The sequence below is a fragment of the Protopterus annectens genome, chromosome 3.part1 (genome assembly GCF_019279795.1).
Source record: "Protopterus annectens isolate FY-2018-M chromosome 3.part1, PAN1.0, whole genome shotgun sequence".
Taxonomy (NCBI): Eukaryota; Metazoa; Chordata; order Ceratodontiformes; family Protopteridae; genus Protopterus; species Protopterus annectens.
The window spans coordinates 243,702,233-243,774,321 of NC_056732.1; positions in this window are offsets into that span (position 1 = coordinate 243,702,233).

The window sequence follows — 72,089 nt, forward strand, 5'->3', positions numbered from 1 at the left end:
AAATGTATCTCCAAACACCATCATATTGGGTGACTTCAACTACCCGAATATAGACTGGGAACATTACTCAAGCCCTAACTTTCTAGCCCAACGGTTCCTGGAGTTCATAAATTCAAATGCCATGGAACAGCTAGTCACTGTTCCCACGAGAGGAGAAAATATACTAGATCTCATTGTCACAAACATGGGGACAAAATGCTCCACACCGGAAGTATATCCCTCATTGGTGAGATCTGATCATAAACTAATCTCACTGGAAATCCACATCCCCCCACCCCAAACAAAAAGACCATAGTGAAGAACTTCTCTAAAGCAAACTTCACACTACTCAAGACTGGTGTGGTATCCTTCAAGGCCCCTGAGTCAGAGGAAACCACAACCCAAGCTGGAAGCCCTTACAAATGCCTTCTATGAACACCTCCAGGACTGCATGGATCAGGCAATCCCAAATAAAACCAAGACTCTTTCCACAAAGGGCAACGTCCAGTCTGGTGGACCCCAGCCATTAACAAACTTTACAATAAGAGGAGAAAGCTATTACATGATAGAACAAAATCCATAAAGGAAGTCACCCCTGATCATTATTAGTAAAAATTACGAGCACTCATAAAATCAACTAAGGCCAATTTTGAGAGAAAAATTGCCATGGATTCAAAGGACAATCATAAGGCCTTTTTCAGCTATGTTAGGAACTTGGGTGGAAACTCACAGATATGCTCAGAATTAGTCCAAAATGATACAAAAATCACTGAACCCACAGACATTGCCAACATACTGGCAGACAGGTTCAGTGCAAACTTCACCCCTCTCCCTAAAGGAGAGATAACTATCCCAGCCGAGTGTAGCCTCCCGGACATCTCAAATGCGCAGGTGAAAGCTGCTCTCTCTAAAGCTAAAAACACAGCATCAATGGGACGGATGGTGTCCCCGGCTGTGTGCTACACGAGCTAAATGAGGAATTAAACCCGCACATAAGGCAGCTGTTTAATCTCAGCCTTACCACAGGATACGTGCCCAAGGAGTGGCGTCACGGCAACTGTGGTCCCACTCCACAAAGGTGGCGCCTCTGGACCCTGGTAATTACGCCCCATAAGCTTAACAAGTCTAGTCTGCAAAGCTATGGAGAGGATCATAATGGAGCTCATAAACAAAGATATAGGGGACTTGCAGACATTGGACCCGACCCAGTTTGGCTTTGTCAAGGGAAGATCATGCCTTTTGAACTTGGTCGACTTCTTGAAATAGTCACCAAGGCCATTGATGAGGAAAGGCAGTCCATACAGCCTACCTTGACCTTGCAAAGGCTTTCGACACAATACCCCACTCGGGTATTGTAGAAAAACTTACCAGCTTAAATGTAAACCCATATGTCACAAGATGGGTTGCAAACTGGCTTAAGGACAGAACCCACAGGGTTAGAGTTGCTGGCGCTGTGTCAGACTCCAAGCCGGTCACAAGTGGTGTCCCACAGGGTCGGTCTTTGGCCCCTATTGTTTGGCATCTACTTCTCAGAAGTACAGGCCAACATGGGAGGACTTTGGCTGACAAAGTTTGCAGATGACTGCAAACTGGGCGCCATAGTGGAAAGTGCATCGGACACTGATATCCTTCAGAAGGGACTCACGGAAACAGATAGCTGGTGCCAGAGCCATGGCCAGAAGTTAAACGCCAAAAAATGTATAGTCATACCCTTCGGGAAAAACAAGGTAACCCCAAGCTACCATATAGGTGGCAATCCACTAAGCACAGAAGAGGTTATCAGGGACCTGGGGACCCAGGTTGACAGTGGCCTTTCTTTTGACACTCACATTGCTAAAGTGGTTAGAAAGACCTTCTACATTGCCCACCTGATCATGAAGGGATTCACATCCAGATCTAGTGAGGTCATTGTTCCCTGTACTCTTCACTTATCAGACCAATGATCGAGTACAATGCCCCATTTGGGATGTATCTCACCCGACATCTGCAGCAATTGGAGAGACCCCAAAAGTTCCTCACCAAAAGGATAAAGGACTCCAAAATCTGTCATATGCTGCCAGATTGAAGAAACTCCAGCTCTATTCAGTCGCATACCGTCTGCTCAGAGGTGACATGTGCCTGACATACAAGGCCATGTCCAACCCGGAATTAATGGACATGCTCCACCTCAAAAATCCAAATCCACCAAAACCACTAGAGCAAGTGACTTAAACCTTAGCACGGATATAAATAGGACGTGCTGGAGGGATAGATTTATCACTCAGAGACTCCCTATGCTGTGGAATAAAATCCCGGTCCATGTGAGGCAGAGCACCTCGCTGACTCTGTTCAAGAGAAATCTAGACCTGTGGATGGGAGATCGTAGGTTTACCCCGGGAATCATCTCTGGGTCACTGCTGGACAGAGGCACAACAAACTAATGGGCACAGTATTTTTTCATATAAGGGGTGGCGTAAGCCACAATAATTTGGGCTAGGCTTATAAATGCCTTAGGGCAGATAGCCTAGTATAAACCTATGAACCTATGAACTATGAATAAACATACTACCTGTTAGTAGTTAGACAAATCCTTGTATTTGCATGTTTTTGTCTCCTTGCGGCAAGTAAATAAATATACCTTAACTGAAACTTACGTGTATTGGTCTTTGAAGTTTTTTTCCTTTGACAGATTGGTCCTTCGGACCAGAAACCCTCAATTCGCCTCGGATCAGACAGGCCAGGTGGCTTGAAACCATACGGGGAAGAAACCACATCGGTTCTTCTTATTTGAAAAGCCCTCCGACTGAATTGTTGTATAAAAGAGGCCAGCCACTTTCTGATCTGTGACTGAAGGACGGGTTTACTCGAACCAGGTGATCAATCACGAAGGCTCAGGTAAGGTGAATCTACTTTTTTCTGTTTTAGATCAGGGACTAGATTTGTATTTATTTTGTTAAGACTTTGTTTATACAAGTCAGGGACAAAAAGATTACTGTCTTGTCATAAATCAGGGAAACAGAGCAGGTAGGCAGTCATTCTGAAGAGACTATAACAAAATCCTTGGTACCACGTTAAAAATAAGGAGTTACATAATGATTAAAAGGGTAGAACAAAATGGGTAATAATTGTACAAAAAGATTCCCAAAATCTGCCTTTAACCGAAGACGCGAAATACATGCAGTCACAGCATGCTGATAATATTAAATACTACTCAAAATGGGTTAATAAGTATGAATTTGATGGTAAATTAGAAAAATCCTCACTTGTCAAACAGCTTAAAACCGACTCTAAAGGTCGAGTAAAAAAGCAATGTCAATTGGGAATTCCTCAGGCACACAGGTGGATTGAGGAAGTAAACCGAAGGGAACAAAAGAGTAATAATTCAAAATTGTTTTTAGATAAGGAGGACAATAACTTAGTAATAGCGTCAGCCCCTCTGCCTTCCTTACCAGAATAGGAGGCAAGTGAACAAGTTAGTCCACCCCTGTGATATCCTGCTGTCACTGTAAGTAGAGACACTACAAAAGCGAAACCGTTTATTAGAGATCCCGTCGAGACCAGGTCTTGAACATAGGCAGGAAACTCAAAAGGGGACATTGAATTATATCAAATGGGTAGAAATTCATGATTTATGAGTGAAGAAGAAATATGCCCACTTATAGAAGTGCCTAATCCTCAGGCAGGGAAAGAAGGTCAGGACCCAACTGTTCTAGTGTATAGACCCTGGACTTCGGAAGACATCCGGAAAGCCACTGAGGGAATTCCCCATCCAAAAGTTAACTTTAGAAAGTTCTTAGAAGATTTGCAAGGAATGAGGCTAAGTTATAATTTAAATGGAGAAGAGGTAGAAAAAGTAGTCAGACAAATTGTGGGACCAGATTGGCACATGATTAGTGGCAACTGGAATCCCCTTGACGCTGCGCTCAGGCCCCTCCCACATAGTAGCACAGAATTAGACGACAGAGTGGAAGGTCTTACAGACTGAATCTTTGAGAAATGGAAGCCTAGGGCAGACTGGACTTACATTAATCAATGCATCCAGCAGAAAGATGAAACTATTGACAGATATTATGCCAGACTATTGGAATGTTTTAATAACCATTGTGGAATGCAGGTTCCTGAAGATCAGACACACGATTCCCCATATGAGCAGCAGTTAAAGAATGCATTCTTGAAAGGCAGTATTGCACCTATAAGCAGCTTTATTACAAAGCACATGGTAGATCATCGTACAAGCAGGTTACAGTCATTACTTGAATATGCTAGGCATGCCGAAAGGCATTTTAATAGCAAAAAGAAAAAGAAAGCCCAAGTATTTTCTGTAGAAGATGGATCAGAAGTATATGTAGTACAGTCCAGGAAAAAGGGCAAGAGAAATGCCCAGGGAAACAAACAATCTGATCAGCGATCAGAGGACTTTGAAGGGAGAAAGAAAAGGGGTGAATGTTTTAAATGAGGTAAGAAGGGACACTTGGCAAGGGATTGCAAGAAAAACAAGAAGGCAACCACGGAGGATAAGGAGGGTGAGGACTGACTATATGGTAGTCAGGAATCACTAGAAGGGGATAGCGGAGAAAGGACAAATGAGTATGTGATAGAGGGAGTAGAGAATGTGACAGAAGTAATAGAGGAAGTGCAAGAAGTCACGGATAGTGAAGAAAATGAAATATTGGATTTGGCTTTATTGAGCTTAGAACTTAGCAGATACAAAACCAGAAGTTACACTCCTGGTAGAAGGGAGGGAAGTCAGAGTCTTGTGTGACTCAGGGGCATCGCGGTCCCTGTTACATCCCTCCAAACTGCCAGAGAATTCAGAGTCACCTAATTACATATTAGTGAAAGCAGCTAATGGACAGCTGTATCGGGAGCCCCTCTCCCATAATATTGTGATAACTGATCCTGTTTCAGGATTGACCCAGAAAAGCAAAATTGTTGTTTCTGCAAAATGTCCAGTAAACCTCTTGGGCAGAGACCTTATGCAGCTATTTGGTATAGCAGTAGTTCCGACTATGCAGGGTATGGAAGCACAGCGACAAATTGATACCTTTACAGTGCAAACGGAGGGTAAGATGTTTTATTGGTACAGCCAGGACTTGGTTACGACTGGTCCAGGGTCAGTGACCGAAGAACTGATGAATGTAGCCATCAGCAAGTTCCCCTTCCTTGACATTGATAAACAGCATTTGTTGCACTGTACTCTGTATTATTGTAACACACCAGACCTGATAAGGAATATGAGCAAGAATTGTTTAGAAATCGTGCAAACAGATTGATATTACGTAATCTGTACTGGGACACAGAAGGGAACAGTGTAGCCAGCTGTTCATTGCCCCAGGAGTTCTTTGCATTCTATAAATCTAATTGATTACCACATGTTAGCTTAACTAAGGACAAGACTGTAAAATGGGTAGACTTAGGAGAGAAAGTCACGAGATGGGAAAAACAGACAGAGTCAGAACCGTCAGAACAGGGATTACAAATGCAGAAGCTGAATTGGATAACTCAGACCCACCCAGCTGTACACTTGCAGTCTAGCAAGGACAGCTGATTAGCACTCCTATTGAAGGAGGAAGAGAATGCCTTACAGAATATACCAGAAACTCTCTGGTCAACAGGAAAATCAGATGTAGGACTTATTCGTACAGTGGGACCAGTTACTATTATGCCAAAGTCAGCATTTAGACCACAAAAAAGATAGTATCCCTTAAGAAAAGATGCAGAGGTAGGAATCAAACCTATTATAGCAGCTTTACTTAAGGAAGGGGTGCTGGTGGAATCTCCTGATTCACCATGTAACACACCTTTATTTCCTGTTAAGAAAGCGAATGGAGAGTGGCGTATGGTCCAACATTTACAAGTTGTAAATGACGCAGTAATTACCAAGGGCACATACGGTGCCAGACCCGCACACCCTGTTGAATGATTTAAAACCTCAACAGAAATATTTTTCTGTGGTAGATATCAGCAATGCGTTTTTCTCTATACCGATACACCCTGACAGCCAGTATTGGTTTGCATTCACATTTCAGGGGAAAAGGTATACATATACGCAACTACCACAGGGATATTGTGAAAGTCCAACAATATTCTCACAAGAAATGGCAAGCAACTTGGCGGGATTTACCCCACCAAGAGATAGCCAGATTTTGCTTTATGTTGATGATATCCTGCTGGCGTCCCCCACCCAGCAAGATTGTAAAGAAGACACCATAGCGCTATTACAATTTTTTAGCCACTGAAGGACATAAAATAAACAAAAATAAACTGCAGCTTTGGAAAAAACAAGTTAAATACCTAGGATATGTAATATCCAAGGGAGGTAGTACATTAGATGAGGACAGAAAAGTAGCAATTTTGCAAGCACCAAAACCCACTACCAAGAAGGAAATGATGTCCTTCCTGGGTACAACTAATTTTTGTCGGAGTTGGATTCCAAACTATGCCTTGGAATCTGCACCGTTGACTAACCTGATTTATAAAAAGCCTATGGCAGCACAGGATTTATTACAATGGACACCAGAAGCAGAATCTGCTTTCTGCAAACTGAAACAATTAATAGTGTCCTCATTAGTTTTGGGATTACCAAACTATCATAAACGTTTTTTTCCAAACTGTAGATTGTAAGCAAGGTTATATGACATCAGTGTTAACACAGCAGCATGGGGACAAGCAACGCCCTATTGCTTATTATTCATCACAACTGGACCCAGTGGCACGGTCTTTACCCCACTATGTACAAGCAGTAGTTGCAGCTGCAATGGCAGTACAGGCTTCGGCCTCAGTAGTTTTGTTCCACCCTCTTACATTGAGAGTGCCTCATGCAGTTGCGATTATTTTACTGCAAGAGAAGGTAGCATATCTTTCCCCTGCTAGGCATCTTTCCTGTATGACTATATTGTTGAGCCAACCTCATACGACATTTGAACGATGTACGACTTTGAACCCTTCTACCTTGCTCCCAACCCCTGCCAATGGCACACCACACAGCTGCCTGCAGCTGATTGAGCAAAAGACACTGCCTAGAAGAGACCTTACGGATGTTCCCTTGGATGATGCCGAGGTGACATACTACGTGGATGGCTCATGCAAAAGGGGTCCTGCAGAACAGAACCTAGTAGAATATGCAGTAGTTTCTGATATTGAGATTATAGAAGCAAAATCTTTACCACACAATTTATCTGCACAGGCAGCAGAATTGATTGCCTTGACACGGGCATGTACCTTAGCAAAGGGTAAATGTGTGAACATTTTTACTGACAACCAGTATGCTTTTTCTACTGTACATGCTTTTGCGCAACAGTGGAAAAATCGAGGAATGATAACTTCTACTGGTGAACCAATCAATCATGCACAGTTTATTTTAGATCTTTTCGAATCTATTCAGTTACCTCAGAAAGTAGCTATTTGTAAATGCACAGCTCATACCAAGCAACAGGACAGGATTTCAAAAGGTAGTGCGAGAGATGATACAGCTGCAAAGCAGGCAGCTTCAGAAGTATTTCTTTTGAATGAGGAATTACAACCCTCTGAGATTTTAAACTTAGAAATGTTAAAGACAATGCAGACACTTACTACGCAAGTTGAAAAACAAAGATGGGTAAAACGAGGAGCAATTCTCAAAAAGGGGCTGTACATCTCTAAAGAAGGGAAACCAATATTGCCATCTAATTTGTTTAGATATGCAGCTTTGTTGAGCCATGTCTCAACAGGGGGGATGGTACAGCTGGTGAACCAAGTGTTCACGACATATGGATTCTTAAATTATACTAAAAAATTTTGTTCGATGTGTTTGTAATAAACATCATGCACAAGGGGCGTTAAAGCCCAAGCAAGGGAGTTTCCCTACACCGTATCTGTTTCACACTATCTGTATGGATTTCATAGAGTTGAATAAATGTGAAAATAAGAAGTATTGTCTTGTCATTGCAGATATGTTTTCCAGATGGGTGGAATCCTTTCCGACTAAAAATCCAGACTCAGCAACTGTGGCCAAAGTCCTTGTTAAAGAAATCATCCCTAGATTTGGCATTCCAGAAAGGATCTACAGTGACAACGGCACACACTTCGTAAACCGGACCATACAACAGTTAAGTAGACATTTTGATATTTCTTTAAAAAATCATTGTGCGTATCACCCACAATCTGTAGGGCTTGTAGAGAGGCATAATGGGATTTTAAAGAATAAGCTAAGGAAGTTAATAGTAGAAACGCAGAGAAATTGGTTGTACTGTCTGCCCCTGGCACTGTTGAGCATGAGAACTATTCCGAATGCAAAAGGATTGACTCCTTTTGAAAAGTTATTTGGAAGGGCTTATTATATACCTCAGTGGAAATCTGTCATGCCCGCAGACCAGGAAGCTGACAGTACACTAGCTGAGTACATGCGAAACTTGTTAAATTCTAAACATTTGTTGCAGTCAAATTCTGTTTCAGATAAAGAACGAACCAGACCGTCAGAAGTGGCAGTGTCCCCCGGAACTTGGGTCTGGGTGAAGACAGTAAAGAGGAAGAATTGGGCATCACCAAAGTGGGAAGGTCCATATCAAGTGCTTCTGTCGACACCCACTGCAGTCAAGATAGCAGAGCGCGCCTCCTGGATCCACCTGATGCACTGTAAATTAGTCAAGAACTTTGAATTGGACAAAAACCTTGTCACATGCCAAGAGTAAAAATGATAGAGTCCAGAAGAAACAGGAATGCAGAACAACCCTTTCCTCAGAAGTATTGCATAATCATCCTGTTAACTGTACTGGTGACAATAATCTTTTTGTTGTGGCCTTTCCTTTTCCCAGCCACACAGACTGAACTGAATAAACGTGAAGTGTTACTCATTGACTGGCATCCAAACTTTAACACTTACCAGGCGATTAAATATGTGTATGCTGAGACTTTCAATGTTTCGAATTGCTGGATTTGCACAGCTTTGCCGACAGCATACGGGGGGTTATTAATGACTACAGTTCCTCTAGGGGTCAATGAGACCTGGGAGAACTTGATTTATGATACCTCAATCATTACATCACAAGATAAAATAGCATTGCACTTGTCTGTTCCACAAAAAGGAACTGTGTGTTTTTATAAAAATGATACTGTTCAAGTGGGTTGGAGCAATTGCAATGTGACTGTTTCTTATAAATGTTACACTAAAGGTAACAATGTAGATCTTTATTGTAATACAAACTATGATTCATTTCTTGGATTGATGCATAAAACACTTGATGAAGTAAAACATAATTCTGTTCTTTATAAACAACTGTCTATAATAGAAATATGTTTCATGCAGGGAGAGTGTATATTCATAGCAAAGTTACTACTAAAGTAGAGGATTGTTACTTTGTGTGTGGTAGAAAGGCATACAAATGGTTACCTGAGAATTGGTCCGGCAGTTGTTTTTTTGGTTACCTGGTTCCGGCCATACGACACACTGCAGTTTTGCCTTGAGGAAAAACTTGAAATGTCCGAGAGGTCGTCAAGAAACCTGTAAATCCAGTGGGACAAATCGATGCACGTTGGAAAGACCATCATTCTATAGGCAAAAGACTGACACATATGGACTTGAGTGATAGCATTATATCGTGGGCAGGCATATCACCGGTGTATGGAGCAGTGAAATCGATCTGGGAGCTGAGAAAACTGTCGAAGCTTCTCGAAGTAATGAGTAATGCAACTTTTTCCACTCTCGAATTAGTGACTGATGAACTGAATGCTATGAGAACTGTAGTGCTTCAAAACCGCATGGCTCTTGACTTCACCCTAGCGGCAAGAGGTGTTACTTGCACTTTAATCCAAGAAGAATGCTGTTCATATATTCCTGACCATAAACATGAGATAGACAATCACTTGAGGTAATTCAGCAAGTGTCGGCCATGACCAAACCAGGCCCAAAACTGACGGACTTTTTCCAGAAATGGTTTGGGGGTGGGGTACCTTCCTAATGAACATCCTGATTGCCATTTGTTTAGGAATGCACCTACTGGGAGTATGTGTTTGTTGTGGCATCTCCTGCATGAAAAGACTGATTAAAGACCTTATAGACATGTCAGTTTCTGAAACTTTATATCAAAGTGCTGAGTTTGAAGAACTGTTAAAAGATTGAAAATGCTTTCATAAGTTTAAACTGAATGACTCTCTTAACTGCAAATCCTGAGTGGAAGAGGTTAGGAGAAGAAAACAAACTGTTTATGATTATTTTGAAAGTAGAATAAAAGTATTAAAAGGGGGGAAATGTCAGAAAAATATGTATTAATGTGTGTATTAGTAATATGCTTAGTGCATTTAGAGGTTGCAAAGGGTTAACACATTTATTCTATTCATACTGCATAAATCTGTACAAACTGCAGATGCTTTCTGACCTTGTATTGTTAGCTAAAATCTTGCTTGTGCCTTGGAAATTACTGAGAAGCAGATGATTTCTGCTTATGTTAGGAAAATAATGAATAGAACAATACTACTTGTATGAAGCTTAGACAAGAAGTTCTGTTTGTGCTGTGAGAAAATACACAGCTGTAGAAGCTATGGATAATTAGGACAAAGCCTGTTTGAAAATATGAACTGCAATCAGCATTTGCTTGTATCTGAATTAGAAGAGTACCTTGAAATGTAACACTGTACAATGGAAGCTTGTAAATGAATTAGAGCCCACCAAGGCCAGGTTGTTTTTCTCAAAAGTTTCTCACAAATCTAGTCATGTCAGCAGAAAATCTGAGTAACATCTGCTGTAGAACAATACTGAAAGTTGTGTTTGATTACGTCAGCCATAGAAGGCCATATCTTGTAAAACAGTATAAGAATAAACATACTTCCTGTTAGTAGTTAGATAAATCCTTGTATTTGCATGTTTTTGTCTCGTTGCGGTAAGTAAATAAATATACCTTAACTGAACCTTACGTGTATTGGTCTTTGAAGTTTTTTCCTTTGACATAAGCGATGCACAAATGCAAGTTGGTATGACCACTGAGTGCAAAATGTGTAAGATGTAAAATATGTAAGATGTATATATGTATGTATTTATTTATTTGCTTGAATTCATTTGACAGGAAAGTCTGACTGGGCAGCACCCACTTTCAACAGATGTCTAGAAGAGAATGTTTCAAAATGCTGTCAGTATCAAGTGAGATTACTCCAATTATGTTTCAGTTGGAACAGATATGGCACTGCTACAGTAAAGACACAAGATAACATTATAAGACAAAACTGACATTATGAGTAATAGGACAGCGATGGTACAACACATGAATAAAAGATTCTATTTAACAATCAGCTAAAACTGTTAATTAAATACCAACAGGACATATAGAGTTACAGGATAATATATCCAGACACAAACAGTGAGTGCACGATGCTTCATTCGTATTCAGGTGCACCTATGGGTTTTATTTGATATTGCACTTCAGATAACAATTGTTTAAATTTTTCCCCAAAAGAAACAGTGCAGTACAGAAAGAACAAAATCCAAACCGCAGAAGAGGTTGAAGGAAGACAAATGTTGTTGATGGAGAGGTATAGCCATGCTGCCAGGTCCCAGCGGAGATTGCAAGAACTCAGATTTATAGGTTCATAGGTAGGTACTAGGCTATCTGCCCGAGGGCATTTATAAGCCTAGCCAGAGTGTGTCGGCTTTCACAGCCCCATTGATTAATTAACTGATCCTCTGTCAAGCAGAGCCAATGAAGTGCTCCCAGGGGTGTATTTTCTGTTACCCATCCACTCGTCAAGGTTTCTCTTGAAGAGTGTTAGTGAGGGGCTCTGCCTAATGTAGTTTGGAATTTTGTTCCAAAGCATGGGGAGTCTCTGTGATAGGATTCTATCCCTCCAGCATGTTCTATTTATTGTTGCGGTGAGGTTTAGCTCACTAGAGCACGTGGCTCGCAGTGACTTGGATTTCTTTAGGTGGAGCATGTCCATCAATTTTGAGTTGGACATAGCTTTGTAAGTCAGGCAGAGATCACCTCTAAGTAATGCATGACAAAAACATACAGACTAGATGACGATGGAGGAACAGGATAACAGAACAGGGATTATATCAGCTGCAAGGATAGTGGAAGTGAATAAGGATAATGCATGCAAGTACTAAGAAAACAACAAGATGGGGTGAGACGGAGAAATATGAGGGGGAGCAGATAGAAGAAAACTATAGAAGAAAGCAACAATGGTCAAACTCTGGAAAAATTCTGATACTGTGGTAAAAGTTAAAATAGGAGGAATTTTGTAAGGAGCAGAGAGAAGAGAGGTTATAGATATTTTCCTGTGTTGGCAGATGAGCACTTACATTAACAGTGTGGTCTTGTGGTCTGAGGTGCAGGTTCAAGCATCCCTATCAGTTGTTTAATACTAGAGCTTAACATCATTAGCTTTCATACCTGTTTGCTAACATTATATAGAAGCAATTGTTTTTTTTTGTTTTATTTTTATTCTTAGGGGTTTTTTTCTTCTGTAGTGATTGCAAGCTCCTGAACAAAGAAGAAAGAAAGAGTTTTTGATTGCATTTTATTGATTGCATTTTTCTGAGGTGTAGCAGTCTTGGAGTAGAAATATTAAAGTTAGAAGGTAAGAAGGTACAGGCTGGCATGTACCTTTCAAAGAACATGTTTCATGTATTCACTTAAAAGTGTTGCATTTGCAGGAAAATGCATACCATTGAGTACTTGTGTGCTCAATCTATTAAAGCTTATGTACTTGCAATCAAACACTTCAATCTCGAGCTATGGAGTTTTAAGAAGGCAAAGAGGAACCATTCCACTAGTGCTTTTGTACAATTTTGAAGTGGAATTAATATGCTTGATGAGGGTGGGAAGGCTATTCCATTGTTTAGTTTCAGCAGAGAAGATATCTTCACCATAATGATTTTTTTCCTTACAAGGATTATACTGAATTTAACAAGATTCAGATCACAGACTATGGGTGGAATTTACCATTTTATTTGAAAGTGCAAGGCAAGGAATTTCTTTGGTTGGTAAAGAATGTTACATGCTGTTTTCCACTGAAAAATGTGAGATATTGATTAAGCTCTAAACAGTGGCTCTTAGGCTGGGAAATACAGTGATAGGATTATCTGATGAGACTAGTAGTAAACTGGGCTAGACAGTTCAATTTCTCTTTAGAGCTTATTAAACTGGATACTGTGACAGTCAATAAGGATGTCATTTCCATAGAAGAAACTTAAAATGGTATGATCTCATGGAGGCAAGTGGTGTATGTTTAGTGAGAAATGTTTAGCTCTGTGTAATATGGCTAAGCTTCTAGCTAGTTTTTTGAGGGTTGTGTTTTTCAAGCGCTAGCTGAAATTTAATACTTTATTCATGACGTTGCCTAGTAGCATGGAAGTCTTTGTTTCAAGTCAGTTCTTTTCCTATGTCAGTATACTGACAATATCATGCGAGAGGCTATGTGGCTTGTAGAAGACAGTGTGGTTTTATTTATTTATTTATTGATTGATTGATTCATTGATTTATTTATTTTAACTTTCAGATTTAGGCCATAAGTTTCAGTTCCAGGTTTGAATGTCTGTGAAACTGTTTTGGAATTGGATGGTTGCATATTTTAGTGAGTTATTTATTTATTTATTTATTTATTTTACATAATGATAAATCATCTGCATTGTGTAGTAGTATGGCTAACCACAGTGAGATGACTTATTATTTATGAACAAGATGAACAGTAATGGATAAAGCACAGCTCATCGCTATACCATCAACTCTGAAGAGTCAACTGTGTGACTGTGCCTCATCCTATCTTACCTTCTGTGTATGGCTGCAAAGATAACTATTAAACTAGTCAATGGACTGCTTGGGGAGGACACATTTTTCAAGTCAGAAAATAAACATGATGTAACTAACAGTGTCATATGTCTGTGACAGTTCCAGTTATAGTTGGAGGAGTTATGTTTGAAGGTATTTCTTTAGGATGGTTGGTGGTGAGAGGGCTTGGTGAATGTGGCACCATTAACCACCAGTTCAATAGATTGTTGTGTGCTGCCTTTGAGGTTTCTGACATAGCTAAAGAAGGCCTTATGGTTATCTTTTACCTGGAAGTCTATTTTAACCTTAAAATTGGCTTTGTTTGACCTAATTAACAGTCTTAGTTTACTATTTAGTTTGATGAGAGAATTTTTATTTTTATGGGAATTGCCCTCTCTGATTTTTGCCATATTTTTTTCCTTTTGTTGTATATCCTGTTTAATTTTGGATGCCAATGGGGCAGTTTGTTTCTGGGGCTAGTTCTGGGCTTACTTCTGGTAGGTACAGCAGCATCTATGCATCCACTGACTTAGTTGTATTCACAGTTTCTAAGAAAAAGTCAGCAAAGGCAGCTGTGTTCTTGGGATTTGGAGAGATATTGCACTGCACCGCCTATTGAACTGCAAATTGTATATCCAACAGAACCCAAGTTGTGAAAATAGCTGGTACCCTCTCTGAACATAAAACTGATATAAAATTATAATTTGTGGGATACCACAGGGTTCAGTGCTAGGCCCTTATTTTGCAGACATCCAAGCCAATATCCCAGAAGTGTGGTTGACCATGTTTACTGATGATTAGAAAATGGGCACTATTATCCACTCAAACACTGACGATAAAAAGCTTGAGCTGGGACTGAAATAGGCACAGATAGTCTCACCTGGGGATCCAATAAACTTTGTGTAGGCTTAGCACAAAGCCTAGATGGAGTTTACATGCTATTGTGATGAGCAGCAGTGCTAATTACATATGCATGCCATGCATCGAGCTTACATGAATACAAGCACGGTTTTATATGTAAATCAGCATGAACACCTGCAGACATGTAAACCTGTTTATCTACAGGCAAGTTAGGTCTGTGGGACTTCATGGAATAAAGCAATGTATACAGTTATTACACATTGTATGAAAGTGTAGTCAGTCCAGAGTAGAGTGCAAACCCATTTTAGACATTCCGAATAAAAGTTTTAGTAATGATCAGCAAGGGTATATAGACTGCATTGGAAATATGTATCCATGGAAAGTGTATGTATTGGAAAGGGATACACACATGAATTGTAGGAATGTACACAGGAGAAGAGGACAGGTGAAACTGGGCTATGTACAGCAGATGAGGGCATATCCATGTACGTACACCACAAAACAAGACAGTTGTAGCATGAACAGTAATCACACATCTACATGATACAGTACGTACTGCTGCTTATATCTCCTGTGTGGGTATAGTCATATTATCATACAGTTATTGTATATTACGTGACTGTCGCACATGGTGATGTATCAGTGGAGAATATTTTTCATGATATAAGCATCCTGACATGATCACTGTAGAATACGATATATACAATAGGGGGTATGTGCATATTGTGAAGATGTGCAAAATGAGTTGCCTGAATATGAATGTAATGTCAGCACAGGTCTCAACCAAGTGGGGCACATAGCAAAAGGCTTATGGACAACAGTGGACATAAGCACAAACAATCATGGATAGTATCGGAATAATACCACCATTACTCTGTGTCAATGGCAGAACACGTGATTGTGAGTTATTTTGCATGGTTCTGCAAGAACACACTTGTACGATTGTAATGTTTTGTCAGTAATCTATGAAGGGAATCAAGCACACCCTCCTCAAAAATTAATATCTTTCTGAGGAGTTAAGAGGGACACTTTAACACCTGTAGTTGAAACTATGAGCAATCCTGGCTAGGTAACCGGTTGGCATGGCATATATATGCCACAATCCACACTTTCATGAATCTAACATATACCATCAATGTTATCAATCTGCTATATTTAATGTGTGCATCACAGGAACATGTATTACACATGCATCTTGTGTAACACCTTGAAGGGGGTTCTGCACTGTCAACTCCTTATGGTTATGCATGAAAAAGAGTACTTAGATATGGCCGATAAGTTGTGTGGGAACTCACTGTGACAAAAGTGATACACTTGAGTAATTCACCCCTGGAAGATGTGTTGGGAGGTACATGCAAAATGGTGCATTGTTCTCAATTATTGGTGTGATGAGGGCTGAGAACAATGGGACTGTAATGCCCTTTGATGTAGATGTCCTACACATACTTAGGAGTTGTGCTACATACAAGGAATTAGTCACCACTGTGGGCACATGCTGGTAGATGTTTCACATTCTCTCTACCTGAGTACTCAGGTCACATACTTTTTGGTCTACTCATAGGGGTGTGCTGTCTATATTGTAATTAACTTGTGTATTTTCATTCATAAAGGAAGTAATCCCCCATGATTTTTCTTCATCTACTGTGTCCCCATGGTTGTGACAACAATCCTTTGTTTGTATTAATAATGTCTGCATTATACCAATACGATGCTTGGATTCAATGATTGTCCAAGCTGGTTAGACAAAGGATGTGTAAATTAATCCTGACTTCTGAGACTTATATACTGAACAGGAAAGGGCCTTGTACAGAACCCTGAGGTACAGACCTGGCACTGGACTCTTGATAGAGGTGACTTCACACACTTTGACATTATCTATCACGTATGGGATCCAGTTATTTACCCACTTGGTGACATAGGTGTTTATGCCCACTTGAGACAGTTTCTCTGTAATATAGGAGTGTGGATTTGTGTCACATGTATTGACCAGGTCAACTTCTGCAGGATATTAGTGTTTTCCCAATGCATGCCCTTGGAGACCTTCTTGAAGACATCATACAGATGTAACAGACATGATGTAGCCTTAACAAATAAAAAAATGGATTTGGTACATAGTCAAGAGATTACCTGTGTCCTTTTTGATAAGGTCCATAGTGACTCATGAGGAGAGTCAGGAGTGTGGGTCTATAGCTCCATGCACCAGGTGATAGTGCCCCTGGTCAGACAGATGCATGTTGTTGTACACCCTTCTATGTGAACATAGACTGTCTGGAGGCTGTGTTGACTTAGGGATTCAAGTGTGTCTGGTAGGTCAGGTTTTAAGTCACGCTTTAGGCAACCTGTGATGTTGTCAGGGCCCACTAATTGTGTGTTTTTAGCCATAAAGAGTGCACAGATGAGCTGACTTCCTGATAATATAAACTGAGTAATGTCGCATGCAGACTTTAGCTGATGGCTAGTGGTGACAGGGGAGTGAAGTGTGACACAAAATTTCAGCTAGCAGACTGTCTATTTTTTTCAGTTGAGTATGGCTGGTGGTGTCCACAAACAACTCAAAGCTTACTTGTGTATTCCCTTTGACATTTCACATTTATTAAAATAAATGAGTTGTGAAAAGACCTCCAAATGCATCCTTGGTTATGCATCACATTCCACACACTGGGTACTGTTCACACAGTCATACAACTGTACCAGTCTCATGTAATTACATCAATTGCACAACATATGCATATATGTGTGCTTAATGTGAAGGCTGTGTTTGAGTGGCCTGATGCTATATAAGGATACATTACAGATCAGTTATTTGTGGCTTATGCAGAATATTTCCTGACACAAATGCTAATAGTCACACAATGATGCTGCTGATCATCTCAGTAATCCTTAGGAATAGCAACACAAATGCACATACAATGAATTCCACAACACTACAATTGAATCAAAACGTGATATTGTTGTGTGTATCACAGCATTACAACATGTGGATTATACAAGACTTATGCGCCCATGTAATCAGTATAAATTTATACTGATGTCTGTCACAGAGCATTTAATGATAGTAGGTAGACACATGCACACCTGTGTCACACTGTAAGTGTCTCAGTGATGAAGGAATGTAGAATGTTGATCTGAACCACTTCAACAACACATCTTAAAAAGTTAACAATACACTTAAAATTTTGTAATACCATGTCAACAGTTTTCAGGAGGTATATTACTACAGGTGTTATAGAAGGTGCATGTAATGAACTGGCAGCAGTGGCCATCAATGCATTAGCTCACATTACAGATTGTAATAACCTCTTGTAGGCATACTGGATATCCACAACTCAACATAGCATGTGTCAATGACAGCAACTTGGACATGTCCAATGTTCATAATGTCATAGGACATTATCAAGCTAATATATAACATTACATAAATCATAGCCATTATTACACTATTTAAAACAAACTCCCTGTGTTTATATGATGGAAGTAAGAGCGTTGTGTGTATGTGTGTATTTGTTGGATTGCAATGCATACTGCCACTGTCCATTTGGGACAATTGTACCACACCATGACAGAATTAGCAATCACACATGAAGTGGTCTGGAGATGGCTTGCAGAGGCTCATGGAATGACAATGCTTTATGATGTGTGTAAGCATATTTGACATGAGGACATCCTCAACTCCTCTGCAAAAATGGTGACGTGGCTAGAGTAAAAAAGAGGATGGTGGATGCATGGGGCTATGTTAAAGGTTCTCCTAAGTGGTAGTGAAATGTAGGGGGATACAAAAGATCATACAATGGCCATAATGTACCACCAACCACACAAACAGCAGTAGACTGGGTCTGATTTGAAGATTACACCTGTGTAGGTATAGTAGATGAATGCCATACAATGTAATACTAGCACCGCCACATATGTCTGACTTTAACACTATCATGTCACACTCTATGGACTATGATAGCATCATTGTCTGCTGAAAAGAAAATGTTGGGAGGGGTGTCTGACATGGATGTGGAGTCATATGCCTGTATTACATTGATCAAAAATAATACTTAGTTGCATACACACTCAAGTTGCCTGCTGTCATATTAGAACCTCGATATATCTAAGTAAAGTAGCTTGTGAACACAGTACTTAATGGTACTGCCACAGCATAGATTTGTCTTAAGTGCTGTCAAAGTACATGCTGTGCAGGATGACATCATCAGTGAATATTACAAGAAGATGTTCAGAGGAGGGTCTGACATAGCTGTGGACTCACACATCATTCTAAAATTGTCACCATACCAATTGCACACTCAAACCAGTTGACCACAGTGAGAGAAGAGCCACTAACTGATTATCTACAGAACATAGTACTTAACCCAAGCACTACAGCACAATCTTGGCTTTAATACTCTCAGACAACACTTTATAGTTGATGACATCAGCAGTTTCTGTTGCGAAGAAGATGGTAATAGGAGTGTTTCATATGCTGGTCTAAAATAGTCTCTTAAATGTTAGCCAAATGAATGCAAACACACACCAGTCAACCATAGTGAGAGTAGAATCCCTACCTGACTATGTGCAGAACACAGTACTTAACATCAGCACCACAGCATGAATTTTGTTTTTGTAGTGTCAGACAACACTTTATAGCTGATGCCATCATTAGTGTCTGGTGAGAAGAAGATGGTAGTAGGAGTGTTTCACATGCTGGTCAAAAATGGTGTTTTGAATGTCAACCAAGTGAATACTAACAGACACACACCTGTTGATTACAATGAGATTAGAACCCCTCAAGTGCATAAACTGGAGAATGAAGTACTTAATGCAAGCATCACAGCACAGGCCTGACTTTTTTAATGCTGCTGGATGACTTATACTGGATGACATCATCATTAGATGTTTGGAGAAGATGCTAGAAGGCCTGCATGAAATGGATGGATAGCCATGTATGACTGTCAAAATATTTGTACTCCATGGGATTGAATTGCTGACAGTAGGATACACAGTTATGCTCTTTTGAAGTATGTTGTTGCCTTGTCATAGTGGTCTTTATAGATGATGCCATCATCATTATATGATCTGGTTAACATATCCTATTATGAGAGTGGTGTGCAAAGTGTGGATGTACTATTTCCTGTTGTGTTTCCAATGTGCAGGTATGCTTTAAGAGACAACTTGTTAAACTAAATGCAAACAGCTGTCAGGGATGTATGTAGCAGAAATGTGACATATGCAGCAGTTTCCCAAGATGTATACATTACACACCTAAATTGTCAAATACAGACAAACACATTTTTTATCATATTTGTGTATTCATATCAGTGAATAATTTCTATCCACATCAATACAAGTATAAGACAATCTGAATGTGTACTGTCATTATAAAGGTGTACATGTTATGTAATAACACATTTTTTTGTATTTATTTCTTTAGTGTAGTTGATATTTAGGAACCAGTACTGAAATACCAAATTTCAAGTGCATAGGTGCAGGTAAGAAATGACTAAGTATAAATATGTGTTCTGTCATTAAAAAGTGCCTGCCTTTTCATTGTGTTTTTACATGGAAATTAATAGGATGAAGACTAACTAGACAGTAAACATAAGTAATACATGCTAATAAGCACTTTCCATAGTGTACCACCAAGCAGCTAGTTTGTGTGATTGATGGCTAAGTGTTTGGATTTGCAAGATACACACTTAAGGACATACTTATCCATACTGGCTATGGGGGACTTAGCTAACAGATACTATGGTGTTCATAACTAGATGATTTTGGATGTGTTGTGTCATAAATTGTACACTCTTAAAAGAATATTTATACTGCTTTCCCAGTTTATGTGTAGTTAAGCAATGAGCAAAACCGGGTCACTTTTTTACTTAGAAAATTATAAGAGTTGCATTGGTTTGCTTTCCTCCATGCAAACATGCTAAGTGGTAAGGCATGGTAATCAGCACTTCAGACAGTACTGACTGGAAGAAACACACCTTCTGCATACCTACCTCTGAAGCACCAGATGTAAGAGCATGGAGTTGTTAATTTGAGCACAGATGATACAGGGCTTGAATCCAGTTCTATTTAATATTTGTATATATGTATTCATAATGTCATAAAATAATTGCATGTGATAATTATGGGAAATATGAGAGGGAATGATGACAGCGAAGTACTGTATAAAAACAAACAGTACTCACTTTTTGTCAGCAATACACATGTGAATTTACATATTTATAGATTTGTCAGTCTAAATAATTATATGAAACTTTTAATATATGAGTGCCTTTACTCTGCTTTAACTGTGTTTCCTTAGTGCAGTCAGTTCAAGCAACCTTGAGCAGAGGGAAATGCACCATGCCATAGGACGTGAAGAGCCATTCACCATCACCAGGCATTGGTGTGTGATGCCAAACACCATACAAACACAGAGGACAAACAGTGAAGGGCTTTATTAGGGGCCATTTTTGCCATGCATGTGTTGTGTGAATCTATTTTTGACCAGATTAAAGATGTTAAAATGGGGTAGATAGGAAAGTAGTGAAATGGGGGGCAAGCAGGGTAAAGAACAAAGAGAAAGCAATATAGGAATGTGAAGGAGGGACTTAGGAAAGAACCATAGCTATCCACTTCTTCAATGGAGTAAAATGAAGATGGATAAAATATTGGATGAATTTGGACTGTCACCTCAACAAAGACAGGTAACAACAACACAGTAATGTTGTTTAGCCAATTGGACCTAATCAAGTGTGTCGAGGAGACACATCCATGAAGTGGAGAGCTATGTATGGGATGATTTTTTTTTGTGGGACAGGTGCCCATTTTTTTTAACTTCATTAAGAGAGGAATGTTGGATAAGGGACATTGTTATGTAAGGGTCAGGTAAGTAGAATAGGTGAGTAGGTGAGGAAGTGGATGCAGACACACAAGACAAACAAGATAAGAGACAGGAATGGTGAGGAACACAGGTTGGGGGACACCAAGCTTGGGATAGGATTCTGGCAAACATCTTCTCCATCCTGCTAAGGCATGAACCAATGATGCTTTTTATGACCTCATGCACCATGCCTGACATCTCCTACTGGGTGATAAAATCCCCACCTTTGCCAATACCCCTGGAGTGAGACATTTCCATTGATATATTTGGTTGGAAACACATGGCTGAAGTGACATTCAGCTGCAGAGAAATATGGCTGTTGTGAATTCCCTGTGGGAAAAGAGAAGAATGTGGTGCCATGTCCAAAGCTTCAATAACCAAATGCACAGGGGAAAATAATGTCTATGGCTCTCAAGGCAACATGAGACAGCAGGCAGTATAGCAGGCATCAGCAGCAAGCTGGCCAGTGGGCATGTCAGTGGCAGTAAAAACGTAGTACAAATGGGCAGCGATTATATAATTGGTGTGTGTGTGGACCACTACCCCCTTCTCAGTGTCTAGGGAATATTAACTAAAATGCATACTGGAGCATAAATGTAACTACAGTAGCATGAAAGATTTTCTCCATGCTGAAGCACACGTTTACATGTTGTAGTTACATAAGCATGTACTGTACACTGAGCACAACACTCATTACTTCTTCTGCCCCCATGCACTTGGTTATTAAAGCTGTGGGCATTGCAGCACATGCTTCTCTTTGCTCACAGGGAGTTCACAGCAGCCATATTTCTAGGCAGATGAATGTCACTTCATCCATGTGTCCCCAACCAAATGTGCCACAGAGAAATGTCTTGCTGCTTAGGTGCCTGAACCTGCAAGACACAAGTAGTTTCTTAGCAGTCTGTAGGATACAGGGTATAGTGACAGGGTTTTGAGTCAATCCATGTAGGACATGTTGTTTAGGCCTTGTATTCTTTTAGTAAGGAATTTCTGTGGGTGTTCAGTTGTTGCATGTGTGAAAAACTGAAAGGCTGCCAGCCTAGTCAGATAGAATATTGTAAATAATTCTATGTGATTTGTAAATATTAATATAATCCACAGGCTGGTTTTACACATGTAAAAGATAACTATATGTTATGATTAAACTATATGTTATACTGAGCATCGAAAATGTAACCACAGTGCACTCTGCTGGAAGAAAGCTGATAAGTCAAACATTGTATGACTGTTTGATCTCAAACTCTGAGACATGATGCCTGGACCAGCAAATTCATTCTGTTGTTTTGAGACCAGAGTTAATTACTAGATTTTACATGTATAATGTCTTTTATTACTGTGGCTTCCTCTAGGTGCACATTACAAAAATAAATGTAAATTTTGAGTTTATGTTAGCCTGGAAAGCTAAATCAGAACTGTTAAGAATGATATAATCTAAAAATAAGTCAGCAGTGATATATTATCAATTTAAGACTTTCTCAGAGAGAGAGAAACAGAATTAGAGCATTTTGGATTTTGTCTGAACCTGAACACATCAACTCACCAGCTCTTTGCCTTTGCTTTGCTCTGTATGTAAGTAGGATCTTAGACTTTAGTATTTCTCTTAGAAATAGATAGAAAAAAGTAAGATTAGACTAGCTGTTTTCTATATTTATGTCAGACTATTCTACAGTATTATTTTAAGCATTTTCCTGTGATGTCTGAACTCTTGACTAGCACTGTGTTGAATTGAGGAGATTTATCTTGTGTTTCTATTATTTATTATTAAATATTTTTAAACCTTTCAACTGTGGCTGTTTTGTGTAGAGATAATTTAAGCTCTAGAGTACATTGCATGTATATAATGATACTGTAAAAAGTCACTTTAATAAGCCTTGCTGTTCATCACACTTACTAACTGGATAATAATATTGCACAGTATAAATGGACACCATTTGGCAAGGGCCTTATTAGTAGCTGATATTAGTGGTTGGTGGTTGGTGCTACCTTATAGCCTGGGCAAAGAAGGGGACATAGCTGGAAAACCTGTGCCAGCCTTCCCCAGGAGTGTCTGTGTGTTTGTATATAACTCATATCTCAAAGTGTGTGTGTGTCAGCTACTTGGACAGGGACACAAAGCACTGGTTGGGCAGGGAGGGTGCTGGAGGTTTTAGCTTGACCACTAGGCTGAGACCTATACCATAGTGCTGTGCCAGTGAGGAGTCTTATTCGGGATCTGGAGAGAAAGGGAGAAATCAGCCCCAGACTGACTGTGATCTCTGTGCTCTTAAGGGAAATTGTACTTTACTCTGTGTGTACTTGTTATCCTTCCCAATGTGCATGCCCATCACTGGTGCTAGTGGTGAGGATTGAGGCTTCTTGGTTACTGAGCCAGTGCATGGGCATCACAGCATGTATCTGCACAGATACATGACAGAGGGGGTATTATATTCAATGACTAGCCTAATGATGGCTATCTAAAGGTCATTAGACTTGAAAGCTTCTATTATTAAGAGGATTATAGAACAACTGAAATTTTGTTTTTTGCACCATCATATATACCCCCAAGTTTATGAAAATGATATACATCATAGGTTCTGGCACATAGATAACTGATCCGTGACTGTATCATAACTGAAACTAGGCTTAATTGTATAGATAACATTCCCTGCTTGCTGGGTTTTGCATTTACCTTGCATTCAGACCTAAAGGGAAACTGGGAGGCATTTCTTTATCCAAAATAATACCACCTTTAAGTAGATCCCCTGAGACTTTCAAACATAACTCATTGAATTCCAACTTGCCCTAAACAAAACAAATTATTTGTGCTGTGTTATAGGATACCCTCTGTTTCTCTAGATGATAATTAGAAATTCTTGAATGTACTTTCTGAAATACCTGTAACGTAAAATATTTTTGATGGGTGATGTATAAATAAATCAGTGTACCTATACCTCAGATGTTGGAAATATCCAAAAATTAATGGACTTAATAAATAAAACTTCTTTAAAACAATTAGCCAACTCACCTGGGGCAAAACATTCTACACTTTGTCCTTACTAATGTAGCCCCGTCATATACTGTGGGCAGGATTCACGAAGCCTCCATGTAAGAGTTACAAGGCTTACACGGAGGCTGCAGTTAAACGGTGTGATATCAGCATGCCATGCATATGCATGAGGGCATGCTGAATCACACCTAAGGTTAACACGGTCCGTGTAAGACAGTAGGGGGCATGTCCGTAGGGCGAGCCCTGCAAACAGACATGCCCCCAGAAGAGTAAAAGTCCCGAAAGTAAACCCCCACGACAGAGTCTGTGTAAATGTGAATAAACACAACACAACACATGCCCTCACAGACTATGAACATAAAATGTAAAAATGAACATGTTATAGTTTTTTTTATAAGTTTTAAAGATGTTTGCCTGTGAGTGCGCTCGTTTGCGTGGGTGTGCCTGTCGCTTAGCCACAGTTAGCAGTCAGTAGAAAAGCATATAAGAACTAAATATGCAAAGTAAGCCAAGAAGCAATAGCGTAGCAGTAGAGACGTCGGCTGAAGAGGAGGCAGTCATGGTTTGAGCCCCCACAACATCAATTTTTACTTTTAGTGAAATAAGCACGAAACAATTCCCTGACATATATGTACATGTATAAAATTATTTTTTTGTAAAATGTAATGAAATGGGCCATGTATTGTGAAGAAATATGTGAAATAAAAAAAAAAAGAAATGTCAGAAATGCCCATAGCTGAGCTACACTCTAACAAGCTGAGTATATCTGCCCGTAGGTGAGCAGTGTTTTAACAGGTGTAAAATGAGTGCCCGTAGGTGAGTAGTGGTTTAACAGGTGTAAAATGAATGCCCATAGGTGAGTAGTGGTTTAACAGGTGTAGAAAGAGTAGCCGGGGTTGAGCAGAGTTCCAACACGCTGAAACTGTGTGCCCATAGCTGAGCTGAGCATAATATGCATGCTGACAGCCAAACGGTGCATAAGCCAGCGTGCCCTGTTTGCTCGGAGCTGTGCACCGCACCAACAAGCTAATCAACGAGCAACGTTGAGCAAGCTGTATCAAAATTGCCTTTACACAGACACACCTCCTGGCCCTTGTAGACAGTCATAAAATTTAAAAAGCAATCGCCAGGCTCGAACTCAGGATACCATGCACCATTGTTAAAGTACTGAACCACGAAGCCATGACAGTTGCTCTTAGAAATGCAGTAATAGCATATATATAGGAATGAATGGAAAGAGGAGCATGACAAAGCAGGTTTTGTGAAGCTGATACCATTCCAAAATGGCCAATCACAGATAAGTGCGGGAAAAACGGCATATATAAGCCCCATAGGCTGGAATACACAGCATAACTGATTGTGGAACCGAGTTGCAGTCAGGATGGCAGGTGTAGGAGGGGTAGTTGCTTCCGAGCACAGAGGTGGGGCATTGAGGAGTTCAAATATATGGTTTGGCTCCTCATCCATGATCATGAGGCCCAACTCATGCAGGGCCAAGTCCTGTGGGGAGCATATAGGGCTGAGGCATGGGACCGGTTGGCACATGATCTCACCAGTGCCACAGGAATAGCAAGGACTGGTGAACAGGTCCGTCACCACCATGTGGACCTGAAGAGACGGAAGCAGGACAAACTGAACAGTTGGATTCAGGAGGCCCGGCAAATGCCCAACGCCCCACTACTGAGTAAGGTACATGTAATAATTTATGTAAGAAATTAACCTAGCTGATATTATGGAGATGTGTATTCCAATATTACTTAATTTATATTACAGCTGCAGGTGTCCGTTCCATGAACCGTCGAGCCTATGCCGATAGGCTGGTGCGGTTGCACCACCAGGCAGGTCAGTAATTCTCTCCCTGTAACTGTAAAAAAATATAAGTATGACAGCTTGCAAAAGAGTGCAGTGTAGTCACTTATTAATAAAAAGTGCAAGTAACAGTATAAGAGAGATTTTGTTAGTATTGTTTGATTACATAAGTGTGATGCAGCCTGTAATCCAAAAATAAAAATGAAACAAGTCTGAAATAAAGATGTTCCACCTATAATATAATAGTACATAACCTGCAGCAGGCTGAAAAGTACAGCTGAGTAAAACACATGTGTGAAATATATCCCTGTTTAAATTCTGAAACATGACACAAGTGAGACTGTTAGAAAGGATTGTTATAACTAAGCAAAACATGTCAATAAAGCCTAGAATTAAGTACCATCCTGAATTGTAAAAATAAAACAAGTGAGAGAGTGTGAGAAAGAGGTATGAATCCACCAATAAAGTAGTAATAACTCCTGAATAAAGTATACTGCAGTCAGTACAGAATGAAATGAATGTGACAGGCACAACCAAACAGCAACATGTGTTGAAAAAAGTACTGAAGCTGGAATGTGTGTCCCAAAATCTGGATATGTTGCTCTCAGTTTGCAATATGCAGATAGTATGGTTGTATGAAATACCAAACATCCACAGTTGTCTAGAGCCATATAAAGCAAATGTAGCAGGATGATGTAGCTGAACAGAGCCAGATATGAATGTGTATGAATAAAAATGAAATGTATATTGATGTAGCAGTAACATTCCTATCACCAACATGCATAAGTTGTCACATAGGAAACTGTAGTCAGACCTGTAGTGTGTATATATCTGCAGCTAGTAGAAATGTACAGCATATGTATAGGTATTTGAAGTTGTTAATGAAATATTTCTTCACCCTACCCTATAACCACAAATAATCCATTCCACGTGAAATGGGTATGTGTATTCACAATTAACACCCCTGGACAATTGTCCTGTTGGTTCATACATATTTGCATGTACGTTGATGCATGTGCCCTGTTCATACATTCAAACCTGATGGCCTGTTGCCATCACTCAACCCTGCATGTTGTTGGAATGTGTACTGTTGTTCAAATTATGCATGTGTTATGCTTGCTGTTCAACGGCTTGAATTTATGGGTGTTTGGTTAATGGGAATACTAATGCATGCTGTTACAACTAATTGTGAATGGTATTGCACATTACTAACCCAAGCTGTCACTAAATAATGCAAAACATAGGATGACAGGGAAGGCGGGTTCCAGCGGACCCACCTCTCCCACCTCAGCTGGCGAGTGCACCTGGCAGTAGTGCCCAGGCTGGACCCTCCTCCAGTGGCCCTGTGCCACCTGCGGGTGGAAGCACTGCAGGGGATGGGGCTCGTCCCCCCTCTGCAAGCGTGGCCGGAGGAGAACATCCACTCACCCTCCATAGTGTCTGGACTGTGGTGCGTAGGGAGATCCGGCACGCTGTGCTTGGGCCCCTACGCCAGCTTGAGGCATGGGTGGCACAACTCATGGGCGTGCCTGCTGCCTGTCCTACACAGCCCCCAGCACAGCCCTGTCCTGGGCAGTGAAGGCACAGTGGCAACTGCCCATGGGTGGGGATCTCAGTTCCATGGTTGCCATCTGTGGGCTCATGGGCTCAAGATATCCAAACATCCGTTCCTGTCAATTGTCTAACCCCCCCCACGTGTCATACACCACCCCTGTATGCATCTTGTTTGTCTTGTCTGTTAACCTCACCTACCTACCTCCCCAGATATACTGACTTCCCGTACCTGACATACCACTCTCACCAAAAAAAAAAAAAAAAAAGGGCACTCTGTACCCACAAAAAAATTATGCCCCATACATAGCTGCCCATTTTGCACACATGTCTGCTGGACATGTAAACTGGCAATTACAATTGGCTGTACAACAAATATTATTGTTGTCCTCACACCTCTCTCAGGGGTGGAAGGTTTCAAATTTCACACCAAATTACAAACACATGCACAGCTGTTACTGACGAAGAAATGGGCAGCTATGGGCCTTTCCTACATCCCTCCTGCAAAACCTGAGCTTGTTTTCATACTGTCCTACCCTCTTTGTGACCCCTTTTTCACCACTTTCCTATCTCCCCATTTTCTTTTCTTTAAAAGAAAATAGCATGGGTGTGCGCGAGAGTAAGCACTTTTAAGCAGTAGTAAGCGGGTGTGCACTTCTGTGCGCTTAGCTAAGCATGTGTGTGTGAGGCTTAGCGGCAGTGCACATGCGTGACCTCCGCGCAAACCAGCACTAACCCGCTTACAACTGCTTAAAAGTGCCTTAGTCACTCTGAATGACAAGGTCTGTAGTTTTCTCAGCAGAAAAATAAAATACCTCCCTCAGTCTCGAACCCAGGACCTTGGAAACACTAGTCTGCATGACTTACCACTAAGCCATGACTGCTATACAAGAACATTGTGCTGAAAGAAATATATCATAAAATAGTAGGAATTAATGTAAAGGGAATATAGCAAGTCTAGTACACAAAGCATGTCATGTATATTTACTGTCAAATCTAGTGGATTTGTAAAATAGTACTGTGTGCTGAGAAACATCATGCTAGTTGGTAGCTTCTAGGTAATAATGTCACAGTAACATCTGGCAAGCCACACACATACTCAGAGCAGGATAAACACTGCCATAGTTGAATAGTTAAGAGATCAGACATAGCAACTGTGACTGAGTTACAGGGATGTCCCTGATGTGAAAACAAATGTCAACTGTGCCCCACTGACACCCTGTCAAATGTACTAACAGTAGGCAGAAAGGTGTAACTACACATGCAATGGTAACTATGACTGACTGAAGGTATGCACCACCTGCACGTCACAAATGGTGTACTAATACATATGCTTGAAATAACCCACAGTCACAACTGCAGAATATCAGAATATGTCATTGGAGTATCCCACTGCTATGTACCATTCCATGAGGCTGATAAAAGATGCACCTGAGAGTATTTGAGGCCTGCTCAGCAGCATGATCAAATACCCTTGTAAGTGTCAAGGCCCACACCATGGCCAGACCACACTGCATGCAGTAACACCCTACCACAACAAACACATAGGGAATTGCTGCCCAAACAGATTTAGCAAGCATTACAAGCTGTGAATGTAAATGGAAAATAGGAAAGCCATAGCAACACATTACAGGAAAGACACCTAGCAGGCATACAAGGAGTGAATGTAAAGGCCAAATATTGAAGCCATAGCAACAGTTTGTAAGAGGCACTGCTATATACCAGTTACACCACAATCCCCACAGGAAAGCACACACACCCATATACACAGTATTACTAGTCGTAGGTGTCAGTTTACATACACGCGGAGAAGAGGACACTGGAGGAAGGAATACTCAGCTTACAGAACAACATGCATTGCAGTGTCTACAACACAGCCTGAAATATGAGAGACATACCAACCCTTACACTCACAGAACAGTGTCCACAGCAAACCAGCATGATCCCCACCCTGATAATCTGAAAGGGCTACGCATACCTAACAGACTTTTTTATAGCACAGTCCTGTAATCACAGTGAGAACTGCAATCACTACACAACAGGCTGCATGCAATTAGTAAATGGTGGCTAACAATTGGTGCAGAGGCCATCACATGGACATGTGCAGATACCTACAAAAGCATCCTGTACTCCCAGTCCACACATGCAATACTTTCATTGCACCCGCTGGAGGTAGAGAGAGAGAGAGAGAGAGAAAGAAAGAAAGAAAGGAAGAAAGAAAGAAAGAAAGAAAGAAAGAAAGAAAGAAAGAAAGAAAGAAAGAAAGAAAGAAAGAAAGAGAAAAAAAACCTGTAACAACAAAACAAAGAGGCTGACAGCAGGCCAAGTAACTGCAAACCTACACAAACAGCTGCAACAAACACAGGTAATGTAAAGTACTACTATAATAGTCTACATACTGTGAACCCTCCAGATGTGTTATTGGTCTGTATCTATGTATATGAAGATGTGCATAGGGCCGGGGACATACTGCAACTGTCACTGAAGGCTCTACATACATATGTATGTGAAGGTAGCTATGTGCACATAGCAATGTAGGTTGTAGTGCAATGTACAAGTAGGTTGTACAGTAATGGATGTTCAGCAGTACGTTACTGTGTGTATACATATGTGGAACTAAAAAGGAGTATATATATATATATATATATATATATATATATATATATATATATATATATATATATATATATATATATATATATATAACATGTGTATACATATGTATATCGAGATATGTATACATATATATATATATATATATATATATATATATATAATATGCATATGTGTCTACATAGATAGAGAGGGATGTAGAAATACATAGACATATATAGTTTCACAGTGTCATAGTTTAGTATTAGGCTATCTGCAGACAGTGTATAGAATAGATTTATAGAATTGTGCCTCTGTATAGTAGTGATACAGTGAAGACCCCCGTACATAATAGCATTAGTTTACTGTGCCTCTGTCTAGCAGTGACACAGAGATGACCCCTGGTGTAAACCTATGATCTCCCATCCACTCGTCAAGAATTCACATGAAGAGTGTCGGTGAGGGTCTCTGCCTAACATGAACTGGGATCCTGTTCCACAGTATGGGAAGCCTCTTAGTGATGGATCTGTCCCTACAGTATGTCCTATTCATATGTGTGCTGAGGTTTAAATCTGTAGCTGTTGTGGTTCTGATGGATTTGGATTGTATGAGGTGGAACATGTCCATCAATACGTGACTGGACATGGCCTTATACATCAGGCACAGATCACCCCTAAGTAGGCAGTATGCTATGGAATAGAGCATGAGTTATTTTAGTCTGGCAGCATATGAAAGTTGTTGGAGACCCTTGATCCTCCTGGTGATGTACTTATGGGGTCCCCCTAGCTGTTGCAAGTGCCAGGTGAGGTACATACCAAATGGGGCATAGTACGCAGTCATGGGCCTGATAAGGGAGGAGTATAGGGGTACAATGACCCCTTTTGATCTGGATGTGAATCCCTTCATGATAAGGTGGGCAAGGTAGGAAGTCTATCCAACCACTTTGGCAACATGGGTGTCAAATGAGAGGTCAGTATCGATCAGTGTCACCAGGTCTCCGATTACTTTGTCTGTACTCAGTGGGTTACTGTCTATGTGATAATATGTGGGTATCTTGTCCGTCCAAAAGGGTATGACTATACATTACGTGGCATGCAGTTTAAGGCCATGACTCCGGCACCAGTTGTCGGTGTCCGTGAGGCCTTTCAGTAGGATGTATGTGTCAGCTGGTGTATCGACTATGGTGCCTAGTATGCAGTCATCTTTGAACATTGTCAGCCACTACCCTCCCATGTCTGTTTCCACATCTGAGAAATATATGCCGAACATGAGCGGTCCCAGGACAGAGCCCTGTGGGACACCACTTCTGACTGGGTCTGAGTCTGACATGGCACCAGTGAGTTTGACTGTAGGGTTTCTATCCATTAGCCAGTTTGCAACCCATCTTGTGACATGTGGATTTACATTTCAGCTGTTGATCATGTCTATGATGCCAGAGTGTGGTATTGTGTCGAAAGCTGTAGGCAAGTCCAGGTAGGCTGTATGGACCGCTGTGCCCTCGTCAATGGCTCTAGTGACTGATTTGAAAAGGTCAACCAGGTTCAAAAGGCAGGATCTGCCCTCTACAAAGCCAAACTGGGTGGGATCAAGTGTCTAAGTCCCCAATGTCTCTGTGTATGAGTTACATAATGATCCTTTCCATAGCATTGCAGACCAGGCTGGTTAAGCTTATGGGGCGGTAGTTACCAGGGTCTGTACAGGTGCCTCCTTTGTGGAGTGGGACTACTGTTGCTGTATGCCAGTGTCCAGGTACATATGCTGTAGTAAGGCTACGGTTGAATAGCATTTAATGTGCGTGTGTAGCTCCTCTTGGAGTTCACGTAGCATGCAACCTGCAATACCATCAGGTCCCATTGATGCTGTGTTTACAGCTTTGCTGAGGGTGGTTCCCAGCTGGACATCTGAGATGACAGGGAGGTTACAGTCAGCTGGGATAAGTAATTCCTCATGTGTGGGTGAGGGAGGGGAGAAATCTGCACTGAACCTGTCTGCCAGAATGTTGGCATTATCTGTGTGTTCAGTGTAGCTTTTGTCACTGTGAACTAACTTTGAACATATCTGAGGGTTCCCACCCAGGTGTGTAACATAGCAGAAGAAGGCCTTGTGGTTATCTGTAGTGTCCATAGCGATGTCCCTCTCATTGTTGGCCTTGCATGTTTGTACGACAAAACGTATCTTTCTACTAGTGCTGATCAGAGATGCCTTAGCTCTATGGAATTCTGCTCTGCCGTGCAGTAGCTACCTTCTGTTGTTATACAATTTGTTCAATGCTGGGGTCCACCAGACAGGACGCCTGCCCTTGGTGGAAAGGGTCTTGGTTTCATTTGGGATTGCATGATCCATGCATTCTTGGAGATGTCCATAGAAAGCATATGTGAAGGTGTCTGCATTGTGGGATGTGGTTTCCACTGGCCCAGTGGGCATAAAGGATACCAACTCAGTTATAAGAAGTGTAAAGTCGGCATGTGAGAGGTTTCCCACTGTAGTCTTTTGTGTTGTGGGGGAGGTGGGATATGTATATCCAGGGGGATTAGTCTGTGGTCAGATGTGACTAGTGAGGGGTATACTTCTGGTGTGCAGCACATTGTCCCCATGTTTGTGATGATCAGGTCTAGTATATTATCTCCCCTTGTGGGAGAGGTGACTAGCTGTTCCATTGCATTTGACTTAGTGAATTCTGGGAACCTTTGGGCTAGGGTGTTTGGGGTAGAATAATGCACCCAGTGTATGTTAAGGTAGTTGAAGTCTCCCAATATGATGGTGTGTGGTGGGACATTCATATCCTCCAATGTCTTCAGGAAGGCTGACTGTGGTTCCTGAGATTGGGAGGGTGGTCTGTAACATGCTACCAGTTGTATAACAGGTTTGCCTACAGTTATCTGCACCTGGATGGTCTCTGATGCTTCATGTGTTGCTACTAACCTGGAGGTGTGGGTGTCCTTCATGAATATGGACACCCCCCCTCCCTTTTTGTTTTGTCCCGAGTCCTGGGGCCAAAAAGCATGATACAGGGTATATCCTGGTACCGCTGGTGAGCTCTCAGGAGCCTTGAACTAGGTTCTCACTTACTGCACAGACATCGAGATTGGTAGAATATGTACGTACAGATATATGTAATACACACATACATATATAGATATATGTAGATACATATACATATACAGATAGTTCTGACTGACAACAGATATGTCTGTATATGACAATCTCTCTCTCTCTGTCCCACCCCCTCTCACTCTCACTCTCCCTCTGTCGCTCTCTCACTCTCTTCCCCTCTCTCCCCACATCTATATGTATATATCTACATCTATATATACATATTATATACATATATACAAACATATATATATATATATATATATATATATATATATATATATATATATATATATATCTATATATATATATATATATATATATATATATATATATATATATATATATATATATATACTGTGTGAGGCACATGTGTGCAGATGTCTTGCAACAGGTGCCTGGTGTCAAAGGCATGGAGTGAACACCAGTGTGGATACTGGAGTGCCCTACCCCATTTAAAAACACTGACATCAGTAACCACCACATATGTGCATGTATGCCCCCCCACTGCATGTGTCAGGGGGGAACAGGGGCAACAAGTGTACAATAGGCTCCACATTGATATACACAGTGGCACACTAACCCTGTAATACCTGTACATGGAATGTGTCAGCGGACATGGTGTGTCAGCTATGGACATGTAGGTCACTGTACTCCTCCACACCCCACAATGTCCTACACGGTATGTACCTCCCATGACAGCTACAGATATGGAGAAGGACACAGACATATGCAAGTAACTGTGTCAATGCACTCAAACACAATACCTATGCAGAGTGACTGACAAGACCACAGAGTGCACACAGACTACCTACATAGAGGTTACCACTGCTGGATATACATAGTTCGGTCACACCCATGACAGTTGTCTAACAACCATGGTAACACCTCCAACATCCACAACACAAATTACCTATGTCTGTCGTCCTTGTCACTGCAGTATAGAGCACATGGTGGAGGTACAGGATCCTACCCACAGATATGACATACCCTGTAGTAGACAACACAGAATTAAGAAGCAAGGCTCCCCATGAGTAGATGTCAGACATACCCCTGCTGAATGTTATGCAGATAGGTAATATGCTATATGAGTCACCCTGTGTAACTGTTTGTAAGGAGCAGGTACGATCATAACACATGTGTCACAAGGGGCAGGGAAGCATAATAGTATGCTGCTGTAGGCTCAGGGCCAAAAGCACACTACCAACCTAAGACACAATGCACACCCATGAACACATTGCAAATGAAATATGTGAGGTGGAATGAGTGTGCCAGTGACTGGGTGCATGTTGTGTACTGGTGTGATTGCTCACCATGACTGTCTGTCATGGTAGTGTGTGTCCTTGGTGTGAGTCCAGAGACAGGTGTGTGAGGTATTGCGATCAGCACATACTACATTGCCATATGTTGTGCTGTGTTACCCTGTATGTCACTGTGGTGTAGGTAGGGTTATATGGCAAGTAAGAGTAGTGTGCATTACCAGTGAAATATGTAACGTGCATTGTGTGCAGTGCATGGGCTGATAATGTTCCCCATAAAGTACCTTGATACAAACCCCCAGTGTGAGGTTGTGTATTGTACCTGAAACAGTGTGTTGACTGCTGCAGTATACTAGTCTGTCATATGGAGTGTGCCAGGTACTGTTGCACAGTTGTCGGATGAGCACTGATATCTGGTCATTTACATGTGTATCCCCCAATAGACAGACAGATGCTATATATGGTGGTTAAGTTATATCACTGCAGTCGAATATTATGTGTATTATGTGTGCCATAGTTTGCTGACAGATATTGCTGACATATTTTCCTTCTCCTTTTCAGGGCTATGGTTCACCAGCGGAACCATGTCTACTCCGCTGCAGAGGAGGAAGAGATGCACCAGAGCCTGGTGCGGGATTTTGCTGTACTCTTTTCCTGCACCAGCCAGAACCAGCAGGAGAGGGCTGCACTGTGGCAAGACCTGGTCCGGCGGGTAAATGACATAGGCACACATAACTGGACATATGAGCAGGTACGCCATCACTGCAGTGATTTAATTAGAAATGTCTGTCAGCGTGCGTAGGATATCCACAGGCAGCAGCTTGCCACAGGTGGTGGGGTGTCTAGACATCCCCCCCTCACCAGACTGGAGGGACTACTCCTAAGTGTTGTGGCTCCAGCCCAACAGCAGCAGCATACATGTGTAATGATGGAGGCTGGAGCCACACAGCAGCAGGACACAGAGTGTGCAGGTAGCATGCTATGTGCATAGTTGACCATTCTGTACACTGTTAGGTTATGCATGTGTGAGGTGTGTCCTCATTTTGTAGCTGTAATTTTGGTAATTATTGCGCAAGAGTGATATCCTCAATATCAGCAGTACACCTGTGGAAGCTAACTGCTGCACTACTGAACTGTATCATGCCCACAGTATCAATGGCACAGTTGTGCCCACTGACAATAAATGTCTCTTTTCTGCAGGTCCCTCTGGTGCAACAGCAAGGCAGCCTATCCATGCTGGTGAGTGTGTAATACCATTACCTTCAATACTCTTGATACTAACAGTAATAATAGGCTGAAGCAGTAGTGCTATGTGTTTGATTGCAGGTGTGTTTGTATCTGTGGGTTGATATCTCATATATTGAGGTGTGTGCATGTGCCCATGTGTGCATGTGTGCATGTGTGCATGTGTGCATGTGCCCATGTGTGCATGTGTGCATGTGCCCATGTGTGCATGTGCCCATGAGTGCATGTGTGCATGTGTGCATGTGCACATGTGTGCATGTGTGCATGTGTGCATGTGTGCATGTGCCCATGTGCGCATGCGTGCATGTGTGCATGTGTGTATCAGTGGTGAAATTGTGTACACATTGTAAACTGTGTTTCCTGTCTTACTCCCACAGGTTCTGGTGCTGCTCTGGTGTTGTGCAGCAGGGAACCTGAATCAGCTGCTGTGGATAGTGATAATGGTGATACCTGTGTAATGGCACAGGTAGGTGTGCCAGGGTCTGTCATTGGTCAGCCAATTGACACTACACAGCTGTCGACCCCATCAATGCGCACAGTCATCCTGCCAATACATCCTTTGTCACCAATGTCCTAGGTGATGGGCAGGATACAGTGGGCATTGACCAGGGTAATGTGGTATCGGTGGCACATGCATCCCCACACAGCAGCCATGGCCAGGGTCCTGATATGGTACCACACAAGCAGACGTCCAGGGGTTCTCGTGGGAGCATCCATAGGTGTACCGCCCCTGTCAGATGTGCCCACAGAGGTCTTTCAACCTCAGCTATGTTTTGGGCTGTAATGCAGGCACAGTCACGTATGGAACGGTACACCAGACAGGGTCTGAGGGAGCTGAGAGCATGTCGCACAGCCATGAGTGACAGTATGCGTGATGTTGCAGCTGCCATCCATAACTTCACCGAGGTCATTGACAGACGTTGGGGGGACACATTAGATCTGTTCCACAACTACATGTCCATGAGCCAGGGCAATGGTGCACGGTTGAGGCGTCGACGTGGCTGTATGCCAGCAACAGCAGCAGCTGGCAGCTGTCGCGGACGACAACAGGCCCGCGGCTGCTCACATAGTGCCAGCAGCAGCCCCAGCAATGCTGGGTCTGTGCTGTCATCAGACCGCCCCAGGAGACCACGTGCACGTGGCGCTGGACAGTCCCAACAGGGACCTGTCTCCAGTCACCAACCACCTGCTTTTGATGACAGTACCCAGTCTGTCTTAGTACCTGATACAGTCCGTAGCACCCCTGCCAGGCACAGGTACCATGTCCATGGCCACAGACAGTGATCTGTATGACCTGGCAGGTACAGTCTGTGGCTGTCCACAAACACCTGTATATGGCAGCCATGAGGTGGGACTGTGTGCATTCATACACACATGCAAAGTAATAACACCTAGGGCTAACACATACACGCACACACTGCATCAACATTGCCCCATCTTGTACTGCTGTCCCTCACCAACACACACACACAGACATGTTAATTGGTTGTATCAGTGGCAGACTCAGGCATACCAGGTACACACCATGTGCATATGATTAAACTGTGCCACCTCCTGCAATCTGTAAAATCAGTGCAGGAACAGTTTAACATGGTGCTGATGCACAGGGTGACTACATAGACGTGTTGCAGTAGTATGATGTTGACAACAGTACAGTGTAATGATATCATTGTGGGTATATACCAGCATGCCTGATGCAGTTACAGTATGAATGTTATTGTATTGTTTTGTACACCCATAGTAATTACCACAGTGTTCTGTCTGCACATCTTTGCATACTGGTGGTGAGGCTGTCAAGGGATGGTCACCTACATAGGTAGCACAGGGGATACAACAATGTACATATTGATACTCAATGATGGTCATGTCAACTGCGAGTTGCATGCTGTCCACACACGACTCTGCAATGTGGATGTTTCAGGATGTTGATATCTGTGCAGTACTACACAACAGGTTCAAGGCTCACAAGAGCACACTAGCACTACAAGGTCACACCTCATACCATGAATGACAGCACCAAAACACAGAACTAACTATGACAGGAGGGAGAGTGCCCATACATGTCAAGGATACTGTGGTGCCAGGACAGGTAGCATACATCATACTAAGTCTGGAACTGCTGAGTGAGGGCTCAGTGTCTGTTATTTGACATGTGTATTATTACAGGTATGAGCACTTGGGTATCAGGCCAGTTATTCAACATTATGAAGGTACGTGGTCTATACACTTGTGTGGGGTGCGGCTGGACCCAGCCCGTCTGACCTGTGAATGTCTGGGTACTGGCTTATAGTGTCTGCATATATGCACTGTTACCTACTGGAAGTCGTACACCTTGTTTGTTGTAGCATAATCTACATACAGGCCTGCTGACTGTAGCTTTGTTTGTATGCATGTTTGTCTGTTATGTTCCTGAAACACTGATTCCACCTGCAGTGCAGATTTACAGTGCCTCTGTGGATCCCTAGTGACATCTGTATTGCTTACTGTACTGATGTTCATGTCTCACTTGACAGAATGTCACTGTTTGTCCTGTTTGCATGTAGCTTGCCTGTAACACATTGCATATGACTTACCTCGCATTTGCTCAAGACAGCATTTATATATGCCAGCACTAACAAATCAGGAGCACTACACCCTCACATAGTCACCTTGAGTACCTTGTTCCCCATTGGCCCTATGTGTCGTTACTTAGTATGGGAGTCACAATGCTATGGTAGCATGTGCAAAGGTCACCTGTTGATCTACTCTCAGGTCCAGTTGGTGAATCTGTGAGTCATGTGGCAATGTTACAGCTGCCTCATGTACACAGACAACCCTCTCCCCTTCCCATACACATACAACACATGTGAGAGATGCAACCACATAGCCAAACTGGGGGCTAAGCTCTGTTAACTCAGCACTGGCATTCCCTGTCAGGTGGAGTGGGATACTACAGTGAATACAGTACCAGTCTCCCATAGACCTGCCACGACCGCAATCCAAACACAGAAACACACAGGTACATTATTGGACTCTGAGAATAGCATCCTGCCTGAGCAGCTGACACCTGCAAAGCAGACACACAAGCAAACGTTAAGCCAGAGCAGAGCACGTGCAACACATAGCTCACAAAGCCTCTGTGTCAAACAGTCACAGGCAATACGGCTTGACAACACACCTGCTACAGTTGTATGAGGTACCTCTATCATCAGGTACACTGAGGTCCTGCTCACCAGGCTGAACAAGGTGATGGTCACGCTGAGCTGCCCATCGGGCACTATGATCTACCACATAACACAAGCATACCGGTCACTCCAAGGCATGTAGAAGTATGACTCAGTCATTGTCTGTGCCAGTGTGTATGACCTTTGACGCACCTCCCTGGACTACATGTTAGGGGACATAGAGGGGCTCTCTGAGCTTGTGGCACAGGCTGGTATGACCCTGGCCTTGAGTAGCATCTCACCCTCACCAAGAATGCTGCTACAATATGTAGACAGGATCATCAGTTTCTGCAATTAACGTATGTTTCAGTAACATTCAAAGGGGATCCAATGCCTGTCAGTGTGGGATTACATGCTGGACAAGCCACATTGCTTTGCTTGGGACAGCTTGCACCTGTCACCCATGGGCCGTTGTATATTGGCAGAGGCTGTTGCTACACACATAGTGCCTTTGTATGCAAAGCTGACATTACATAGCCAGCTACACAGGTATCACATGGGATAGAACACTAATAGAAATGCTACTCAACAGCAGCAGTGTAAACCTCAAGATGCATGCAGTGGAAACTGTCCTTAGCATGGGGTACAGCAATATCCGTGCAGTAACAGACTCCTGGTACAAGGCTCCCAGGTGCACACCATCAGTGCCAGGTCATTCCTGATACCATGCTTGTCATCCCCTACACATGCACCAAACCAGAACAGGGGGGATGTATCCAAAGGCACCTCAGATACACACAACCCCAGGTTGGTGGCACTGCACAAAGCATCAGAGCCTATCCATGTGCAACTAACAGTGGGTTAGACTGCCTTCAGGTTCATAGCCTGGCACACACCACACTCCCATACCTAGGAAACCCACTTGGCTTTCCTGACAACACTGGGAATATGACGGTCTCTACACATACCATTATATGATTGTACTGCGATTACCCAAACATAGAGTGTGAGCATTACTCTACCTCCAAGACTCTATCTGAAGGGTTCTTATCATTCATTCCCTGCATTGATATGGAACAACTTGTTACCACTCCCACAAGAGGTAACAACATGCTGCACCTGTTCATCACCAACATGTGGACTATATGCTCCAGACCAGTCATGTATCCCTCGCTGGTGGGATGACACCATCTACAACCCACACTGTCTAGTCACATACCACACACAGCCCCTGCACAGAACACCACAGTCATACAGTTGTCTGATGCACATTCCATGTATTCACATGAGGCAGGCTTCGGACATGGGAACTATTGCAGTTCACAGGTACATATGTGTAGGTGGCACACACATACATCATGTGTGCATTGACATTACTGATATAATGTATGTCGTGCAATATTGGGAACAACACCCCACACACATGGACAAACTGTGTGACAAAACTACACATGGCCTTTGTAGGATACAAACCCCTACCTTACTATGTTAGATCACTTGTGAGAGACGCAGTAGCAGAGCGTGCTATTTGCATTACTTTGAGGATTGCTTTCTCCTGCTGTACTTATAGGGTGCTGACATCATCAGTGTTTAGACAGTGGAATATGCAGCATGTGTTGTGTAGTAATAGTTGCCAAAAGGGACATTTCTCTTACACGTGGAATTGCACACACTACACCCCCACACACATTCACACACGCACTGAGCACTTGCAGGATTCAAACCCCTACCTAACTGTTATGACACTTGTTAGAGACGCAGTAGCGGAGCGCGCTATTCACATTACTGGGTATAATTTCTGCTCCTGACATATGTATAGTGTGCTGACATCATTATGGATGAAGAGGTATGTACATCTGTTACTATCCATCAGTACAGGGGAGAGCATATCTATGCATTAACTTTGCACAGGAACAGTGGCCTACTGTACTGTGGAGGCAGACGCCAAATACACTGTGGATAGCCTTCTGTATTCCCTAGGGACAACAGTCTAGTATTGCACTCTACGGCCATATGTTTACCTGTCAAATGCAAGTATCTGTTGCTCATATACTGTTTGTGGGTCTTTATTGCCATAGCCTTCCCTATCTCTATAAACAATGTGTGTACTGTGGGAGATGTTTGCATATGAGTGGGATCCAGTACTTTACTTATTTCTCTGTTGTAACTTCACTGTGTGCACTGGGCAGATGTCTGTATTGTGGGAGGTTCCTGTGTTAACACATAGAAATGCCAGATATGTGTGTGCAACTGCTGAACTGTGACATGGCCTAAGTGTGTGAGCATGCCCAGTTCGCAGTTTGTATGACTTCTTGACTGACACGTCTCATTTATCTAAGTGTGCGAGCATGCCCAGTGTGACCTTTCCTTATGTTGGGAGCTGTGGACCACCACATTTGTGTTTGTGTGTGGACGCCATCTATATATCACATGTACAGTTGAGTGTTGGACATCAGGTTGTGTTCTTACTGCCCAACTGCTTTGTGTCTAAACCTAACAGGCATTATGCTGTGCCTGCAGGGTCACCATGGGATAGTTTGCATACAGTTGTCATCATCCTTTCCTGCTGACCAAACAGTTGTATTGTCGTATAGTGTACTGGTGCAGAACTTTCACTGTGGTGGACAGTATAATCGGTTTCAGTCCTATCACTGCTTGTAATATTTATAGTGAGCACACCAGACTGGTTGAGGGCCATTTGTGCAGATATGACCATGTTGCATTTTGTTCAGATATGGACAGCATAGTACATGATTGTCTGACATTGTTAATATATTCCACAACTTGTTTGGACAGTGACAAACAATGGCCATGTGCCCTAGTCCATTTGTAATGCTAGTCAGAGAGTGTTTGTCCTTCAACACACATTTACTGGTGTTTGCCATGACATATGTCACTGTTAGTGTGCTGTGCCTCTGTCTACCCGTGACATACAGGTGATATCCAGGGTACACCTACCATCTCCCATCCAGTCATCATGATTCCTCTGGATGACAGTCACTGAGGGACTCCCTGGATATCCTGTAGTGGGAGTTTAGTCGTGAGTGGAGTGAGCTTCTGGGTTATGGACCAATTGGTACAGCATGTCCTGTTTATGTCTGTGCTGGGGTTCAGGCCTGTCAACTGCATAGGTCACCAGCATTCAGTGTTTACATGGTGCCAAATGTCCATTGATACCAGGTTGGTCATGGCTCTATACATCAGGCACAGTTCACCTCCAGCCAGGCAGTATGGCACTGTGTGGAGCTGCAGTTTCTTTAATCAGGCGACATATGGCATCTGTTACAGCTCTGTGATCCTCCTGGTGGGGTATTTGTGTGGTCTTTCCATTTGCTGCAGGTGTCTGCTACGGTACATCCCTGAAGGGCCATTGTACACAATTGTGAGGCTGCTGATGGATGACTGGAGAGGCACATTGACCTACCCTAACCAAGCTGTGCTTACCTTCATGATTAGGTGGGTATATGGCATGTTTCTGTAACCACTACAGACACATGGTTGTCACATGTAGGATATGTGTCACCTTGTGTCCACAGGTCTCTTATTGCTCCTGATGTACTTACTGGGTTAACACCTATGTGGTCATTTCTGGCCATATACTGTGTTTCCACAGGGGTTGACTATACACTATTCTGCATTTAGCTTGTTGACATGGCTGTGGCACCACTTGTCTGTTTCTATGTGTGCCTTTTGTAGGTTGCTTGTGTCAGCTGGAGGGTCCAATATGGTGGGCAGTTTGTAGTCCTCTGCGAACCTGTTCAGACAGAGTCCTTCCATGTTGGCCTGTACCTATGTGACATATATAGCATACAAGAGAGGTCCCAGGACCATGCCTTGTGGGATGCCAGTTGTACCTGGTTTGCAGTCTGCCATGGCTGCAGCATGTCTGACCAGGTCAGTTCTGTCCTTGTGCTGGTTTGCAACCCTTCTACTTGCATAGGGGTTTATAATTAGGCTGGTGAGCTTATCTGTACCGCCAACTAGGGTATTGTATGGAAGGGTTTAGCAAGGTCCAGATAGGCTGTGTGATCCACATTCCCCACATCAATGGCCTTGGTGCACATTTCACATGAGTCAGACATGTGTAAGGGGCAGGATCTGCCCTATGACAGCCACACTGGGTAGGGTCCAATGTCTGTAGGTACCCAATCTCGTTATTCATGGGATCCATGATCATCCTCTCCATTACTTTGACAACCTAGATAGTCGGGGTTGAGGGGTGATAGCTTGCAGTATCCATTCAGGCACCCCCTTTGTGGTGTGGGACCACTGTTGCTGTACACTGCTCTTTGGGTACATATCCTGTGGTAGGACTGATAGTGCGCAGTACTGCTATTTGCTGTTCCATTCTTCTTACAATACTTGTTGGACACAACCCAGGACACCATCTGGTACCATTGATGCTGTGTGCTGTGCTTTGTGGATGCTGGCTGTTACCTCAGCATCTGCAATGTCAGGGGGCCAGCACTCTCCTGGGATAGATATTTGGCAGTTAGGTGCTGGTGGGGAGTTTGGAAGAAATCTGTTTGGTAGGCTGTTGGCATTGTGTGTGGGTTTGGTGTATTGTTTGTGATATTAGAGTGCTGCAGGGCATATCTGTGGATTATCACCATGGTTTCTACCATCAGGTAGGACAGCTGTGTGATAATCCTTTGTGTCCTGCACAATTTGTATCATCATAGGTTCATAGGTTCATACTAGGCTATCTGCCCTGGCCTTGTTTGAGCACGGACAGACTGTGTGTGGGTCTCAACACCCCTTGCAATGTGCATTTTATGCCCACGTAGGGTTTACTTTACTAGATGTGACACAGGGATGGCCCCCAGTGTACACCTACTATCTCTCATGCACTTCACCAGATTTCTTTTGTTGAGTTTGAGTGTGGAGCTCAGCCTATCATGGGCTGGGATTCTGTTCAAGAGTGTCAGGAGCCTCTGGGTTATGGATCTGTCCCTCCAGCACATCCTATTAATCTATGTGTGGAGGTTCAGATATCTCACTGTGGTGTGTCTGCTGGATTTGGGGTTTCTGCAGTGGAGCATGTCCATTCATTCTGGATTGGACATGGCCTTGTACATCAGGCATACATCACCTCTGACTGGGCAGTATGCTTCTGAATTGGGCTGTGGTTTCTTCAGCCAGGCTGCAGATGTCCAATGTTTGGACCCTTTATCCTGTTGTTGGGGCACATTTGGGGTCTTTCTAACTGTTGCAGGTGTAAGGTAAGGTACATCCGAACTGGGGCATTGTTGTCACGTATGGGCCTGATAAGGGAAGAGTATGGGGGCACAGTGACCTCTCTAGCTCTACATGTGCATCCTTTCATATTAAGGTGGACAATATAGCAGGTCTTCCTGGCCACCTTGGCAATGTGAGTGTCACATGACAGGTTACCGTCCACTTGTGTCCCTAGGTCCCTGATTACTTCTTCCATACATAATGGATTGCCACCTATGTCATACTTTGTGTGTGCCTTGTTTGGTATTTGTTGAGACATTCATACTCTGCAGTGTCTTCAGGAAGGCTGGCTGGGGTACCTGGGTTTGTGTGTGTGGTCTGTAGCAGGCTTCAAACAAGTACACAGTTTGAGCCAGTGTTACTTGCCCGTGGATAGTCCATGCTGCTTCTTGCTGTGGTACCAACCTGGGGGTGTGGTTATCCTTGATAATTACTGGTAGCCACACTCCTATTGTCGTGTGTTCCATGTTTTGGAGCTGTAGAGCATGGTATGAGGCATAACCTGGTAGTATTAAGGTGCTCTTTTGGGCCTTGGCCCAGGTTTCTTTTACAGAATGCATATTACCATTCTCCATGCTGTGGTGGGTTTGGTCTGCATGCACCTTGCAGGTTAGACTTCTGGTGTTGGGTAGCATTACGTCCAGGTTATTATCCCTTGTGCTACCTATGGTGGTGGGTTTGTGTTTCCAGACTTACCTATTCCAGGCACAGTGGGGGTGACAACAGCCTTTGCCAGTATCCACACAGCCAGGTGTGCTGGGTGTGTGCCATCTCTAGCAGGTGGGGCATCATGTCTTGCCCAGCATGTCAGCCCAAGCTGTCAGCCATGTGTTCCCCCTTGCTAACAGCAATACCTCAGCCAATTATTGTACTTGATCTTGTTGTCTTCATAGTGTGGCATCATGCTTGGTGAGGGTGAGATGTTAGGTAGGGTCTTCATGTTTGCATATACTAGATGGTGTTACATTGCTTAACACATGGCAATCATGCCTCAGGTGGTGCTGCAGGGCTTCCTCTGTCGGATGCACATACTACACTCCCTGTACATGTTTGAGAGCAGGTTGTGTCATGTTAAGCGTCCCTGTTACTATATGAGTGAGTCAGAGAGGGGTATCATTCCCAGGGTTTCTACTGAGCCAGTGTATGTGCTATGCGTTGCCTCTTTGCCAAGGCCAGGGCATACTGGGCACGCCTCCTTCTGCCTACTGGGGCAGGCTCAGGTTTTTCCTCCTCCGAGTCACGCTCTGCCTGTGATGGCCTTGGCAATGGTGGGGGGCTGTTTGTCCTGGCCCTATGCTGGTCCTTCTGCAGCTGTTTTTGCAGAATCATATTATGTAGCATAGCACATACCATGACAATTTGGGTACATGTAGTTGGTGAGTACTGCAAGGCTCCACCAGATGTGTCCAGGCACCGGAACCATGACTTTAGCAGCCCAAACACATGCTCTATTACATTACGTGTTTGTGCGTGTGCCTCATTATGGTGTTCCTGTTCGGGTGTGTGTGCGTTACTGAAGGGTGCCATCAGCCACGGCTCCAGTACATATCCTGCATCCCCCACTAGGTGACCATGTGGGATGTCCCCATTGGCAAATGTCTGGTACAGCTGCGTCAAATGCCAGATATGGGAATCATGGTAGCTCCCAGGGCAGCCAGCACACACATTCATTATTATGCCCTGGGCATCACACACGACCTGGCAGTTGATGGAGGGGAAGCTCACCGACATGTGCTGACATGGTATCCAGGAACTGGTGCAGTACCCTGGAGGGTGATGCCTGTGATATCCCCATCATATCACCAGTTGGTCTCTGGAAGGTACCTGTTGCTATTATTCTTAGGCCAACACATACCTTGGTTTCCACTGGGATGGGTTCCCCTCTGTTGGTTCTGTGTGTGAGGCGTGGCCTGCACAGCTCAACAATTTGCTGCAGGAGGTCTCTGTCCACTCTATAGCGCTCCACTATCTCCAGCTCATGTAACCCCTGGTAGGTGACCCCGGGCCTGTACACTCTTCTCCGTCTCCTCACTGTGGGTTGTCTGGCAGCATTTGCATTGTCATCACCCTCAGCAAGTCTCCTATGTCTCCTAATAACAGCTATGGCAGCCCCTAGCATGTTTGGTCTGAGTGCAGCTTTTTCAGTTTTCACTTCTACTAGCTTACTCCTGTCTTGCAGTGTCTCTTGAGAGAAACATACTGCAATGCTGTTTGCAGTGTTTTAAGTGCTGGGCTGGGCTTGTATTCTGCCTGTGTAATTGCCTGCTTCTAATTGTTTTCACCTGCTACCTCTACCAGTATTCCCTGCTAGTTTCCTACTATTTCTTCTGCTTCCTTTTTCCTCTCTGTTTCCTCAGGGGGGAGCAGCGCACATACCAGCGAAAACACGCTCACAGTGGCTACCATGCGCGCACACACACTTACATGGACTAGAATCTGCTTATTCGATTAAAATGTGTGCACACCAGCGCAAACAGGTTTACAGATCTTTAAACAGGCTCCGACATGCTTACTTTGCCTTACACGCGCGCACTCTGTCTTACTCACAGCTCCCAGCGCGCACACGCACGCATGCACGTACAGCAAGAAACTTTGGTGTTGGCCACAGTGTACACCTTCCATTTCTTGACTTTCCCATGCTTATCTGTTGACACTCCTCTTTTTATGCTGTGTGATTGACATCTTTCACATACCACTTTGCTCCAATGAGCTTGATTTCTTCCTGACATTCCCCCCTGTGATGTCACCTATCTCCTACTCTGTTACTCCCTCTTATCTAACTCTTACACTACACAGAATTTGCTCATTTGCTATGTGACAGTGTGATTCACTATCCTACCACTCATTTACATAGGATTGCCTACTAATGCTTAGTTACATGTCTTACACTCAGCTTCCCCCCTTAGCAACCACTAGACGGTGGCCATGTTGTTTTTGGTCTGCTAGTCCCTGCATTGCAAATCCATGCATTACATAAAACCCACATTTGTGGGTTTCAAACCTTTATTTTTCTGTTTTATATAGCGCAGTCCGTTTGCGCTGGGCTGCGCTGTGTTTAAACCTCGCCGATCGCCGAAAAAAAAAATTATTTCATGTTTGCATCGGGTTACCATGCCAATGGCCACATATTTGGCCATTGGCATGCTGACTGCAACATTTGCACACTTTATTTGGAGCTGTCATGGCTCCATTGTGTTATTTGCAGTAACGTACTCAGTTGTCAACTGAGTACATTTCTGCACCTAACACGACTCTCACACGGGCTGGTTTCAGCTTTGTGGATCGCTAATCTAACTCATTTGCATGCCATTCAGCTGCAAGTGAGGTGATTAGCATATCCACACCCTGCCCGTGTAAGAGTCATTTTAGCTGGTCTCTTACACGGGATTTCGGGCTGTTCCTGGATCGCGATGGCTGCATGGAGTCTTACACGACTCTTAGACTCCGTGCAAGCCATCGTGAATCCTGCCCTGTGTCTTTATTATTTTTGCCCTTCTTATATCTGGCATAAACTTGTAACTTCCTCCCTTAAAGTCACAAGCACACCACAGTGTAAAAAATACTTATGCAAAAGAGTTCTGCGCTGACTTGGAAACATGTTAGCTCTGGTAGTCCTTAAGAGAACCATATATATTTAGAAATTCAAAAACAAACCACTTGCTCATCTAGAGGCATAAGTAAGTGATATAACAAAAGGGAAAAAAGCTTCAAGAATTCTATAATAATTTCAAATCTACTCACATTAAAGACTATCAAAAGGACCATCAAAAAACTAAAAGCTATTCTCAGGAAGAGCTAAATATGAACTGTAACTAGTATATGAAGCCAAGGGCAATTATAAATCCTTCAGTTGTCAAAGATTCAGGAAACTACACACAGCAGTGTTCTGAACTAATGCAGAATGGCATCACCCAATCAGACCCAACACCATAGCAAATCTCCTTTATGATAAGTTTAGTGCAAACTTTGCCCAGTTAACAGTATAAAAATTGTGCAAATCCCTGAATTCCTGACAACACCTAAGATCTTAAAGGAGCATGTCCTAACTGTGTTCTCAAAAGCCAAGAATACCAATTCATTGGGAACAGACAACATGATCACTCCAAAAAACAATGTAATTAATACACACAAATGTTTGCATTTGTACTTTTGGGACAGTTTAGCAGTTTGTAGCAACACATCTTTGATGGTTCATTTTTTTGCGTAATTTTGTGGATTTATTTATGCTTCCATTTTTATATTTTCTGAGTAGCATAACGATTTTTACTGGGTCTGTGGTTATTCTATGAGATTTGGTCCCTTGGCATGCCATACACTTCTCTGTGACTGGCTTTTTATTCACCAATTCCCTATTACATTTCTCAATAGACCATCGATTTTCTGGGTACTATATAGCTCATTACTCTTTTATACCACACATCACATTTGACTGTTACTTAATCTACAACTTACTGCCATGGATCTCAATAAACTACTTCATGGCTTGTGCGTAGACAAAGATGATATCCAAGTCTTTGGAATAGGATTGGATAATGGTTCCAAAGAAAACAGTATCAATGATCCAGTTGGCGGTTGTAGTTCTCTGTTCATACAATTGGACAAACAAATTAGAACCTTACGTAGCAACATTTGGCATTCCAGGCTCTTCAAAGCCTACCAAAATCGTAACATAACACCGAGAGGCTTAAGAGTCAAACATCAGCCTTTGGTCAGTAAAGCAGATGAAACTCTTTTACAGGATTGGAAATTGGCTCAGCAGAGGTCCTCTATGTCATTTGTGAATATATTAGCCTCTTTTTATGAAAGGATGGTACAAGTCAATATTTGTGATGTGCAGGAAACATGCAGTCAGTTGAAAGAATATGAAAGTTTACCCAACTTTAAGGATAAATTGAGTAAATTATCCAGGGAATTGGTGGCCTTTGAGAATGGTCTTAAGGAGAAAAAATTACACAAATTCAATAGGGATGTGCAAGATTATGGAAAGGGCAAACCCTTTGAGTCACAGAGAAGTGTGAGGTTTGCTGAGGGCACCAGGACTCCAAGCAATCCCACTATCACACGCAGAAAAAGACCTAGGTCAATATTAAAGAAAAATTCTTCACAATGTACCACCTCTGGTGAGGAATCCTCTGCTACAGATATGGAAGCTAACCACGTTAGTGACTCCCCCATTTTAAAAAAGGGTTGCAATTCTGAATCCCCTTTAGATGTAGAAGACATAGGGGGGATGCAAGCACAGGCATAGACACTCTAGAGGGCTTTCTTCAGAGTATAGTGAAATGAATCCTATATTTTCTAACATATACAATATCTCTAGTTATGTACTAACTTCTAATCAAGAAACTCTGTTAATAAAAGCCTTGGCTATATTCCAGGATTTTTTGTGGACAAAAGTGATTTTGTTGCTGATACTTTGGCTTTTTGTCATAAAATTAACTTAAAATTGTATTTTGATCAACAAGATAATACTCAAAGATCTACTGAATTTCGCTTCTTACCATCCAGTTTTAATCCACCCATGGATAAGCATGTAAATATATTCCAACAAGCAATTATTAAAGATTTGCACCATATTTTGGGTTCAGGTAACATCTTGAGACAGAATCTTAGCATGGATGAACAACAGGCACTACTTGATCTCAAATCTAATTCCGACATTGTCATTCTTCCAGCAGATAAGGGTGGGGCCATAGTGATTATGGATTCCAGTTATTACTGGGCTGAAGGTAAAAGACAATTGTCTAACAATCAGCACTACTTCCATATGCCTGTAGACCCCACCCCAAATTTTAAAAAAGCCATTGACGCTTTTCTTGATTCTGCAGTAGAGGAAGGAATCATCAGTGCAAAAACAAGAATTCAACTAACAGTATGGGACCCCCGCAAACAATATCTATATCTTTTATCCAAAATCCACAAATCCCTTAGGGAACCTCCCGGTAGACTTATAGTCTCGGGAATTGGTTCACTTACTGAACCCTTATCTGTCTATCTAACAGAGCACTTGAAGCCCCTACTGGCATATATCAGGGCCAGAATTAAAGACACAACTGAATTTCTTCAAATAGTTTCGGAGTCCCAATTGGAATCTCATTGGCTCATGTGTACTTTGGATGTGAAGTCTTTATATACCTACATTCCCCATTGGGCCGGATTGATGGCATTGGAATTTTGGCTGAATAGAACCAACATCTATCCTCCTGGTTTTAACACTCTTTTAGTCTGTATGGCTGAACATATACTTACCAGGAATGCTTTTTATTTCCAGGACCAATGCTACTGGCAAATTCAGGGTACAGCCATGGGGGCTTCTTTTGCCCCTATTTATGCGGATCTATTTATGGGGTATATAGAGGAACAGATCATCTATGATGGCATGCATAATTTATATTTGCCTGAAATTGATATTTGGTGGCGCTATTTGGATGACTGTTGGCTAGTTTGGAGAGGGGGATCAGAATATCTTACAGAATTTGTGGAGTATCTCAACTGTAATAAGTAGGGTGTTGAATTTACTGTTAATTATCATGCACAAGAAATTAATTTTTTGGATGTTCATTTGGAGCGAAAACTAGATCACACACTTAGAACAACAGTCTACAGGAAGTATCCACAATACAATAGTTTGCTACATGCTTCAAGCTTACATCCCAGATACACAATTAACAACATTCCTAAATCACAATTTCTTAGAATTAGAAGAATTTGCTCTTCAGAGCAAGACCTCACCATATGCCAACAAGATTTGACTGACAGATTTTTAGAGAGAGGGTATAAGTATGATAATGTTCAAAATGCCTCTACATGGGCATGTAATCAATCTAGAGAAAGTTTATTATCATACAAATCAAAACATTCTCGGGACAAACAGGATATTATCAGGCTAGTCACTACTTTTCGGAGGAATACTTCTCAGTTCACAGATATTATCAATAAAAACTGGAACATACTTAAAAGTAACATAAGATTAGATGACTGGTTGGGGGAGAGATGTAAATTTTCATACAGAAAAGGTAAAACTCTTTGATCACATTTTTCTTATTATAAAAGGATTACATCTCAGTCAAGCCTGTATCATCAAACCACTCTCTCTGGAGACAGACTAGTGGGGTGTTATCCATGCGGACATTGCTCATTTTGTAAATACATTTTCAAGACCAAGAACTTTACCAGTAAAGATTCAGGCAGATTATTTGACATCAAGTGCTTTGCCAACTGTGGAAATGAGTGGGTCATTTATTTAGTAACTTGTACATGCCAAGCATTTTATATTGGTCAGACCTCAAGACAGTTCAGATGTCGTATGTCTGAACATTTGGGTGACATTAGGAATGGTAGAATGACCAACGCGTTGTACAAACACTCACTCACTCATCCAACAGCCAAATTTACTTTCACCATTATTGATAGAGTTTTTGGAAATAAAGATTGCAGAACAGGATGGCATGATTTACTTAACACTAAAGAAAAGAAATGGATAGTGAAACTAGGGGGTCTTTTTTCACCAGGTCTTAATGACAAGTTATAAAACTTTTATCAAGTTTCTGATAAATGTCCAGTTATTATTTTAATAACCTATATTCTTCTGAATACATTCAATTTTTGTTGTTAATTTTTTTATATTTTCAATTTTCATATATATATATATATATATATATATATATATATATATATATATATATATATATATAATATATTATATATACATATGTATACATGTATTTCATTTGCACTACTTTTTTTGGGTTTAACAGGAAATGATGTCATTATTTGCTTCATTGGTTCCCTTATTTAAATGCAGTTTGTCAACCACAGATCATGTATAACCACTGAAGAAAGCTACATGCTGAAACCGGTCTGGTTCAAACAATAAAATATTTTTGCTTCTATTTCTGCTTCCATCCCTGGTGCTGGCCTTTTTGTTTGTTGAACAGACAACATACCTGGATACATAATAAATTCTGTCAAGTATGCCCTTGTGGTGCCCCTCCTAAAAATGTTTAAATGTAATCAGAGGGTATGTCAATGAAGTGTGGTAAACTACTGTCATGATAACCCTTCATAAAGGGGCTCCAATACAGAACTTGGGAACTGTAGACCTATCAGTCTAACTAACCGAATCTACAAGCGATAGACATAATTATATCTGACTTCATAAACTGCAATATCAAAAATGTAATACACCTTGACCTTCAGCAATTTGATTTTGTCAAAGAGATATCATGCCTACTCCAGTTTTAAATTTATTTTTGAGAGTCACAGAGGCTGTGGATAGTGGTCAATCAGTCCTCCAAGCCTATCTAGAACTAGAAAAGGTATGTGATACCATCCCACATTTTGGTATTGGAAATAAACTAAGAGAATTAAATGTAGATCCCCATGCGGTAAGGTGGATGACAAACAGGTTAAAAGGTAGAATCCACATATAGGGTGGATATTTGCAAGGTACAAATGGTCTCACAACTTATTCACCTTGAACTTTCTATGATCTTATGAAAAGGTATGCCATATTTATTAATACTGAAAACCTGACAGAACTTTAGTATTTCCTGATTGCTTGCTTTAAGAGCATGAACATTGTCTACATAACGACAATATCAATTTCAGTTTTATTTTGTTGGTGAAGAGTCACAGCAGAAACAAGAGTTCTAACACAACAAGCCAAACAGAGTAGAAAACAAATAACTGATTGCTATGCCCTTAAAATGATCTAGATATGTAGGAAAGTTGAGTGTAAGAGCTTCAAGACCAGTTTTTGCCTACATAGTCTGTTCATCATTCTATTCTACTGGATACATTTTCACTTAAAGCTATCTTACCATTTCATTTAGCATTTGATTCAGCTCTTGTAGTCTGTATCTTGCCATTTTGAATTCTCCCACCTGCTTTGAATTTAACACTTTCTTTTGCACAATTTGCAATGCATTTTAACCCTTTCATTTCTTAAAAATGCTTTCTTCGTTTTGTCTGTCTTCTGCCCTCTAATTTCAGATGGTGTCTCATCTTCCTTCTTTTTATACAATTATGTCTGAAAGAGGCTGCCCTTTTTGGATTTCATCTATTTCTATCATGTTTTTCCTTATCTTCCTTCCATCAACAGCATTTGTGCAAAATTTCTTTATTAACTTTTAAGTGACATTGATTCAGACCCTACATTTCTCTGACTGCTTCCCTCTATAGCCTAATCCCAGACTAAGTTATTGCAAAAAAATGAGATCTGCAGAACTTTAACAGTACTTAAGATGGAATCCTGCATCCATAATGTAGAATGAGACATCTCTACTGATGCAATATCGCCATACATCCCAGAATTTGTTTCACATACCTTCCATTTCTAAATTGATTTTAATGGGGCTAAGTCACCTGAAATAATTTCCCAACATTTCATAATTTGTACTTCACTGTATTATATCTAAGCTGTAATTCATTGGACTATTTATTCAGATTTATCATTGTTTCTAGTTCTCTAAATGGCATCTTGTGTTTTCCAACTTATTGTGCTATCTAAATCAAGATATACAATCCCAGCTCTCTGCAATGTCAATTATAGAAACCTTTTAACAACAGGTTCCAGAGCTTATCCCAGAAGACAACCTCTAGAACTTTAATTTTCTCACTATAGACACCACAGGATATTATCTTTGTTCATTCTGCTAAGCATTCAGCTTTTTACTAGACTATTCCATTGTGATGTACCCAAGGAAGTTGATCCTAAATCGGACTCAGTCCACAATGAGCATTTTTTATCCTCCTTTGGCTCCTCCTATTATGGCATTTGAAAGGATATGTGAAAAAGAAATGAAGGAATTAAAATATGAACAAACTAGGCATAAAAGCTACTGTAATTTAACATATAAGCAACAATTAACGCTAAATGGTGTAGTGAGGAACAAAGACCTGAGAATAATAAAACCACATAAAGGGGATGGGATAGTTTTAATAAATATTTTTGATTATTCCACCAAAATGTATGGGCAGCCACAGTGGTGCAGTGCTTAGTGTTGCTGCCTCACACTAAGAGGTTCTCCAGTTTGATCCCTGGATGGGGTGTCTTCTGTGCGGAGTCTGCATGTCCGTCATGTGGGTTTCCTCTGGGTGCTCTGGTTTCTTCCCACATTCCAAAGACATGGATTGGACACTCTAAATTGGCTGTGTGTGTGTGTGTGTGTGTGTGTGTGTGTGTGTGTGTGTGTGTGTGTGTGTGTGCCGAAGGTTGGGTGCTGGGCTGGCAACTCAACACTGTAAAACTCCACTGCCAGTCATGAGCAGACAGGTGATCCACTGTGGCAACCCCTAACCAGGAAAAGCCAGAAGAAGAATTCCACTAAAATGTATGTGAATTTGAATAAAGATTCCTACTTTGACTTAAGTTATTTAAATTGTTATGGCTTACAATAAAATTGATATGATATTTTATGATCTTTATATTAACGGTGAGATTTCAGAACCAACAATGAAATATTTGGAAGTCAAAAAGCCCTTTGTCCATTCAATATTTGGTATCCCTAAAGCTCCCCTTTGAGATCTATTGTGGCTTCTGGGGAAGGAAAAATGGAACCTTTGGCTAAATTCATTGACAAACCTCTTGAAGCATTTTTTGATGATAAAAAGCATGTGTTGAGGGATTCATGGCACTACTTGAGTGAGCTTTTAAGGTTAAAATTGATGAGAGTATTTTGTTAGTGACCACAGATGTTAAGGATTTGTTTTTAGTTATCCCACATCATCTAGGTTTAGATTGGTTCTAGGAAGCTTTATATACTGGAACACAAATGGAACAAACCAGGGCTCAGCTTTTAGTGGATTTAGTGGAGATGGTTTGTGCAATAATTATGTCTATTTTGAGAGTGATTATTGCAAACAAATTAGGAGTGTGGCTATGGGTGCATCCACAGTGCCCATTTTTGTGAATAGTGTTGTATGGTTTTGGGAAATCAATTATGTGTTTAAGTGCGATTTTCATGAAAATGTGCTTACATATTTTAGATTTTTTTAGATGATTTATTGATTGTATGTAATGATTCTACTGATAGATTATATGAGCTTTTTTATTAATTTATTTATTTATTTGCAGTTTGTTTACCAGGATAGTTCATTGGGCCACAAGTAACCCATTTTCAATAGAGTCCTGGGGAGAAAAGCTCCAGTAAGTACAAGTATAATACATTTCAGAATTACAGGATTACAGAATAACAATTCTTACAAATTTTACAAAACAGTTAATCAGACATTAGAAAGAGAATACATGGTAACAACAGTTACAATAAATTGGAATTTGATGGAGCAAATGCATGAAAAATTCCATTATGTACAAATTAAGGTAGTAAAAAAGAATGCAAGTTCCTTCTGGAGATTATGGGCTAAAGGAGGTTATTAGTAGATATGTTAGGTAGAGAGAGAATTATAGTGGGAGGTTATGTAGGGTGAGAGCTATTAGTAGATATGTTAGGTAGAGAGAGAATTATAGTGGGAGGTTATGTTGGGTGAGAGGTATTAGTAGATATGTTAGGTAGGGAGAGAATTATAGTGGGAGGTTATGTTGGGTGAGAGGTATTAGTAGATATGTTAGGTAGGGAGAGAATTATAGTGGGAGGTTATGTAGGGTGAGAGCTATTAGTAGATATGTTAGGTAGGGAGAGAATTATAGTGGGAGGTTATGTTGGGCGAGAGGTATTAGTAGATATGTTAGGTAGGGAGAGAATTATAGTGGGAGGTTATGTAGGGTGAGAGCTATTAGTAGATATGTTAGGTAGAGAGAGAATTATAGTGGGAGGTTATGTAGGGTGAGAGCTATTAGTAGATATGTTAGGTAGGGAGAGAATTATAGTGGGAGGTTATGTTGGGCGAGAGGTATTAGTAGATATGTTAGGTAGGGAGAGAATTATAGTGGGAGGTTATGTAGGGTGAGAGCTATTAGTAGATATGTTAGGTAGAGAGAGAATTATAGTGGGAGGTTATGTTGGGCGAGAGGTATTAGTAGATATGTTAGGTAGGGAGAGAATTATAGTGGGAGGTTATGTAGGGTGAGAGCTATTAGTAGATATGTTAGGTAGGGAGAGAATTATAGTGGGAGGTTATGTAGGGTGAGAGCTATTAGTAGATATGTTAGGTACAGAGAGAATTATAGTGGGAGGTTATGTAGGGTGAGAGCTATTAGTAGATATGTTAGGTAGGGAGAGAATTATAGTGGGAGGTTATGTAGGGTGAGAGGTATTAGTAGATATGTTAGGTACAGAGAGAATTATAGTGGGAGGTTATGTAGGGTGAGAGCTATTAGTAGATATGTTAGGTAGGAGAGAATTATAGTGGGAGGTTATGTAGGGTGAGAGCTATTAGTAGATATGTTAGGTAGGGAGAGAATTATAGTGGGAGGTTATGTAGGGTGAGAGCTATTAGTAGATATGTTAGGTAGGGAGAGAATTATAGTGGGAGGTTATGTAGGGTGAGAGCTATTAGTAGATATGTTAGGTACAGAGAGAATTATAGTGGGAGGTTATGTAGGGTGAGAGGTATTAGTAGATATGTTAGGTAGGGAGAGAATTATAGTGGGAGGTTATGTAGGGTGAGAGGTATTAGTAGATATGTTAGGTACAGAGAGAATTATAGTGGGAGGTTATGTAGGGTGAGAGCTATTAGTAGATATGTTAGGTAGGGAGAGAATTATAGTGGGAGGTTATGTAGGGTGAGAGCTATTAGTAGATATGTTAGGTAGGGAGAGAATTATAGTAGAATGTTATGTAGGATGAGAGCAAGAGCATTCCCATTGTGAGATTAGGTGTGAGTGAAGTAAAGTTTTAAAGATAGAGAGACTGTTAGTGGTACGGATAAGAGGTGGGAGAGAATTCCAGTGATGTGCTAAACAGAAGGATAGAAGATGTTTGCCTGGAGGGTGGGCAGGTTTATGTAGCTCGATTAGATTTTGGAAGTTAGGTCAAAGGCATCTGTTTGGACGATGCATTTGAAAGGTAGAGGCAAGGGAGGGACAGAGAGAGGGGCACAAAATAACTTTGTGTGCTTGGATAAGCTGAATATAGGTAAGATAGTCAGGGAGTTCAAGACAGTTTAGTTGGTGCAGGGAGATGCAGTGATGGGTATTGGATCTGTGGCTAGTTGCAAATTTTGAGATTTTATAGTAACAGGAGGAGAGTTTTGATTTGAGGGGGGATTGCAGATTGGTAAGAATAGAGGCCCCATACAGGAGGGAAGGGATGAGGCATGTATTAGAAATAATGAGTCTGGTGGAGGGAAGAGATGAAACGGTTGTGGTGATAAAGCATACCATGTTTCTTGTGAGTTTTTTTTAATATTTACCCGAATATGGCTATCAAACTTCAGTTGGTCATCAATGATGGTTTCCAGCAATTTAGAAGTGGAGACTGCTTCAAGAGGAGTATTATTTTGGCTGGTGATAGAGAAAGAGTTTTTGTCTATGGTGATGCTTTTGGGGGGGGGGGGTATCATTAGTTTAGTCTTGGATGCATTTAGTGCTAGGTGGTTATCTAGCATCCATTGTTCTGTAGAGGAGAAGACATCTTGAGTTAAATTTGTTAATAAAGAGGTGGAGGTTGCAGAACAGATTATTGTTGAGACATCTGCATATTGGATGACGTTGGCATTAGGGATGGCATGGTGAAAGTCATTAATGAAAATAATGAACAGAAGGGGCCCTAGAATTGAGCCTTGGGGCACACCTGTGGGAGTATTTAGGAATGGTGAAGTAGCTTTTTTTCCACTTAACTGCTTGTTGCCTATTTGATAGGTAACTGGTGAACCAGTTAATAGAGGAGTGGGATAGATTTAGTTTAGAGAGCTTAGTAAGAAGAAGGTTATGAGAGATGGTGTTGAAGGCCTTAGAGAGGTCTAGGAGGAGGGTAGATACAATATGACCAGAGTCACAGGATTTGTTTATGGTTTATAGGAAGGAGAGGAGAGAGGTGGTGGTGCTATGGCCTGGTCAGAATCCAAGCTGGGTGGGAGTAAGAAAGTTGTTTATTAGATAGGGTAAGAGTTGTAGATGGATGCATTTTTCGAGAAGTTTTGAAATAGGGGATAAGATAGCGGTGGGACGGAAATTGGAGATTTCATTATTGTTACCTCCTTTATGGAGTGGAATAATGAAGGCCTTTTTCCAGAGCTGGAGAACCTGGCTTTCTGAAATTAATCAATTTATTAGGATGCAGATGGGGAAGGCAATGGCTTCTGCGGCTATCTTAAGGAAGTAGGATAGTATTTTATCAGGTGCATTAGAGCAAGGTTTCAATTTTAGAAGTTTGTTTATGGTAGAGATGGGAATGGGGTTCATGGAGAAGGGTGGAGGTTGGGAGCTAGAGATACTGGAGGAGAAGGGGATTGTTGTGGGGAAGCATGGTTATCAGTGAAGTATGATGTTAGTTTGGATATGGAATCAATAAAGAATGAGTTGAATTGAGTAGCTAAATCTGAGTCAGAGGCATTAGGGTCGGGTCAAGGGTTCAGTGGTATTTTTAAAATTTACAATGACATGATGATAGTAAAATTATTATTTTTTTATTTTAATTTATTTAAAGATGTAACTAGAGGAACTTTTTCATCTAATATTTATAGGAAAGAAACATGGTGTAATAATTATTTATATTTTAGTAGTGCACACCCCCTCTGACAAAAACATAATTTGGTTAAGGGTCATTTTGTTCACTTGTTAAGTATGATTTCTAATGATATGGAATGTATTGTGGAAGTTGAAAAATTAAAGGAGATGTTCTTGGTTAGAGCATACCCAGTTGAATTAACAAATGAGGTTAAAAGTCAGGTAATGAGGGAATTTTAAGGGCATTTTTGACCCATCTTAAATGAAAAGTCTTTAGAAATTAAAAGCAATAATAAAAAAGAAGGTAGACATGATTTAAACTGGGCTATGCTTTTAGCATATGGAGGCATGAGTGAGAGAGTAAAGAAAATTATAAGTAGGAATTGGAATGGTGTGGAGGTTTTGGATTAATTAATAAGTTTGGGCGCCATCCAAAATTTGTACTCAAGAGGAAGGAATTTGAAGAGTATATTTGAAGGGAATGGTAATAAATTTAATTGTAATGTTACAATGTCTAAATGTGGGAAATGTTTCCAGTGTCGCTTTATTTATGAGAGCAACACTATTTTGATGGCCTGATTTCCCAGTGTGTTGAGTGATAATGGTCGCTTTGCATGTAACACCATGGGAGTGATTTACTTGGCACAATGTATGACGTGACACATTTTATATTCAAAAAAGTGAAAAAACATTAAAGCAGAGAATCTATGAGCATGTGTATGCAATAAGGAAGAAAGATGAAAGAAATGCTCTTTATAAGCATAGTATAATATGTAGAGATTTTAAAAATATATATTTTTGTGTTGGAAAAGGTACCACAACATGTTAAAAGTGATGATTGTGAAGTGCATTTGGAAAAAAGGGTGCTTGTATGGCAATTAAGATTGAATTCCACTTAACACCCAGGTATCAATGAAAAGGTTTTCATTAATAGTATATTACAGTTGAGATCAGGAAAATTGTGAATATAGTTTTTAAAGAAGGCTTTTATGATTTCTGGGGGACCTGTTTTAATAATTAAATTTTTTACAACAAATATTTTATGTACAACGATTATATTTATGTATATGAATTTTTATATATATATATATATATATATATAGAGAGAGAGAGAAAGAGAGAGAGAGAGAGGAGCGCTACAGAATCCTGAATGCCCGAAATCCTGAAGACCAAAATCCTGAGGCCAAAATAGTGAAAACTCAAAATACTGAAAACTCAAAATCCTGAAAACACACAGGATAACGACACTTACTATATTCCACTACAAGTACATACGGAAACATATTACCCTTCAACTATATGCATGTATAAATCCAGTACTTGTTTTAATTGCTGATCTAGATAAATAGACATACCTTCTGTAGCCCAACCCGCACCTGCCACTATCGGCCTGAACTTAGGGCATGTAGGATGTTTATGTATTTTGGGCAGGCCATGAAGTTGTGGAATTATAGGATACTCAACATTGAAATAATTGAATAGATCTCTAGTTATGATTTTTAAATTCAAACATTCAAGTAACACACCATTTATATTATTAATCACTTCGTTTACCTCCCCCATAATGAATATACAATATATAAATTTAAGGTTGGGAAATATTACTAATGACACTGAGTATGCTGAAATTGAATGGATTTTTAGGTTGGGTGCCCATAGAGGCTACGGCTTAAACGATGCCGTTTCGCTCAAACCAATTCTGAGAGCTAGAACCTTAAGGTGAAGCCATACTATAAACATAAGAATAGCCTTCAAAGTATTTTTAGATAAGTATTTTTAGATAAGTACTTATTTATATATAGATCTTATGAAATTAAGTAAATATTGCTTTTATTTTTAATATATGTTTCATATCTTTTGTACTTCCTGAAAGGGTTGCTTTGTTTTCGTACTAGAATAATTTACGATAAGCATTTCAATATAGATTTTATGAAATTTTAGTAGCGGAATATTTGTTTATATTATACTATACATAGTTAGTTGATGTTGTTGTTACTTAGTTATAGCATTATGTTGCGAAAATTGGCTTGTTTTTGCACTAGCACTTTAAGATAATCAAGGAATGAGTTTTAATTAATCAATTAAGCATTTGAATTTTCTATTTATATAAGTGTATTTCTGTTTGTCATTTGATATGTCTGATGAAGCGGTTAGTTCCGTGAAAGCGCTTATGTTTTGTTTTTCTGCATTAAACTAAGTAATTTTATTATTTCCGTCTCTTGAATTTACTTGTTGGAATATTGTTTCGCAAGAATTGGATATTTATGCTGCTTATTGTTACTGGACTTTTTTGGATATATATATATATATATATATATATATATATATATATATATATATATAATACAATGTTTCATTTATAATTTAAATATTATTAAGGCACGGTGGTGCAGCGGTAGCATTGTTGCCTCACAGCAAGAGGTTCTCCTGTTTGATTCTCGGCTGAAGTGCCTTCTGTGTGAAGTCTGCATGTTCTCCCCGCGGTCGAGTGGCCTTTGAAAGACATTTGTGAATGGCTGTGCCTTCGCTGAAGGTTGGGTGTTGGGCTGGCAACTCAGCACCATAAAAAACTGCTGCCAATCATTAGCGGACTGGAGTTCCACTGTGGCGACCCCTAACCGGGAAAAGCTGAAAAGACAAACTTTTTTTTTAAAACAGCTTTGAACTCTTCCTACAAAATTTCATAAGGATATTGTGCCTTTAATTTATTTTTTGAAGGAATCCTGATGGAATTAATTGGTTTGGTAAAGTGACTGGTTAAGTTTATTATAAGTATGATAATGTGTAGAGGTTTCTGAAGTTCTGTATTGAACGAATGAAAGTGCTTAAGTATTTTGTGATTTCAATGCTTAAGTACTTTGTGATTTCAGTATAATTAAAGTATAATTAAAGTTTCCTGCAATGACTTGGCAGTGTTTTTTGTTTTATCACCCTGTGGATCTACTTACCTTTATCCTATAAAACAGCACTTACTTTACAGCAGTTCTTGGAGGTTTGCTACTGCTGCCTTACTGTTCTTTTCTATAGCTAGCATCCAGGGTCATGCTCAATGTATGCAACACCTACTTCTCCCACTAGGTCTGACCAAAGTGGAGAGCCAGAAACCTCCCTATCCCCAGAATGGATTAGATGGCCATAGCTATCATTTGCATCTTCCTCATCTCCCAGTACCAGGTATTTCAGCTGCTAGGGGAAGTTGTTTCAATGGCCCATAGTTGGGGTTTAATTTCTTTATGCCACCAAAGCTGGCCTACTTCCTCTGTTTTTTATAGAATTTACATGCATGCCTCCACTGAGCATCTCTAATTTGCTACCAAGGCAGATTAATATTGGAGTGTTACATCAGAAGTTGGAAGCATATACCCAGATGCTACTGTTTTTCCAGAGCTCACTGTCCTCTAGCCACTTTCCTATCATCATGGGCCATATAGTAGCACATAACTGCTAACTGACCCATTTTTGGAATAAGATCAGTGCTTCCTTGCTAGGTGAGCACACTGAAGTGTAGTCTGGTCTCACACACTGGACAGATGTATACAAAGAGGAAACATGGTATCCTCAAGCCTTCAGTGGGTTCTTCCTGAATGCTATTGCACTGTAGCAATTACCAGCAGAGCTTCAAATGTTAATATCACTTGCTGCCACCTACATTTCTAAGTTTAATGTAGATATTAGAAGGAAAATGTCTGTCATTTTCTGATTTCCTGATAAGGATCATGAGAGGACTATTTCATGGTTACAAAGGAATGAATATCTTAGGAAAGGAAGGACCTCTAAAAGTCATCAGGCAGCAAATGTCAATAAATAAATAATTTTTGTACATCATATCAGTTAGGAAACTAAGCCATTGCCTGTATGTACAAAGACTTATTTTAATTACTAATCAACATCCCCTAGTTTCAATTTTCAACCTAAGGAAAGATTTTCAAGATATAAATGCAGCCTGTTTGCAACTTTGAGATCTGTTTTAGGAGGTTATTTACAGGACAATGAATTTAAGGGGCAAAGCAAAACAGTAATGCTGTCACCTTGTCACAGCTTCCCCGGTGATGGCAGATGAAATGACATATGATTACGAGGATTCTTCTGAGTTATCTATTTGGTACTAGCAGAACCACTCCTCATGGCAAGCAGATAGGAAATGAGAAATAATCCTATTTTGCCAGTTTATAAAATTGCCTTATAAGATAGGCCATTGCATAGTAATTCAATCTTCCCAGAGTTTGCAGCAAGAAAGGACTTTTTTGCTCAGGGACCTTGAAATCTGGTTCTCGTGTAGTAATTTCTACAAATCTACATGCCAGTCACATCCCTGCATGAGGGACATCTGAGGACAACTAAGATGAAAAGTCTTGCTCATAGTTACATTTGGTACCCAGGCATTAATAAACAGATTGAAGACTTAAGTAAGAGCTGCCAAGGGAGTCATCAGCTTCCAAATTCACCATTTCTGGTACCTTTGATCCCCTGGGAATGGCCAACATCTCCACAGCAACATGTGCACATCTCTTCTGTTAGACTGCTTATGAACATGTTTTTTGGCAATAAATGATGTGCATTTTAAATAAGGAGAGCTCATTTGTATGGAGTCAGCTGTGCTGGAGATGACTATTACAGCTTTAAAAAACTATATCATTTGGAACTGGGTTACACAGATAGATTGTGAGTGGCAATGAGGGCATAATTTACTTTCAAAGTGCTTGACCTTTTTATGATGAAAAATCACATCAAATATATCAAAAGTTCCTTGTTGGACAGCTAACAATAGATTAGACTTGTCTAGACTTTAAATAATTCTGTAAAGGCCAAATACAAGAACAGCATTCCTCTCCAACATAACATTAACAATGTTTTGATTATTTACTATAACTCAGTGCATGCAGTCACTAAACAAACTGCAGCAATCTCATTTATGAACAGGCTTAGATCTTATGTGGACATCTTAAAATCCGATGTCTGAAGAGAAGTATAGAATAAACAGTTTAACCAAATGTCAGAAAAGATAGGTTGAAATTTTGATGTGGGACAGGAAGTACTTACACAAAAGTACAGATAAAAAGTAGTGGTAGCCTGAAGAGATATCCATCAGAATGGGGTCATTAATCCATACTTTGAATGTTGGAGATTCCATATGGAAACACAACACTGACTAAATGCTATACACACAAGTGAAAAATGTACCCACAGAGCTTAATGCTGACCTCAGTGACAAAGCTTTGTCTTCATGCTGCAGAAGCAATGACACCACCCATAACAGAGAACCACATTCTAGATGAGACACATAGTTATCAATTCTTTTACCCCAGTGGTTTAGAGAAATTATCCAACAGTGGAAAACCCAATTTGGTTTAGTCAAGGGCAGATCATGCCTACTCAACCTGTTGGATGTCTTTGAGAAGTTCACCAAAGCAATGGATGAGGGCAAAAATTTTCACAACTACCTACCTACCTTGACCTGGCCAAAGCATTTGACACAATACCCCACTCTGGCATTCATTACAAACTCAACAGGTTAGGTATAAACCCTTATGTCCCAGGGGATAGCCAGCTGCTCACAGACAGGATCCAAGCAATTCCACTTTTACAAAGAGGCCAGTCACAAGCGGAATCCTTCAAAGATCAGTCCTGGGACTGCTACATTTTGACATTTACTTCTCTGAAGTCAAGGTCAATGTTAAAGGCCTCTGGCTGATGAAATTTGCAGATGATTGCAAATTAGAAGCAGTCATAGAATCCTCCACTGACACTAATGTTCTCCAGGAAAGGCTGACACAGACAAATAACCTGTGTCAGAGCCATAGACTAAAACTAAATTTCAAGAAATGTATATTAGTATCCTTTGGGAAGTCATCTAGCCCTTGTAGCTATCATCTTGATAACACACCCCTAAGAGTTAACCCAATAGTCAGGGACTTGGGGACACACACAGACAGTAATCTAGCCTCTAAACATCGCATGCCTACATTAATGAGGTAATAATTCCAAGTTGTGCAACTTATACACAAAAATATCACATCTAGGTCCAAGGTGGTCATTGATCCACTGTATGCAACATGCAGCAGACCAATCATTGAATATAATGCCCCCTTTGGTTTGTACCTAACTAGGCACAACAAACAACTGGAATGTCTACAGAGTTCTCTCACTAAAAGAATACAGGCTGTAAGTAACATTTCCTGTGCAGACCGCTTCAAAGCTCTATCCCTTTAGTCTGTCTCCTACAGGCTGCTGAGCTACCTGGCATACAAGGCATTGTCAGACCTCACTCAGATGAAATCAACGCATGTCCACAAAACAAACAGCACCAGAATTACCCATTCTAAGAATTTAACCCTTGCCTATGATATAAATAGGACTTGCTGGAGAGACAGTTATGTATCCCAGAGACTATCCCTTCTCTGGAACAGGCTCCTGGGCTCCCCATCCATGTGAAGCAAACTTCCTCCGTAACCTAATTCAAGTGTAACTTTGACAATTGGATGGGGAACAGGCTAGCCATCCCTGGTTTGTCACCTATGTCGCTAATGGCCACAGGTAGTCTGTAAATGGTTCATGTTCTGGGCCCTTACTTGTAAGTGTTGCATCTCCAAAGCCCCTACTTACACTTATCAAGGACACCAGAACTTGTCAGAGCTTTGGGATGCATGGCTAGGCTTGAAAAGGCCCCAGTGGTGATTAGCCTAGTACATACCAGTGAACCTATGAAAAGGATCACATGTACAATATTTGTAAAAGATGAAACTGCACTGAGACTGTATGCTGTAAAAGAGAGAAAACTGGGAGAAATGTGAAGAATTAAGCTAATGGTGGAGAACGTATAATGTATTACGTTGAAGGATACTTCTTTTAAGGAAATGGAAGTCATTATATCAGTTTGCATTACTTTCAGACAAATGGACAGTTCTTCCTGGAACAGTTTTAGATACAGTCCTGAAACCTGCATAGGTATGTGATTTAACTCACACATTAGCACTTGCCGTGGATACCACTGTGCAAGTGCTAATGCGTACTCATAAAGACTGTCTACTGAGTATTCAGAATCTCATCCATTTGTCAAGTGAAAACATTCTACAGCAGTTTATTGCAACAGTAGCCTTTAGTTAATAGTCACATTTCTTGATGACAATATTACATCCTAGTAAGAAACTGCTGCTGGTACTGTTAAGTGAGACATTTTTAAACACAAATCATTTAATTCAGCATATGATTTCAAAACAGCAAGCAGCACGTAATGAAAGCATGCACATTAAAACTGTTTACATCACTTCTAAACAATTCACTACACTACTTTTAAAATGTAAACTAACATCTTAAAATAATTATGAAACAGTGATATTTGCTGAGCAGGACAGATTCAGCACAAAACCCAAATAAATTATTGACTTTTTATATTGCTGTCTGTATAAGATAACACACCATTTCAAAGCAGTCAGTTACAATTTAAAAGGGTCACAGCTAGATTTTCAAGAGTACTGACCAAGCTTGTTCAGTTCATTGTTACATTTGAAAAGCAACACATTTCTGCTGATGCCTGTGAATAAATGCTTTGTTCAACATAACTTATTCAATACAAAAAGAGTGGTGTTTGATTTATTGCTCAAACTGCATTATAAATGTTGCTGAATACGCAGGAAAAAAAATCTGTTTTTATTCTTTTGTGGCAAAAGACAGAATAATATTAACCATTGAATTAAGCAACTGTTCTCTCTTTTGTAAATAGGATCATCATTTTGCAGAGCTTATGTTTATCAGTCTGATTTATACTGCATCTAAGCTGTACTCTGTATATCATTTAAAAGTCTGAAGCTGCTCTCTTCTGTGGTGCTTTAGAAGAAAACTGATGCAGTGCAAAAAGAAATAGCTATACAACAGTACTCATCAAAGTATGTTCTACAAGAGACTGCTACCATAACCCATAAGTAAAAACTGAGGCTCTGACAGGTTGGGAAATGCTGAACATGATAAGAACACTGATGAAGACAAATGCTTTGCTTATTATTACACAAAAACACGACGACTGTGAGAACAGATTCTCACTTGATTATAGTATTGTGACACTCATCACTGAACTAGGGATACTATAATGTTAAAGTTTCTGTCAAAAAACAGAGAATGTTTATTAAATGAATGTACTGTAACCTAGTTACCAACTTCCACATATTAACTATGGTCAGTCCTCTTCCTGTGGATTCATTGCCTGAGGCAATACCTTTCCATCTGCCGGCATGTAAGCTGATTTTTCCGATCACTCCTAATTCATGTAGTTTTGATCCCTAGAGTTCTCCCATTATGGCTCTTAGCCACTACTGTTATCATTATTATAAGATAGTAATAGAATGATCTACAAGTAACAGTGAAGGGCTGTTGACATCTGAGACCCAATGTGGGTAGCATCTGTCTCTGGTTATGGGTACTGACAAATGGTGTCTTAGTAGCATCCAGCGGAGACTTTCCTTTTTTGTGTATTCTGACCACTGAAATTTTCCTCACGTGATGAGGTCAGTACAAAGTAGAGCTGCTATGTCTCCTGATTCAAAGATAGCAGTCACAGCCTGCATCCAGTTTCATAGTAACATTGGCAGTTCCACATTCATCTCTACCAGATTCGTATAGGTACAGTGTGTATTAATTTATGCACATATGCATTACACTGTTATAAAAACCTTTCAGCCCATGATGCAATTATCTAAAGTCATTCCATATTCGGGAAATGAAAGGAGAAAATTGAGTAAAGCCACAGTACTGTGATTATTAAGCAATATACACATTTATATATTAATTTATCCTTTACCTGTCTCATCCTGTTTGCCTTTCTGTCTATCTGACTGGAGGGGTGATCTAACAAGACCTTTTTCAGGCATGATCCATGCTGAAGGCAATTACATAGTGTGTACTTACACAAGCAGTAATATCCAGCAGGGTGAGTATTGCAAGGAAATGAGCGACTGCCCAGATTTGTTGGTGAGTATCTCTTTTCCTATGGAAGGTCTATTATTTCCCTGCAATGCAACCTTATTGGGAATTATTGAACTTAGAAAATGTTTTACTTGAGGATGCTTTTGGTATGCGTTTGTAGTTTTTATTAGTAAAATAAATGTTATGCACAGGATGTAAATACAAATGTTTCCTCTGTCCCAATCCTTTTAATGCAGGTTGTACCGCAATAGACATGGAATTATGAAACTTAGCTGCATCTGTAGGACCATCTTCCAACATTTCTTGTTTCACATAGGTATACACACACGCAGGCACACACACACACACACACACACACACACACACACACACACACACACACACACACACACACAAACCTGTGCACGCCCACACACACCCACACACACAGACATACACTCCTTACAGAGTCTATTTGTTTGTTTGTGATTTATCCAGAATTGTAAAATTATTTTTTTTTGTGTGAAAATACTAAAGAGTGGAAACAGTGGGTATTTAAATGTTTCAGGCTTAAAACAGATAATATAAGAAGCACATTATATTTACAAGGTATGTGGACTTTTTTATTAATCAAAGTAGAAAGAACAGTAAGAAGAAGCTTCACCACACATTAAGGTGCATTCAAATGGGTCTGTCATCATAATAAAAGAAGGTTCTCCCAATGCTGAATTAGCAAGTGAAATCAAATGTGCCAGAATGAAATGCTTTTTCTCCTTTTGGTTCACTGATTTCATGCCATAAAAAGATGTTCTTGTTTTTCTCAAGATTCTCTCTATAAATTAAGTCACCCTTTGGAATTCTGAATAACCAGTGAGGATTTATTATTTTAGAAGCCAGTTTATAAATAGTAACAATGAGCTGTCGAACAGTAGCTATATGTATAATGACAGCCATAAGCATTAGATGACGCAAGTTAGCATCACTGTACAACAGGAATTTACTGTAATACATGTAGCTCACTTATTATGTATTCTCACCAAGGATGCCAAGATTCACTTCATAAGCTTCATTCTCAGTGTCAATTTCCTGGTATCCATGCTTCAAACGCATAACAAGCTGGTTATGATTGGAGACACAATCACAATCCTGTGTCATGTATTTTCAATATGCACATCGTGAAATAAAAAAAAGACTCTGGCAAAGAAATAGAACACAGTCATTGGTTCCACAGGCCTCTTAGATAAACTTGAGCGTGCCCTCATTTTTTTTAACAGGATCTCAAACCTGAAAGGTCTATTTAGAGAGGGGCAGGGAGTAACCAGTTATTCAGAAGGTCAAACAAAGGGCATGGTGTTAGGCTGCATGGCTAGTCTTATAAATTAGCCTAGTATATATCTATAAACCTATGACCAAAACTGGTTCCAGTTCACAATGCAGATACATTTTGGACACTGTAGATATCACAGTCCCCTCTTATTCGTGGGTTTTCACTTGTAAGGGTAGATATAGTTGTATAACAAAAGGAGTGGTATATTTAGCAAGCTGCGTAACATGTTCTTTTTATATATTGAAAACAGAATGTGTACTCAGAACACAAATATATGCGCATGTTTATGTAAATGTCTATTTTTCATATTTGAAAAAGTACTTGCCCTGGAGAATGGAGGCTGTTGGGAAACAAGCTCAGCATACAGTGAGCAGATATTACTGGGTACCTTCCACCCACCAGGTATTAAGTAAATAATTTATCTCAATAATGTTTTGAGTGTATGAGCAGTAAAACTATTACCAATCATTAGCATGTTTATTTATTATTACTATTTTCTTTACATTTATAGAATAAAGTAATTATCAACTGTTTTAATTGGTGTATGGTATCATGTGATCTGCTGGGTGCAGATATATTAACAGGGATGAATTGTTGCGCTTTAGTCCTGATGAAGTTTTAAATGTGAACAGAATGAAACCACTTAACTTGAATTTGCAATAAAGTGCATAGACAGTATTCATAAGTCAGTGTTTATTGTTAAAGATGAGAAAGAAAAAAATGAAAGTGGAAGAAGGAGGTTTACTCCAATGCCTTGGGATATTCCAGTAGCAATCTTGGCTAGAAGTTAAAAAGAGATGCCTTTACTTCATCTCTACATGCTCTTGCATTGAAGAACTCAAGAATCAGTTTTGTTCACCATGCTTTACCTTACTCACAATCTAAGCTTATTCATAACTCTGCCCCTGCTACTAACCATAACCCTACACATTACCTTATGGAAAACCCTTTCATTAACAGTATCACTAGACAAGACACTCATACACACTTACTACACATTAGCACACATGAAGTACACTAAAACTATGCCCTTACGTAGCTCTTATGCTAACCCTAACCCACAAATACTCAAGCATAAACTACTAATCCTAAAGTCAAAATGTTCAGTATGTACAAAAGTTTCAGCATTAATACATACAGCTACTTACTGTAATCCAAAATACATCGTCTACATAAAATGGAAAATTTGACATTCCTCCATTTGGTAAAACATGCAGTCAGCAAAGAGTGTTTTCAATAGAAAAGGATAGCAGCATAATCTGTTGACAAAATCAGTATTTGAAAGTGAACTACAACCATGTGTGTGCGTGTGTGTGTGTGTGTGTGTGTGTGTGTGTGTGTGTGTGTGTGTGTGTGCGTGCGTGTGTGTGTGTGTGTGTGTGTGTGTGTGTGTGTGTGTGTGTGTGTAATGTTCCAGTTACACGGGCAGGTTGGTTAACTTATTCAGGCTCAAATCCTGTACACTGATTACAGGAGACCAGAGCCTGAATCCTCTATACCAATTACCGAACTGCCAGCAACAGGTGAATTTCAAGGACTATTGAGTTGCAGTGCATTTTCAAAGAATGCTGTTTTCAACGTGTAGCTGTTTTGTTTAGGAAATGGCCATCATCAGTGTTTGAGCTGCAAAATTTAAAAGTAGTGTTAGTAGCACAACAGGTAGCATACTTTCCTTTGATGTAAAAGGCTGTGGATTCTACTCCCTTGCCATGTAGATGGAGTGCTTATATTGCAGTACCCTTTAAGGGGGATGGGTGTACTGCACTCCTGAGTGTGTCCTCCTTTGGATGAAATGCCTAGTAACTATGAACCTGCTGCCAGTTTGACAACCATTCCCTGTTGCAATAATACACTCCTGAGTGTGTCCTGCTTTGGGTGAGATACCTAGTAACTATGAACCTGTAGTTTGTTTGACAGCCATTCCCTATTGCAATATTAACAGCTTACCATTTTTAGTGTAACATGGGAAATGTATTCTTCACGGGCTGATGGCAGTGAATTTGTACATGAAACATGAAATTTAGAGCTGTTTTCCAGCAGCAGTCTCTTCATGAGCTATATATCTCTTTACTGTGGAATTATTCACATGACTTTTACTTTTGCAGAGATTGTGTATATTGTCTGGTATTGGTGGATTGTAATGACAGATGTTTCAGTGGCCTTTTGTGGTTTAAATGTTCTGTAATTGACAGTTTTGTCATTATTGGTTCATACATTTTGTTTCATTGCTTACTGGAAAAATGTTCAAAATTACAAATTTAAAACTTACTCTAACAAGTGGTGCTGTATTATACAAGGAATATAATTTAATTCAATCATGAAAGAACACATGTATGTATGCATGGTCCTAAAAAAGTGTGCAAGTGGCTTCTAGTTTTAGAAATGTCCCAAAGGTAAACTTAATCTGCCAGTGGCCAAATGAATTTTCTTTGTCATGGGATTCAATGTTGTTTCAATGAATGTGAGTTTCAAGGGCAGAGACGCTTACTGTTCTTGTTAAGTCTGTTTTAATTGTGAGACTGTATTATTTTGTTTATCGAACGTCTATCAGCATTTGTACTATAAAATTAGAAATAAAAGTTTTAAATGTCTGTAATCATTGTGGAAGCAAAAAAGAAAACAGTATACACACTGACAGGGTTGAACAGTGTTTATAGTAACTAGGGAGAAATAGTCAAGTAATGGGACACTGGAATGGCTTGGGGGGTGATGCTGGGGTGGGGTGGCCCTGGACCATTACCCTGCCTAGGGCACCATTTGATGTATGTGTGTGTGTGTGTGTGTGTGTGTGTGTGTGTGTGTGTGTGTGTGTGTGTGTGTGTGTGTGTGCGTGTGGGGGTGTGTATCCTGTGATATAATGGTTTCTTACTCATAGCTCCTTTATTCATACAATATAGTCCTTCACTGGAAGGATCTTGTCCCACTGGACAGGAAGATCTCACAGCCACCTTGACTATGAGCCATGCTATGGCTGAGA